The 72,089-nt window shown below is 43.1% G+C and overlaps 1 protein-coding gene across 2 annotated transcripts; it reads left to right on the forward strand.

The window, feature by feature from the left end:
• The first annotated feature begins 3,712 nt into the window (after positions 1–3,712).
• Positions 3,713–38,084, forward strand: LOC112238579 (myosin heavy chain, fast skeletal muscle-like). 2 transcript variants are annotated; one of them, XM_042313840.1, is made up of 41 exons: positions 19,834–19,902; positions 20,483–20,528; positions 20,662–20,889; positions 21,261–21,407; positions 21,619–21,775; positions 22,271–22,298; positions 22,563–22,671; positions 22,823–22,915; positions 23,362–23,422; positions 23,577–23,675; positions 24,037–24,125; positions 24,506–24,644; positions 24,894–25,012; positions 25,165–25,314; positions 25,409–25,579; positions 27,110–27,413; positions 27,773–27,837; positions 27,933–28,020; positions 28,137–28,254; positions 28,392–28,515; positions 28,939–29,075; positions 29,543–29,798; positions 30,003–30,245; positions 30,582–30,758; positions 30,853–30,998; positions 31,178–31,268; positions 31,573–31,962; positions 32,049–32,175; positions 32,361–32,479; positions 32,832–33,028; positions 33,164–33,347; positions 33,465–33,630; positions 33,789–33,913; positions 34,073–34,381; positions 34,493–34,696; positions 34,854–34,979; positions 35,108–35,278; positions 36,658–36,762; positions 36,859–36,954; positions 37,345–37,476; positions 37,952–38,084. In XM_042313840.1, exons 3-41 carry the CDS (start codon positions 20,674–20,676, stop codon positions 37,970–37,972), a joined length of 5,799 nt encoding a protein of 1,932 aa, XP_042169774.1. In that variant the 5' UTR covers positions 19,834–19,902; positions 20,483–20,528; positions 20,662–20,673; the 3' UTR covers positions 37,973–38,084. The 2 variants fall into 2 exon arrangements, with proteins under 2 accessions (XP_042169775.1, XP_042169774.1); XM_042313841.1 differs by lacking the exons at positions 19,834–19,902; positions 20,483–20,528 and adding an exon at positions 3,713–3,853 and having other exon boundaries at positions 20,803–20,889.
• Positions 38,085–72,089: the final 34,005 nt, after the last annotated feature.

A 72,089-nucleotide genomic window follows, 5' to 3' on the forward strand; every position in this document is an offset into this window, starting at 1 on the left:
TGTGAGAAGACCATGGCTGTAAAGTCAGTTGAGGTCTTTGTGGAAAAATGCACAGTTGTCTAGTTGGGTATGACAGCTGTACATATTCCTCTGACACTGATCTAAGGTCAGTTTTATCCTGGAGGGTAACTTCTGCCCAGAGCAAGTTTGGAGCTAAACATGTCCCTCAAATACAAAAACACAGGTCATATATCATGCAAGATCTTTGCACATTAAAATGACTTGAATGTCTGCATGGTGCTAATGTTCCCTCCACCCACAAACATGGCAAGTAAATATATTGTCTAATAACAGTGGTATTGGTGCCAGAATTAGGCTGTGTTGGCAGATATACCAAACAATAAATCTTGGCTGCAGTGAAGACGAGACCACAGTCCAAGAAATGAAAAGGTCTTGATGGGGTCCCTCCAGATGGTCACCCTGCTCAACTAGTGTATCCAGCAGATATGGGGCTTCTTGTACTGATGTGCTGGGTGGACACGGACCCTGAACAAACAGGGTGTATTCAGTGAGGTGAAATGTTCTGAACATTGCTGATAGAAATGTATTGTATAGAGCTGACATAATTCCTTGTTCTATCTGACAGACAGTCATATCTGTTCTTCACAATACATTTCTATCTGAACGTTCTGAACATTGCTGATAGAAATGTATTGAATAGAGACAACATGATTTCCATGTATTTGATGCCATTCCATTTGCTCCGTTCCAGCCATTATTATGAGCCTTCCTCCCCTCAGCAGCCTCCCCTGATGCAAAGGAATTTGTTACTGTATTGTAACTAATCATTTTATATCAGTTTTATTGAAGCCAGCTCAGCTGTGAAGCGATTAACTTCAGAGTGTAATAAATGTTTGAGGCAGCTATATCGCTGTCAGCAATATAAGTGGATAAGATGATTGAAATACTGGTATGTTGTTAAGTCATAACAATCCTACTGGACCGTTTTAGCCAACTGAAATGTGAGACAAATAAAAGCCCCTCCAGAATTCATTAGATCATACTGTAGATAAATACACATTAGATTGAAAAGGGTTACTGAAAGCCTAAATGTTTCTGAGTTTATAAATATACATTTAATATGGTTCCACCAGGATGATAAATCAAACTAAGCAAAGCACGAGGTAACGGATAACTCCGTCACAAGCATGAGGTGAGGAGACAGTTCAGATGTGTTTACAAGCTAAACAATATAAACAACACGTAAACATATATATAAAGTTGTTGATGAGGATTAATGGCACTAAAATGGAACTAAATCAAGTCAGATTAGACTTAATGAAAAGTTGCGACCTGGCCAATTGCGACCTGGCCAAGATAAAGCAAAGCAGTTCGACACATACAACAACACAGAGTTATGCATGGAGTAAAACCTTGAAAACCTTGGACCTTGAGCGTGGCTGAGATGCACCCGTGACCAGCTCTGAAACCAGATTGCATAGCGGAGAAGGTATGGTGGGATTCGAAATGGTCGGTAATCTGATTGTTGACTTGGCTTTCGAAGACCTTAGAAAGGCAGGGTAAGATAGATATAGGTCTATAGCAGTTTGGGTCAAGAGTGTCCCCCCTTTGAAGAGGGGGATGACCGCAGCTGCTTTCCAATCTTTGGGAATCTCAGACAACACGAAAGAGAGGTTGAACAGGCTAGTAATAGGGGTGGCAACAATTTTGGCAGATCATTTTAGAAAGAAAGGGTCCAGATTGTCTAGTCGGGCTGATTTCTACGGGTTCAAATTTTGCAGCTCTTTCAGAACATCAGCTGACTGGATTTGGGAGAAGGAGAAATGGGGAAGGCTTGGGCGAGTTGCTGTGGAGGGTGCAGTGCTGTTGACCGGGGTAGGGGTAGCCAGGTGGAAAGCATGGCCAGCCGTAGAAAAATGCTTATTGAAATTCTCAATTATAGTGGATTTATCGGTGGTGACAGTGTCTCCTATCTTCAGTGCAGTGGGCAGCTGGGAGCAGGTGTTCTCATTCTCCATGGACTTTACAGTGTCCCAGAACTTTTTTGAGTTTGTGTTGCAGGAAGCAAATTTCTGCTTGAAAAAGCTAGCCTTGGCTTTTCTAACTGCCTGTGTATATTGGTTTCTAGCTTCCCTTAAAAGTTGCATATCACGGTGGCTGTAGGATTAAGGGCAGTCAGGTCTGGAGAGAACCAAGGGCTATATCTGTTCCTGGTTCTACATTTATTGAATGGGGCATGCTTATTTAAGATGGTGAGAAAGGCATTTAAAAAAAATAACCAGGCATCCTGTACTGGCGGGATGAGATCAATATCCTTCCAGGATACCCCAGCCAGGTCGATAAGAAAGGCCTACTTGCTGAAGTGTTTCAGGGAGCATTTGACAGTGATGAGTGGAGGTCATTTGACCGCTGACTGATAACGGATGCAGGCAATGAGGCAGTGATCGCTGAGATTTGGACATTTTCACTTAGGGGTGTACTCACTTTTGTTGCCAGCGGTTTAGACATTAATGGCTGTGTGTTGAGTTATTTTGAGGGTTATTCAAGCTGTACACACTACTTTACATTGTAGCAAAGTGTCATTTCTTCAGTGTTGTCACATGAAAAGATATACTCAGATATTTACACAAATGTGAGGGGCGTACTCACTTTTGTGATATACTGTATATATAAATATGTTGATGAGGATTAATGACACTAAAATGGAACGAAATAAAGTCAGATTAGATTTTCATGAAATGATTTGAGGATAGTGGGGCAACATGGATTCCAGTACAGTATTTGAGGTTCAGTGGTTGTAACATTATAATCAATTTAATTAATCAAACTTTTGATATTGTCATAATTATTAGTTATGACATCTCTCATTTATGTAAATTCAGCGAAATTCAATTCAGAGACAAATATGACATTAAAAAGTAATGTAATGGGAGTGTGGTGCTCCTGGAAGTGGGAGGTGCTAGTGAGACACAGACACACAGAGGTCTCTCATCCAATACATGTCCGTTCCCAGAGTGGTCCATAATTAACTTTTTCTTGGTTGGCACTTCCAACCAGATATAAGGAGGCTGAGGCCCCAGCATCCATGAGTCAGATACCTTCTTCCTCTGTGGTAAGACTCTCTCCACCTCCTTAGATTTGTACATTTGTCTCATCTTTGCACTCAGCAACTGAGGCAGTAGCTAACTGCACTGTTTGAAGTGACTTCTGCATGTCTCTTGTAAGAATTGACAATATGCAATCAAGTGGCGTTGGTTGAATATGTAAAACAATATATACAAATTACTTAATATTTTTTACTTTAAATCAGGAACTTTCATTTACGGTCAAAAGTGCACTTGTTTGTAAATTGAGTTGGTGTTCTAGAATGTATCTGGGTTTCAGGGGAATTTATTTGAATTCTTGACAGAATGTGTAGTAAAGTGAGTTGCCAATAGAAAAATTAAAGTTACCAGTTGCACCTGTAGTTGAATTTGACATGAAATGAGTTAGTTAAATGTTTTCTAGCCCTTTAGGGGTTCAATGATGAAGCTTTAGACTTGTATGTTTTCACAACACTCTCATGTTTCACAGGGTCCTCCAAGAAGTACACATTCATCTGTAGGAGGGGAAAAGAAGGTGAGACATGGTTTGACTCTTCACATAAAAAGTGCTGAGAATATTCTGAGAGAGATACCACTCACCTAACTCTGTTGACTGGGGAGGAAGCACCACAGAGTCAATCATGTTTCATGTTTAATCTCTTTCCTAGTTATCCGTCACCATGAGTACGGACGCTGAGATGCAAATCTACGGCAAGGCTGCCATATACCTCCGTGAGTCTGAGAAGGAGAGGATGGAGGCACAAGCCGCACCCTTTGATTCAAAGAACGCCTGCTATGTGGCAGACAAGGTGGAGCTGAACCTTAAGGCACTAAGGAGGTAAGACGGACCTGAAAAGTTTTCAAGTTTGTGCAATTACTCTAATTCTTGAAAAATCATTGAAATGATCCAAACAATGTCTACAGGCAATAAGAAATCACTAACAAAAAATATATAAAGAAGCATTTCATTGTTTTACATTGTATAACCTTAAAACACATTGTTATTACTGCTATTTAAAATGACATGGAATGTCTTATGTTGACTAGTCAAGAATCTCCAGTTACAGTGCCTTGCGAAAGTATTCGGCCCCCTTGAACTTTGTGACCTTTTGCCACATTTCAGGCTTCAAACATAAAGATATAAAACTGTATTTTTTGTGAAGAATCAACAACAAGTGGGACACAATCATGAAGTGGAACGACATTTATTGGATATTTCAAACTTTTTTAACAAATTAAAAAATGAAAAATTGTGCGTGCAAAATTATTCAGCCCCCTTAAGTTAATACTTTGTAGCGCCACCTTTTGCTGCGATTACAGCTGTAAGTCGCTTGGGGTATGTCTCTATCAGTTTTGCATATCGAGAGACTGACATTTTTTCCCATTCCTCCTTGCAAAACAGCTCGAGCTCAGTGAGGTTGGATGGAGAGCATTTGTGAACAGCAGTTTTCAGTTCTTTCCACAGATTCTCGATTGGATTCAGGTCTGGACTTTGACTTGGCCATTCTAACACCTGGATATGTTTATTTTGTGGCACCTGACCACATGAATGAACAGTAGTCCAGGTGCGACAAGAGCAGCGCTTTAGAATGGACAGACCTCCCCAGCTTAGCTACTATTGTATCAATATGTTTTGACCATGACAGCATACAATCCAGGGTTACTCCAAGCAGTTTAGTCACCTCAACTTGCTCAATTTCCACATGATTTATTACAAGATTTAGTTGAGGTTCAGGGTTTAGTGAATTATTTTTTCCCTAATATAATGCTTTTAGTTTTTTCAATATTTAAAATGAACATATTCCTTGCCACCCATTCTGGATCTAACTGAAGCTCTTTGTTAAGTGTTGCAGTCATTTCAGTCCCTGTAGTACCTATAGTGTCGAGTCATTCGCTTTACTCAAAGCCAGTGGTATGTTGATAAAGTAAAGATTTTATGATGTAATGTCTGACAACATATGGCTGACATCTTGACAGACAAGTCAGCGAGAAGATACTTTACTTAATCAACATTTGTTAAGTCAAACAAGTCAACGAGAGCAAAAAGTCCTTGTATTAACTTTTTAAATGACCATGGACATTTTACATTACAATACCAGCTTTGATCACGCTCTCCGACTGTGTACTCCGAACATGCGCTGACCAACTGGCAAGTGTCTTCACTGACATTTTCAAACCTGTCCCTGACCGAGTCTGTAATACCAACATGTTTCAAGCAAAACACCATAGCCCCTTGTGCCCAATAACACCAAGGTATCCTGGCTAAATGACTACCGACCCGTAGCACTCACGTCTGTAGCCATGAAGTGCTTTAAAAGGCTGGTCATGGCTCACATCAACACCATTATCCCAGAAACCCTAGACCCACTCAAATTTGCATACCGCCCCAACAGATCCACAGATGATGCAATCTCTATTGCACTCCACACTGCCCTTTCCCATCTGGACAAAAGGAACTCCTACGTGAGAATGTTATTCATTAACTACAGCTCAGCGTTCAACACCGTAGTGTCCTCAAAGCTCATCACTAAGCTAAGGACCCTGGGACTAAACACCTCCCTCACTGGATCCTGGACTTCCTGGACTTCCTGGCGGGCCGCTCTCAGGTGGTAAGGGTAGGTAATTTTTGGTCTTCCGAGTGGCGCAGTGGTCTAAGGCACTACATCTCAGTACAAGAGGTGTCACTACAGTCCCTGGTTCAAATCCAGGCTGTATCACATCTGGCCGTGATTGGGAGTCCTATAGGGCGGCGCACAATTGGCCGCGTCATCCGCGTTTGGCCGGGAAGTCATTGTAAATAAGAATTGACCTCTTAAGGATCCGCCCTTTTTTTTCAATTTTCGCCAAAAATGACATACCCAAATCTAACTGGCTGTAACTCAGGCCCTGAACCAAGGATATGCATATTTGAAAGGGAACGCTTTGAAGTTAGTGGAAATGTGAAAGGAATGTAGGAGAATATAATACAATAGATCTGGTAAAATATAATACAAAGAAAAAGCAACTGTTCTTTTGGGGGTTTTTGTACCATCATCTTTGAAATGCAAGAGCAAGCCATAATGTATTATTCCAGCCCAGCTGCAATTTATATTTTGGCCACTAGATGGGAGCAATGTATGTGCAAAGACTGATAGACTGATCCAATGAACCATTGCATTTCTGTTCCAATTCTGTATCAAGACTGCCCAAATGTGCCTAATTTGTTTATTAATAACTTTTCATTTTCAAAACTGTGCACTCTCCTCAAACAAAAGTATGGTGCTCTTTCACTGTAATAGCTACTGTAAATTGGACAGTGCAGTTAGATTAACAGCTTTCTGCCAATATCAGATATGTCTATGTCCTGGGAAATGTTCTTGTTACTTACAACCTCATGCTAATCGCATTAGCCTACGTTAGCTCAACTGTCCCATGGAAGGGACACCAATCCCGAAGATTAACTGACTTTCCTAGTTAAATAAAGGTTACATTTTTTAAAACAAAAATAAGGTAACACATCTGTCATTCTGATCCTCAACACGGAGGCCCCTCAGGGGTGCATGTTCAGTCCCTCCTGTACTCCCTGCTCACCCATGACTGTATGGCCAAGCACGACTCCAACACCATCATTAAGTTTGCCGATTACACAACAGTGTTAGGCCTAATCACCGACAATGACGAGACATTCTATAGGGAGGAGGTCCAAGACCTGGCAGTGTGGTGCCAGGATAACAACCTCTCCCTCAACGTGATCAAGACAAAGGAGATGATCGTGGACGACAGGAAAAGGAGGGCCAAGCACGCCCCCATTCCCATCGACTGGGCTGTAGTGGAGCAGGTTGAGAACTTCAAGTTCCTTGGTGTCCACATCCCCAACGAACTATCATGGTCCAAACACACCAAGACTGTCGTGAAGAAGGCACGAGAATACCTATTCCGTCTCAGGAGGCTGAAAAGATTTGGCATGGGTCCTCAGCTCCTCAAAAGTTATACAGCTGCACCATTGAGAGCATCCTGACTGGTTACATCACCGCCTGGTATGGCAACTGCTCGATCTCCAACTGCAAGGCACTGCAGAGGGTAGTGCATAAGGTTCAGTACATCACTGGGGCCGAGCTTCCTACCATCCAGGACCTCTATACCAGGCGGTGTCAGAGGAAGGCCCTAAAAACCACCAAAGATACCAGCCACCCTAGTCATAGACTGTTCTCTCTGCTACCGGAGCACCAAGTCTAGGTCCAAAAGGCTTCTTAACAGCTTCTCTGTACCCCCAAGCCATAAGACTCCTGAACAGCTAATCAAATGGTTACCCAGACTATTTGCATTGACCCCCGCCCCCCCCTTTTTTACGCTGCTGCTACTCTTTATTTGTTGTCTCTTGTTGGACTCGGGGTGAACTTTGAACATTGAGGGGGATGAAGCATTGCAAGTTAAGACCATGTTTAGCCATTGTTCTCTATCTTACATCTAGTCTTCACAAGAGAAGTTCACATTTTTCATATGAGTATCTTTCATTTATTTGTCATGTGGAGTTGGTAGCCTGTGTGGAGTTGGGATAATAAACTGTGAATTCGTAAACTCAATCAACTGTCTCGACAATTGTTCCTTTACGATCTAGCCAGGTCATTACATTGGTGTCAGAAGTAAAACCTAGATAAAAGTGGTTACCGTGGCTAGCTACCGTATGTGAGAACTGGGGTTGAAAATGCTTTGAGGGAATCCGAAAGTGAAGGTAGAGGTAGGGGACGATTATGGCCACGGAGGTGCGTGTGCATGGACGTCGGAGGATATAGCTGATGAGATCGCCAGGGCAACGGAGCACAGAGGCCGCTTGAGGGAGACCGCTAGAATGATGGCAGCTGAAGCGGACCTGAGTGCTTCGTTAACTGTGCTTTGCGCGGATTCTGGTGGGCGGACCGAAGGGGTGACGTCGAAGCTGCGGGATGAGGAATCTGGGGCTCAGAATGTAAACAAACATGCCGGCACTCAGTTCCCGATTGCGTCCGTATCTGTTAATACCCCGAAGTTCTCCGGATTGGGAAGATTTTCATGCTCAGTTTGAACTGCTAGCTCATTTTGGGAGGTGTCGGATGAAGATAAGGCCCTGCAGTTGGCTTTGTGCCTCACGGATGATGCTCTGTCACGTTTGATATTGATTAGCCCCGAGGATAGATGTGATTATGGGGCTTTAGTGGGAGCACTGAGGAGGTGCTTTGGACAGTGTGTACAGCCCAGGCTGCCGCGCTCCGAACTGAGTAATAGACATAGGAAGCCTGGAGAGCCACTATGGGTGCTAGCTAATGACATTGAGAGCCTCTCTCGGCGGGCATATGCTCACATGCCCCCTCTGTGCAGAGTGAGCTAGCACGGGACCAGTTCATACAGAAGCTCTCTCATACGGAGCTGCGCATACAGACCCAGCTGGCTCATCCTGAGTCATTGCAGATAGCCTTGGAGGTGGCTTTGGAGAGGGAGCTTGTGTGGGCTGAGGCTTCAGCTGGGGCTTTGGTGGGGGTGCAAGAAGACAGATACACTGTGCAGGCTGGGGGCAGAGCAGCCCAGAGCCGGAAAAGCCTGCATGGGTGGCTGAAATGACAGAACTCAGTCGTGCTGTGTCACTACAGGCGGCACAAAACACATGCCCTGGTCCCAGGGTCAACTGAAGTTGTGGCCTGCCCGGCCATCTGCGCCGGGATTTCCCCATGACCCCCAGAGCTCAGGGAAACGGCTCGGGATCCGCATAGATGGGGCACTGCGGACCCCTGGCTCTCTTTCCCAACCACCACCATCTTCAGGAGGAGCCCACCAACACGGATGGGGGAGCAAGACTCCACGTCCCCCAGAAACAGATGAGGGCAAGCGGATGGAGCCTGTTGTTGTGGTGGGCCAGACCTGTGTTGGGGACTTTTGTACTTTTGTCATGTCCCTGTCACTGTGGAGGGGGTGCCCTGCTCTGCCTTGGTGGACACTGGGTCCACCATAACCCTGGCGAGACTGGATATTGTGTCAGGTTGGACTCAATTTGAGCCCACAACTGTGCAACTCTGCACAGTCAAAGGTAAGCTGGCACCCATGAAAGGGAAGGTAATAACGACTCTGACAGTAGGGGGCAGGACTGTGCGTCATCCTGTGTGTGTGGCAGCTGTGCAGGACCCCTTCCTGGGGTTGGACTTTCTTAGGAGCACAGGCTGCCAGTTAGACCTACATGGGGGCACACTGAACTTCCAAGGAGGGGCTGCAGTCATCATGGCCTCGACCTTATGTCACATTCACTCAACAAAACAACTTTACTCCAACTTTACTCCTTTACTCCAACAGTTAGAGGGAAGAGGGATGTTGGAGGACTTTGCCACAGCGAGAATGAGCCCCCAGGCCGCACTCATGCTCAGCTCCAACAGTTCCCAGTTGGGGCTCCCATGGAGAAGGTGGGAGTGCATGTAGTTGGGCCGTTCCTCACCACAGACAGTGGAAACCGCTGGGTGCTCATGGTCATGGACTATTACACAAAATGGCACGAGGCCTATGCTCTGCCTGACCAGGAGGCAGAGACCATCGCCGATGCCCTGACAGTGGGGATGTTCAGCAGGTTTGGAGCTGCGGAGTCCATCCACAGCAACCAAGGCAGAAACTTTGAGTCCCGTGTGTTCGCCACCATGTGTGAAAGGCTGGGTATGCACAAGACCCGCACTACTCCTCTCCATCCTCAACGTGATGGCCTTGTGGAGCTCTTCAACAAAAATGCTTGGACAGCAGCTGGCCATTGTCTCTGCCAAACACCAGCATGACTGGGACAAGCACCTGCCTATGGTCCTCATGGCATGCCGCTCCGCTGTCCAAGACTCCACCTCCTGCACGCCTACTCATGCTGGAGAGAGATCCGCACCCCTGCGGAGATGGCGTTTGGTCAGCCCCGGGATAGTCCTCCTGTTTCCCCGGGGCCGGAGTATGCCCGGAGATTTCCAGGACTGCCTGGAGAAGGCCCACACCTTTGCAGGAGAGCAGCTGGTGAATGCAGTTGTGAGGACAAGGCTAACTAGCCAAGGCTAACTAGCGTTAGTGCAATGACTAGAAGTCTATGGTATCTATTAGTATGCAATTTAGTGCAAATCTCCAAACAACTCTATTCTCCAATAGAGGGCACTAAATACCAAGGTTAGAAGAAGGCCTTTTTGCCTGCCACTGGAGGTGCCTGAAAGAGATCCTGGAGCGGATTCGGAGGAGCCTAAAGCACTGCCTTAACAAATAATAACCACCCTGACTGTCTGTGAGTCAGCATGTAGTGAGGGCTTTCCCTGACGTTTTTTATATATATTTTTTACTTTATTTGACTAGGCAAGTCAGTTAAGAACAAATTCTTATTTTCAATGATGGCCTTCATAGTTTTAATGTCTTCACTATTATTCTACAATGTAGAAAATAGTAAAAAATAACGTGAAACAGTTCAATGAGTAGGTGTGTCCAAACTTTTGACTGGTACTGTATATTTGTTGATATGCTTAAGATTACCCAGTGTTTATTAACTTAATTAATCAGTGATGACTACACCATTCACTACAGATAGGGGAAACCATACACGTATCTTTGCTATCTTTGTGAAGTATCTTTGCTAACACCCTACAGTCAGGTTTTCACACCAGTAGACTACAATACCTTAGTGATGATGGTTACAAGGTGGTGGAATTTTACATTTGGTAAGATCATATTTTTAATACGTTACCATTAGTGTATTGAAAGGAGTAGATAGCGTGAGACGCAGTGGCAACAACAATAGTTTTTCACAGAGGGTGGCTTGGTTGTTGCGTAGGCGTGCTTGAAATAATTCAATAATATATTATTAGACAAGCAATAAGTCCATACCCGTTTAGGAAAAAAGCATTTCATGTGTTCGGTAATGTTACACTTATCCACATTTACCAGAGGGTTCAAATTGCAATGAGTTAGATGCTAGATAGCGTTGTCAGCATAGGTCTACCAAACACATAACGGAGGCTTCACAGTTTTATGAGAAGGCTATAAATAGAATCCACAGTGGCGGGAGAGGTTGGAATGAAGGCCCAACAGTCAGCCAACACAGACTAGATACATGGTGTCAGAAGGCAGTCATGGAGCAGTGAGCAGTTACCTACTCTGTCAGATTACTTTAGTTGCAGGTTTGTGAAATCTGTGGTTCTGAAACACAATGGCCACCCTCCATGCTGACTACATTGAAGACACATGCCAGATCTCACAATGCCTGGATTGATGTTCATTAACAGACCAGTTAACTACATTATATGGTATTGCAATATGACGTGGCACTTAACCATTCATTGATGCAATGCAACCAATAAGAGACTATGGAATCATGATCCTATATGACCGAAAGAGAAAGGTCCTGCCCCAAGGCCTTGGAGTGTGAGGGCAAGTTGATCAGACACATTGGTTCCACACTGATGTCATTTCAATGTTGTGAATTTGAACAGACTTAGTGTTCAACAAGTAAATAGGAAGAGGGAAGTGGATTATGAACAGGTTCTGAAAGAGGAAACATTAAGTACTGGAGAAAGGAAGGTTATCTAGAAAGTCAGTCTGTGTGCCACATTATTATAGCTATTAGAAAGTTATTGGGGTGATTCCGCACCAAACTACAACAACAAAATACAGATTTGGGAGTTTTCAAATCATTGAAGGGTCCTTTGGAGGAAGGATTGTTGACATATATTTGACATTTATATCTTAAAGCATAATTGAGAAATAATGAATAAAAGTTGGAAAATTCTGACTTTTTATTTTAACGGGCAAGTCAGTTAGGAACAAATTCTTATTTACAATGACGGCCTACCCCGACTAAACCCTATGAGTCTCCCAATCACGTCCGGTTGTGATACAGCCTGGAATCGAACCAGGGTCTGTAGTGACGCCTCTAGCACTGAGATGCGGTGCTGTAGAGCGCTGCGCCACTCGGGGGGCCCCCACAACAGGTTTTAACGACCCTGTTCTAAACATTGATCATTGGTGGGGTCATCTAGTGGATTGGGCTGTCACTTGTCCTGACTCTTCTGAAAGCCTTGGCTAGGAAGAGTCCCCTGCTCCCCAGAGACGGTTGTGTTCCAACAGATGCAGCTGAAGGGAGGTTGTGGGATTCCCAGTATTTGACTAGTCTATTTAATAGCCATATCAGGTATAAGTCTGTTTTGTATATGGTCATATCCTCTGGTGCACAGCTCAAATGGCAATATATCTGTCAATAAAGCAATGCCAAATTACCTGAGATATATTGTTGTGGAAGCTGGATGTATTTCTGACACACCTGTTTTTGAACATGGCCATATTGGGATTGTAAATAACGTGTTGCTTTGGCACTCTTCTTGTAACGTCACCATCGACTGCATGGGATCAAATTGGAGTTTCAAGATCAGTTCAGCAGATGAGGTTTGATACCATCTCTATGATGGAGGGTCATAAAGCAATCCTAAACTACTTTAGGCTGCATGTATTTCTGACACCCAGTTTTGGAACATGGCCACGGTTGGAGAAGGTCACTGGCAGGGGTAATCATTTATGAGTTGTTTGTCTAAAGATCTGTAAAGCTTTCTGTAAAACACAACAGCTCTCCATTTGATCCAAGTGTTTCTCCTTGTAAATGTATTAGATTAATATTACATTTATCCCTCCATTGACTTCACACTGCATGCTGAAAGGTGAGGACCTCATACCTATACTATGGACCACAGAGAGATCTGATACAGGCCAGCACATTATTTTGACCTTATTAGTCGACCAGAAGGTCCTCACATTGCTGACACTGTAATAGATTTATAGTGAGATATGTGACCTGGAAAATAAGATCTCAATTAACCGAGCCAAGATTGGTGGTTTTGTGGATCCATGGCACAAGTATCTGACCTTTCATATCCAGATTTAGATTTTTACTGGCTGTGACATTTGAATGGATTGAATCATGAAAATAATTCTGACGTGAGCCAAGGCTCTGGGGTGTCTCAGGTCAAACTCCTGTCTGTGGTGATAAAACTATTTTGCGAGCACAGACAGTCATTTAAAGCACCCTTAACATGTATTGGATCAGGAGTTACTATCCAACTATCCAGGGCCCTGATAAAATACTTCAAATATGTACGATACAGTTTTATAATGACAGTTCACTCAACTGCTTAATGACATCTGGCATTTAATAACAGTATATCAGGGGCCTTCAACTCCTGCTCTGGACAGCCCATCCACATGGGGTGCAGGCTCTTGTTCCACCCCAGCACAAACACAGCGGCTCCAGCTGAATCAATCTGTTGTGAAGGGTCATGCCACTCCCACAGGAATGTTATAATATTACATTGAAAGACACTAATCTTGTTAATAGTTTTGTTTATTTAGTAACATATATATATTTTTAAATGCTGTCCCCTATTGATGTCACTACTGAAACAAACATTAAAAGACTGTCGAATGAATGTGCCTTAAGCCACCCCACAAATATCAAAAGGTGATGGGATTGGACCCCTCTCCAGCATGGCCACATCATGTGTAGTCTGTCTGACAACATTTTGGAGAACATTTGTGAGCAAGTTGGTAAATCTTCATCTATTTTTAAGAAGTGTCACTACCGAACATCTAATATATAAAAAAAATATTTCAAGATTGGTTTTGGGACTAAAATGTATGTTTTCTGGGATGTTTAACTGTCCAAATGAAAGATAGCCAGCCGCATTTTAGCGAAATGTAAAGCGTCTGTGTGTAGCTGGTGAGATGAGTCAGGCGCAGGACAATTTTACTCAAATATATCATAATACACTTCGCAGAAATAGAGCTCCAGCTGGAGTAGGAACCCCTGGCATCCGGCAGCAGTCCCATCATACTCCCTCGGGAGCGCGAGCCGAATCCTGCTGGGACCAGGTGAAGGAGGGGTGGACAGTGGGACCTGCTTTAGTGGGGCTTGTGGGGGCGCTGGACGACCTCCTCCTCTCTCTCAACGATCCATCGTCTGCAGCACGCGATCCATGGCGATGCCCAGACGTTGCAACATGGTCGCGTGCTGCTGGACGCGCTCCTCTACCGCCACAGGGAGGGCGTCTGCTCCTGCTGACTCCATTCGGTGGTAAGTAATTTTGTAAAGCGTCGGTGTGTAGTTGGTGAGATGAGTCAAGCACAGGGCAGCAGATATGAGTAATGAAAGCAATTTTCTCAAATATATCATAATACACGTCGTAGAAATACAAGACCACACATACGGACCGCAATACAACAAACAATTACTCACAAACAAACATGGGGGAACAGAGGGTTAAATAATGAACAAGTAATTGGGGGATTGAAATGAGATGTGTAAGACAAAGACAAAACAAATGGAAAATGAAAGTGGGTCGGCGATGGCTAGAAGGACGGTGACGTCACCGCCGAACGCCGCCCGAACAAAGAGGGGGACCGATTTCGGCGGATCACCAAGGGGATTCTTTATAAATTGATAGTAGTTAATCACTTAGCATTAGAAAACAATATAAATTAAAGCATAATGCATTTCTGGGCTCTGGCTGGGCCACTCAAGGACATTGAGACTTGTCCTGAAGCCACTCCTGTGTTGTCTTGACTGTGTGCTCAAGGTCGTTGTCCTGTTGGAATGTGAACCTTCGCCCCAGTCTGAGGTCCTGAGCGCTCTGGAGCAGGTTTTCATCAAGGATCTCTCTGTATTTTGCCACCACTATGCTTCACCGTAGGGATGGTGCCAGGTTTCCTCCAGACATGATGCTTGGCATTCAGGCAAATAGTTCAATCCTAGTTTCATCAGGCATGAGAATCTTGTTTCTCATGGTCCAAGAGTCCTTTAGGTGTCTTTTGGCAAACTCCAAGCAGGTTGTCATGTGTCTTTTACTGAGGACTGGCTTCTGTCTGGCCACTCTACCATAAAGGCCTGATTTGTGGAGTGCTGCAAAGATGGGTGTCCTATTGGAATGTTCTCCCATCTCCACAGAGGACCTCTGCCAACTCTAAGAAGAGTCTTCGTGGTTCCAAAACACTTCCATTTAAGAATTTCATTTTATCCTGTCTCGGATTGTGTCGAGGCACAGATCTGCTAAACGGTACCAAAATATGTCTGCAGCATTTAAGGTCCCCAAGAACACAGTGGCCTCCATCATTATTAAATGGAAGACAATTGAATCAATTTTAGAATAAGGCTGTAAAGGCACTGTATAATCAAAGACAGAAAAGGTTAATGATAATATTAAGAAAATGTTTTGATTAGCAATAATGTACTTTAAAGCAGGTACGTGTAAAGGTCTATTGTGTAACACAAGTGACGGTAACACCGGTGTCGCGTAAAACTATTTCAACCTCTTTTCCCCCAATCTAAAACAGAGCCAGAATTTTGTTGAATTCCCAAAGTGTTATCACTATGCATCAAAAAGCACAACCAAATTCCAATGGAAAACAATGTATGTTTTGGTTTTGTTGTCTTCTTAATCAAATCAAATGAAAATCTAAGTTTATTTGTTGTGTACACAAATTGGCAAATGCTTAAGCAAGTGCAGCGAAATGCTTTTGTTCCTAGCTCCAGCAGTGCAGTAAATGATTATATTTCTAGCTCCAGAAGTGCAGTAAATGATTGTGTTCCTAGCTCCAGCAGTGCAGTAAATTATTGTGTTTCTAGTTTCAGCAGTGCAGTAAATGCTTGTGTTCCTAGCTCCAGCAGTGCAGTAAATGATTATATTTCTAGCTCCAGAAGTGCAGTAAATGTCTAACAGTACAATACCAATACACAAATAATCCCAAGGACAAAAAGAAAAACCAGAACAAGCAATGTCAGAGTCCGGGATATAAATACGTGGTGTGTGGAGAGCCCTGCGGTTGAGGGAGGTGAAATTGTTGGAGTGGTATGCAAATTGTAGTGAGACCAGGCCAAGATAAAGAAAAGCAGTTCGACACATACAACAACAAAGAGTTACACATGGAATAAACAAACATACAGTCAATAATACAGTAGAAAAAGTCTATATACAGTGTGTGCAAATGAGGTTGGATAAGGGAGGTAAGGCAATAAATAGGCCATGGTGGGGAAGTAATTACAATACAGCAATTAAACACTGGAATGGTAGATGTGCAGAATATGAATGTGCAAGTAGAGATACTGGGGTGCAAAGGAGCAAGATAAATAAATAAATACAGTGTGGGGATGAGGTAGTTGGATGGGCTATTTACAGATGGGCTATGTACAGGTGCAGTGATCTGTGAGCTGCTCTGACAGCTGGTGCTTAAAGCTAGTGAGGGAGATATGAGTCTCCAGCTTCAGTGATTTTTGCAGTTTGTTCCAGTCATTGGTAGCAGAGAACTGGAAGGAAAGGTGGCCAAAGGAGGTGTTGGCTTTGGGGAGGACCAGTGAGATATACCTGCTGGAGCGAGTGCTACGGGTGGGCGTTGTTATCGTGACCAGTGAGCTGAGATAAGGCGGAGCTTACCTAGCATAGACTTATAGATGACCTGGAACCAGTTGGTGTGGCGACGAATATGTAGCGAGGGCCAGCCGACGAGAGTATACATGTCGCAGTGGTGGGTGGTGTAAGGGGCTTTGGTGACAAAACGGATGGCACTGTGATAGACTGCATCCAGTTTGCTGAGTAGAGTATTGGAGGCTATTTTGTAAATGACATTGCCAAAGTTGAGGATCGGTAGGATAGTCAGTTTTACGAGGGTATGTTTGGTGGCTTGAGTGAAGGAGGCTTTGTTTGCGAAATAGGAAGCCGATTCTAGATTTAATTTTGGATTGGAGATGTTTAATATGAGTCTGGAAGGAGAGCTCACAGTCTAGCCAGACACCTAGGTATTTGTAGTTGTCCATATATTCTAAGTCAGAACCGTCCAGAGTGATGTTGGTCGGGCGGGCGGGTGCGGGCAGCGATTGGTTGAAAAGCATGCAGTCGGTTTTACTAGCGTTTGAGAGCAGTTGAACGCCAGGGAAAGAATGTTATGTATGTTTCCCTTACAAGACCCAACTCCAACCTCTAAACCTTAATCAACATCCGTTCCAAACCCTCCCTCTGTGTTCCACTGTGTAATAAATACCCTAAACCTGGATTCCTACTTTAATCTCCGTCCCCTCATTGCATTCTGACTAATGGGCCATGGTGGCAGCAGAAATCCTAAACCAGTCAGTTCTATAGAAAACATCCTAATACTGATCATAATCAAGTCCAGTATGTTAGTGCTGAAGTGGAAGAAATACAATTCAGTTATTTCAGGAAGTAAACTGAAATGAAAAATGTTCACAAGGATTGTAAATGAGAAATACTTTTAGTTTGCTTCCTGAATTGACCTGGATTGACCCCAGCCCAGATCTCAATACAGTGCTCACTGCATTGTGAGAAGACCATGGCTGTAAAGTCAGTTGAGGTATTTGGGGAAAAATGCACAGTTGTCTAGTTGCGTATGACAGCTGTACACATTCCTCTGACACTGATCTAAGGTCAGTTTTATCCCGGAGTGTAACTTCTGCCCAGAGAAAGTTTGGAGCTAAACATGTTCCTCGAATACAAAAACACAGGTCATATATCATGCAAGATCTTTGCACATTAAAATAACTTGAATGTCTGCATGGTGTGAATGTTATATCCACCCACAAACATGGCAAGTAAATATATTGTCTAATAACAGTGGTATTGGTGCCAGAATTAGGCTGTGTTGGCAGATATACCAAACAATAAACCTTGGCTGCAGTGAAGATGAGATCACAGTCCAAGAAATGAAAAGGCCTTGATGGGATCCTTCCAGATGGTCACCCTACTCAACTAGTGTATCCAGCAGATATGGGGCTTCTTGTACTGATGTGCTGGGTGGACACGGACCCTGAACAAACAGGGTGTATTCAGTGAGGTGAAATGTTCTGAACATTGCTGATAGAAATGTATTAAATAGAGCTGACATAATTCCTTGTTCTATCTGACAGACAGTCATATCTGTTCTTCACAATACATTTCTATCTGAATGTTCCGTAAGGATTCACCCTATTAAAGATTAATAACATTGAAACAATCATTTGAATGCAAAAGGTAAACTTATTAAACATATTGTAAATGTAACGCAGTTTTACTGAAGCCAGTTCAGCTGCTAAGCGGTTAACTTTAAAGTGTAATTAAAGTTTGAGGCAGTTATATGTGCTTCTACACCTGCATTGCTTGCTGTTTGGGGTTTTAGGCTGGGTTTCTGTACAGCACTTTGAGATATCAGCTGATGTACGAAGGGCTATATAAATACATTTGATTTGATTTGATTTATATCGCTGTCAGCAATATGAGTGGATAAGATGATTGAAATACTGTACTGGTGTTATGTAAGTCATAAGAATCCTACTGGACCGTTTTAGCCAACTGAAATGTGAGACAAATAAAAGCGTCTCGAGAATCTTTTTAATAGATCATACTGTAGATAAATAACACATTAGATTTAACAGTTTTATAAGCTGTTACTGAAAGCCTAAATGTTTCTGTTCTAGATTTAAATATTAATTTAATATGGTTCCACCAGGGTGATAAATCAAACTGAGCAAAGCACGAGGTAACGACCATCTACATCACAAGCATGAGGTGAGGAGACAGTTCAGATGTGTTTACAAGCTAAACAATATAAATAACAGGTAAACATATATATAAAGTTGTTGATGAGGATTAATGCCACTAAAATGGAACTAAATAAAGTCAGATTAGATTTAATGAAAAGTATTTTAGTTGTAGTGGGGCAACATGGACTCAGTCCATTATAGCATATGAGGTTCAGTAGAAGCAACATGGACTCAGTCCATTATAGCATATGAGGTTCAGTGGAAGTAACATGGACTCAGTCCATTTTGATATTGTCATAATTATTAGTAATGACATCAGTCTCATTTACAGTAAAGGTTCAGTAGAAGAAATGGACTCAATCCAGAGACAAATATGACATTAAAAAGTAATGTAATGGACTCAGTCCATTAAGTATATGAGGTTCAGTAGAACAACATGGACTCAGTCCATTACAGTATTATGTTCAGTTTAACATGGACTAGTCCATTACAGTATATGAGGTTCAGTGGAAGTAACATGGACTCAGTCCATTACAGTATATGAGGAGATGAGCTAACAGGACTCAGTCCATTACAGTATATGAGGTTCAGTAGAAGTAACATGGACTCAGTCCATTACAGTATATGAGGTTCAGTAGAAGTAACATGGACTCAGTCCATTACAGTATATGAGGTTCAGTAGAAGTAACATGGACTCAGTCCATTACAGTATATGCAGGTCTCTTAGATTTTACAACATGGTCAGTCCATTCCAGTATATGAGGTTCAGTAGAACTTAACATGGAATCTCCATTACAGTGCCATTGAGGTTTAGAAGTAAATGGACTCAGTTTTTACAGTATATGAGGTTCTTTAGAAGTAACATGGACTCAGTCCATTACAGTATATGAGGTTCAGTAGAAGCAACATGGACTCAGTCCATTGTTTGTATATGAGGTTCAGTAGAAGTAACATGGACTCAGTCCATTACAGTATATGAGGTTCAGTAGAAGTAACATGGACTCAGTCCATTACAGTATATGAGGTTCAGTAGAAGTAACATTGGGATGAATTAAACTTTTGAAATTGTCATAATTATTAGTAATGACATCTATCATTTACGTAAACTCAGTGAAATTCAATTCAGAGACAAATATGACATTAAAAAGTCATGTCATGGGAGTGTGGTGCTCCTGGAAGTGGGAGGTGCTAGTGAGACACAGACACACAGAGGTCTCTCATCCAATTCATGTCCTTTCCCAGAGTGGTCCATAATTAACTTTTGCCTGGTTGGCACTTCCAACGAGATATAAGGAGGCTGAGGCCCCAGCATCCATAAGTCAGATACCTTCTTCCTCTGTGGTAAGACCTCTCCACCTCCTTAGATTTATATATTTGTCTCATCTTTCTACTCAGCATCTGAGACAGGCTAACTGCACTGTTTGAATTGACTTTGCATGTCTCTTGTAAGATTTGACAATATGCAATCATGCAATCATAGTGTAATCCAGTAAAAAGGGCTTTATAAATACTTAATATTTAATTAATTGATTGAGTGCCATTGGTTTAAAAAAAAGAAAGTTTTTAATGAGTTTTTCTTTCTTCGTGGTATTGGTTTAATAAACCGCACCCTTTAAATTCAAAATGACATCATATTTTTTACCTTATTAAATCTGTGACTTCCATTTTCGGTCAAAAGTGGTGCTCCTGCACTTATTTGTAAAATTGTTCTAGAATGTAACTGGGTTTTCAGGGGTATTTATTTGAATTCTTGACAGAACGTGTAGTAAAGTGAGTTGCCAATAGAAAAATGAAGGTTATCAGTTCCACCTGTAGTTGAATTTGACATGTAATGATTGAGTTAAATGTTTTCTAGCCCTTTAGGGGATTAATGATAAGGCTTTAGACTTGTATGTTTTCACAAAAGTCTCATGTTTCACAGGGTCCTCCAAGAAGTACACATTCATCTGTAGGAGTGGAAAAAGAAGGTGAGACATGGTTTGAGTCTCCACATAAAATGTGATGAGAATATTCTGAGAGAGATACCGCTCACCTAACTCTGTTGACTGGGGAGGAAGCACCACAGAGTCAATCATGTTTCTTGTTTCATCTCTTTCCTAGTTATCCGTCACCATGAGTACGGACGCGGAGATGCAAATCTACGGCAAGGCTGCCATATACCTCCGTAAGTCTGAGAAGGAGCGGATGGAGGCACAAGCCGCACCCTTTGATTCAAAGAACGCCTGCTATGTGGCAGACAAGGTGGAGCTGTACCTTAAGGGTCTGGTCACTGCCAGGGCCGACGGGAAGTGTACTGTAACAGTCACGAAACCTGACGGCACTAAGGATGTAAGTCTGATCTGAAAAGTATTCAAGTTTGTGCAATTACTCTATTTTTTGAAAAACCATTGAAATGATCCAAACAATGTCTATAGGCAATTAGAAATCACTAACAAAAAATATATAAAGAAGCATTTCATTGTTTTTTGTAGACATTATATAACCTTCAAAAACATCATTGTTATTGCTGCTATTTAAAAATGAAATAGAATGCTGACTCGACAAGAATCTCCAGTTATGTGTCAGTGGGTGATAACTAAGTAGTTGGATTAAATGTGGATGTATATTTTTTAAATGATTCAACTTGTATTTAATGAGCAAAAAGCATTCAGTCATGTCCACTTTGATCTGTGTGTAATCTAGATTTCTGACTGTTTCAGGAAGGAAAAGAGTTCAAAGATGCAGACATCTATGAGATGAACCCCCCTAAGTACGACAAGATTGAGGACATGGCCATGATGACCTACCTGAATGAAGCCTCTGTGTTGTATAACCTCAAAGAGCGTTATGCAGCATGGATGATCTACGTAAGAAACCTGCACATACAAACACACACATACATGAATATAATAAATACACATACAGTACTACACATAAATGAACGGTAGAAACCAAAACATATTGTATCAATACAGTAAACCCACATCAGTTTACCAAAGTACACCCACATCCTCACATAAATCCAGGTAAAAGTCCATCTGACTTTACTAATACCCTAATTTAATTACTTTCATCCAGACCTACTCTGGGCTCTTCTGTGCCACGGTGAACCCCTACAAGTGGCTCCCTGTGTACGACGCAGAAGTTGTCAACGCCTACAGAGGGAAGAAGAGGATGGAGGCTCCACCCCATATCTTCTCTGTCTCTGACAACGCCTTTCAGTTCATGATGATTGGTATGAGCTCTCATGGATGGATGGATGAATGGATGGATGGTTGATTGGATGGATAGTTGGATGGGAGGGATGGAGGGAGGCTCTGAGGGGTGGAGGGTTGGGGATGGAGGAGGGAGTATATGGAGGGAGGGAGGGAGGGAGATGGAGGGATAATTATCACAGTGGGGAGGGGGGAGGGAGTAAATGGAGTTGGAGGGAGGGGGGGGAGGGAGGGATTGGAGGGATGGGAGTTGGATGGGATGTCCATAAATGGGTATGGATCTCAAAGTCATAAGTGCTTATAGATGGATGGATGGATCAATAGAAGTTCAAATATGCTTTAGAGAGGTATCTACTGTTTTCTAGTCTAGGTAATAACAGTTTGCTGGGAATATCTGATTTCACTACCCTTGAATGGAAAATGTTCCAAATTGAAATTCGTGATGATGCTATGAATTAAATAATGTCCCCTGAATGTTGTTTGAGTATGATAAGTAATGTGTTTTTTGGTTCCAGATAAGGAGAACCAGTCCGTCCTGATTACGTAAGTTGTTTACTAAAATGTCACTTGAGAAAGTGTTTCTATTGTAATAAGTTGGGTCACTTGGTGTGATGAAATACATGACATTATGAAGGGATTAGAGCATCAGGTTATGTGTAATAACGAGTCGATGAGAATGATTATTTGTTAAAGACTTATGTCAGAACACAGGTTAACAGTGTATTTTTCTACGCTATTTCTTAGTGAAAGACAATCTGACACTCAAACATGTAACTAAAACCCCTCTTTCTCTGTCATATAAACCAGTGGAGAATCCGGTGCAGGAAAGACTGTCAACACCAAGCGTGTCATCCAGTACTTTGCCACCATTGCAGTGTCTGGGGCCAAGAAGGAAGCAGAACCTGGCAAAATGCAGGTAAGCTGTTCTTGTTTGCCTTTGTAACACATTTCAGTTTGGTTGGCTGTGTAAACTGTTTTTCCAGTGGTGAATCCTCTTTCAAGCAATTGAGAAAAACAAACTTTACCAGCTTACCAGTTTTTGAGCAACTTGTGTTTGTCTCAATCAGGGGTCTCTTGAGGATCAGATCATTGCAGCTAACCCTCTGCTGGAGTCTTACGGTAATGCCAAGACAGTGAGGAACGACAACTCGTCTCGCTTTGTAAGTATGAAGGGCATACTGTGGAAGTTACCTTATATTGGAAAAATGTCATTCAGATGTTCCCTTCTATTATACAGATATTAGATGTATTTTTATCTCTGGTTTTGTTGCTGAAAATTTGAAATTCAAACTTCTGGCGGTTTTAACGTTTTAAAATGTGAATTTTTCTATTTAAAGTTTCAGACTTAATTCGCTGTAATATTATTGTTCCATCAACCCCTACAAAACAATGTCCATTATTTATAATCCACATTATAATTCACATTTCCTGTTGCTGCAGGATTATTTTCCCCTGCTGTAGCAAACTGGATCCTACATCAATAACCTATAAACCTATATCTGTATCAATAGATCCAACATCTGTCCAACAAACTGTAACGTTTAAAGGGGTTTATCAAAGTCAAATGTTAGATTAATTTGTTTATAACCCCCATGCTCTACTACAGGGTAAATTCATCAGGATTCACTTCCAAGCTGGTAAACTGGCTAAAGCTGACATTGAGACCTGTGAGTTGGTTTTGATTGTTTCTCAATGCTTTCCTAAATTCACACAGATTTTTTGGGAGATCAAATTGAAATGTATCTCATGTTCTCTTTCTTGCTCTCTCTCTCTCATTCTTGCTCTACTCTTCCTCTGTGTGTCATTCTCTCTCTCTCTCAGACCTGCTGGAGAAGTCCAGAGTGTCCTTCCAGCTGCCCGATGAGAGAGGCTACCACATCTTCTTCCAGATGATGACAGGCCACAAACCTGAGCTAGTTGGTACGACAAAGTAGAGGTCCAGAGGAAATTATCCCCACCCCCCATCTATGGAATATATAAAAAATATTAATAATCCACACTAATAATAATATTACAATGATTACATCCAAGGTAACAAGACATGGGACAGGTCTTTGGGAAATATCTATCAAGTAATGCACTGTGATTCTCCTCTTTTGATGCTATTCATTATATACTACATGTATCATTGAGTCCATCTATTGAGTAAAGAAGGGAGAGAGAATGTAAAGTAGGAGAGCAGAATTCTAAGAGATTTAACTGACAAGCTGTTCTCCGTTGTCCACAGAACCTTGGCGCTCAGGAGCCCCCAAAATACTGTAAAGGTCACCACCAACCCCAGAAATGGCGCTCATCGACTTCCCCATGTGCAGTCAGGGACAGATCACTGTGGCCAGCATCAACGACAATGAAGAGTTGGATGCCACAGATGTGAGTCAAACAAAGGGTTAACCAAACTCTAGATATGGAATGGATAGGACCACCATACACACTGAATGTACTGTGAAATTCCAACTTGGTGGCAGCTGGGAATGTTCATGTATGTTTTAGTTTGATACTAAATGCCTTGTTAGTTAGTGCCTCAAGGAACTCTTCATGCCTTCCACAAGAGAGCACCACTAAGTGCCCTCTGGAACTGTGGAACTGTGCTGCCATCTACTAATGTGTTTGCCAAGCGTAATCATGTGGAACAGAGAAGCCAGTCAAATCTATCTATCCAATTTATTCTGCAGTGAGCAGCACAGAACTGTAGTGTAACTGAGCAAACTACCGTTCAGTTCATCTCTGTTGTACTTCCTCTTTAATGTCAGGATGCCATTACAGTCCTGGGCTTCAGTAACGATGAGAAGGTTGGCATCTACAAGCTGACAGGAGCTGTATTGCACCATGGAAACTTGAAATTCAAGCAGAAGCAGCGTGAGGAGCAGGCCGAGCCAGACGGCACAGAGGGTGAGTCCCACTCATAGATATACAATATGTAGAGCATTAGTCCTATTCCCAGTCCCCAACATAGAAATAGAACACCTAAGACAGACAGTGCCACATGAACGTCAGGCAGGAGAACAAATTCCAACCTCCAAAATGTAGGTGAATCAAAACCTAACCCACAAAGAAGTTAACCAAACTATTTTGTCAGTGTGAAATCAGAAACAAGTGATCTTGTGTCCCTGAGTCTGTTGTTGTTGGTTCTCTCTCCAGTGGCTGATAAAATTGCCTACCTGCTGGGCCTGAACTCAGCTGAGATGTTGAAGGCTCTGTGCTACCCCAGAGTGAAGGTCGGCAACGAGTATGTGACCAAGGGACAGACTGTGCCTCAGGTAAGGTGGCCAAACACAGAATCTACCATTTTCTGAGCACAGGAATTATTTTGGGGACGAGTGCATTGCTTTTGTTTTTCCCAAGCTTGTATCACCTTATCACTAGACATGGTCAATATCTCATGTATTAATTTGAGGTATTATCATTGCAGGTTAATAACTCAGTCAGTGCTCTGGCCAAGTCCATCTATGAGAGGATGTTCTTGTGGATGGTCATCCGTATCAATGAGATGTTGGACACCAAGAATCCAAGACAGTTCTATATCGGTGTGCTTGACATTGCCGGGTTTGAGATCTTTGATGTGAGTATGAGACCAGAACAAGACAATTAGTTGTGATTGAGATGGATTACAGTCTTGTATGATGAAATGATCCCTTTTAAAATTCCATCAACAGTACAACAGCATGGAGCAGCTGTGCATCAACTTCACCAATGAGAAACTGCAACAGTTTTTCAACCACACCATGTTCGTCCTGGAGCAAGAGGAGTACAAGAAGGAGGGAATCATCTGGGCCTTCATTGACTTCGGCATGGACTTGGCTGCCTGCATTGAGCTTATTGAGAAGGTAAGCTGTATGTGAGGATTTTAATGGACCATTATAATGGACCATAACAGCAAAGGTCATATGGAGCGTTGTGTGAAATATTATCACAGTGGTACAACGTATACAGTATTAAAATCACTGGGGAAGCTAATTGAGTCAAAAAAATACATATAACAACCAATGTGTTGTGATAATTGCGTTGTTTGCTCTATAACCTGTTAGTTTATATGCCTTGCCACCGTGATATATAGGTCTAAGGCCGAGACAATAAGAAGACACAGTGGCAGAATAAATTCAACCACATCTTTGTTTCATCACAAAACCGGAGGGCAACATCTGTCTTGTGGAGTCCACAAAGCATAATGAATGTAACAAACAGTTACATGACCTACAACATGGTCAGTCAAGTACATTTTTCTGCCATTTTCGGACCACTAAAGATCTATTGATTTAGAAACACGGAGAGTTACTGCAATTCACAAAGATAACAGGAGCTGCCTCCCTCCACTATTCCAGCGCCATTTCAATTTCAACCTTTCAACGTCATCAAATAACCTATGCTTAGTCTAATACAGTGACAATTTAAAGATTCCAAAAACGAGTTTATTCCAATCAACGTCAGCTAAATATCATGTGGCTGTCCATGGTACTAATTTATGTGAGTAGAAAAAACATGTTGACTAACTCTACTTGTAGAGAAACGCCATCCTCCTGTCTTTCATGTTGCTGAAACAGTCTCTGTCATACAGTACACCCTTTACATTTTTTTGTCCTTGGCTACCTGGCTAAAACCATTGCTCGCTATTCTAAAATCCTTTCCTGGGCCAGTTAACATTAAACATCTAGCTGGTTGAACTTTTCAGACCAAAAGAACAATGTATGAACTTATGGTTGGATCAGAATTGCTGTTAGAATCATTGGCAAGGACGGCGAAATAAGTAATACTACGAGGACAAATCCCTGTCTCTATCCATGACTAATTTAGGAAAGGGCCCATTTTAGCTAGCAAGCTATCCACCGGAGGACAACAACAATGAGATGCAACAATTTATGATGTTTGGATTGATGTGAAGCCAAATTCAAACTGGCTTCACTTCACACATTTTTTGGTGCACCAGGACCATTCACAGATTAGCTCACTCAGTTTAGCTCAACTCTGATTCGCTGTAATTGTACATAAAAAAAATATCAAGGGAGGCCAAATGATCACTTATTTCTCTTGCATTCAATGATACAATACCATACTCTTTTTGACCAGACAGCATCAGATAGAAGGGCTACACATACAGAGACAGAGGGGTGCCGTTTTGCTCACTCTGATGCTTTACCTGGAGTGATACATTCAGCCTCTTGCTAAGCGAGACGAAAGATACATTATATTATGTCCATTTTTGGGGGGAAGCCTCACTTCCCTTGGCACCCATTAATATATGCCACTAACTGTTGAGAACTCAATATGTTTCCTATTATGTGTCCCTAAATGAATATAATCCTATAATAGCATATTTACTAAATGTAAATATCACTAATTTGAAATCTCTTTTCGTAAAGCCATTGGGCATCTTCTCCATCCTTGAAGAGGAGTGCATGTTCCCCAAGTCTTCAGACACCACCTTCAAGGACAAGCTGTACGCCCAGCATCTTGGCAAAACAAATGCGTTTGAGAAGCCCAAGCCTGCCAAAGGCAAGGCAGAGGCCCACTTCTCCCTGGTGCACTACGCCGGAACTGTGGACTACAACATCACTGGATGGCTGGAGAAGAACAAGGACCCCCTGAACGACTCAGTTTGTCAACTGTACCAGAAGTCCGCAGTCAAAATTCTGGCTGCTCTGTATCCTGCTCCACCACCTGAGGGTAAGACTGGCATCACATCAAAATATTTAATTAAGCACTACTTATAACTTGGACCGAATGTTCTTTAAAATCTTTGAATGTATAGCAATTTCTCAGGATATTTTCACCAGGTTAATTTATTCATACACTTGGTTAATTCAAATCACACATTAGGTGTTATTCTACACAATCTCATTGGCAGCATTTGCCTCTAGATACCTGTGAAGTTAACCAGAGATTCTCTGGTTTATAATTAGTGTGTTTGCTGAAGACAAGACCACTCTAGATTTCTTACATACTCTTATTATTATTCTATTTATTCCACCCGCTCTAGGAAATGTACTTTTCTAGTTATCTTTTACTTTTCCCCATTTTAACAGATAAAGCCAAGAAAGGAGGCAAGAAGAAGGGTGGTTCCATGCAGACTGTGTCCTCCCAGTTCAGGGTGAGCTTTTGAAATGTGTAGATTCAGTCCTTCAAAAGGTGCAATTATTCTAAATTACAGTCGGCCTGAGAAAATGGTTTGTAACCCTCTTACAGGAGAACTTACATAAGCTGATGACCAATTTGAGGAGCACTCATCCTCACTTCGTGCGCTGCCTGATCCCCAATGAGTCAAAGACTCCAGGTACAGGAAATATTGAGTTAAATATGTCATCTTATCAGTACAGTATCAGTAACCTCAACCATTCCAATCTTTAACCTGTTTATTAGTATTAAAAGAGACTTGTTTTGTTTTACCAGGTCTGATGGAGAACTTCCTGGTTATCCACCAGCTCAGGTGTAATGGTGTACTGGAGGGTATCAGGATCTGCAGAAAGGGCTTCCCCAGCAGAATCATCTATGCTGACTTCAAGCAAAGGTACACACGCACAAGCACACACACACCACATAAAATATCTGCTCCAAGGGTTTTCCCAGCATCAGAATAGGCTTACCTTTTACGAAATATAACCAACATATTACAACTTGACATGTTAAAAATGTCTCCTCATTCAGGTACAAAGTACTGAATGCCAGTGTCATCCCTGAGGGCCAGTTCATGGACAACAAGAAGGCTTCTGAGAAGCTGCTTGGGTCCATTGATGTGAATCACGAGGATTACAAGTTTGGACACACCAAGGTCAGTCAAAAACCCCCAGAAAAAAGCTGACAACAAAACACAACTGGAATAATACTTTATACCCGTACCATATAAAATCTCTCCAGTTGATCTATCCATCCTTTTGTTCTTTCTTCTTAATTTAACTAATGGAAAAGGTGGAAAAACATTGTGTTTTTTTCTTCAGTCCTTCATCACAGGTATAGAAGAGAAACTAAACTCATTATCATGTGCATTGTGTTATAGTGGTATGGCTGCAGTTATCTGTATCTGTGTAGATTATTAATCTACAACTGTACAATGTCTAACAACTTAGAAACAACCTATCCCATGGTTTGTTTGTAACCATAGCAAAGTTAATGTTGTTTAAATCAATCTAGTGGTGTTGTTCCCTATCTGATTCACCATCTGTGGTTCCATTGACCATGTTAACCTGTGTCTCAGGTGTTCTTCAAAGCCGGTCTGCTGGGTGTCCTGGAGGAGATGAGAGATGAGAAGCTGGCCACTCTGGTCGGCATGGTCCAGGCTCTCAGCCGTGGATTCCTCATGAGGAGAGAGTTCACCAAGATGATGGAGAGGAGGTGAGGAATAGTAGACATCTTGGCAAAGCTTTCTGTCAACCACCTGTATCTAATGCATTATGATTACATACTGTATATGCTGTGAGTTGTTCAGAATGAGAAAGTACATCTTATAATGGTCTACTAAAGCTTTTGGGTTCATTATTTAGTCCAGAAATGGATGTAGCAACTAAGGATTCTAGCTTTATAGCTGCAGTTTCGGGTTTGGCTGTTCAATTGGCTTTTAAATTTGTGGTATTTATCCATTAATTCTGGAAGAAAATAAAATGTCTCATGAGCTTAGCATGACTGTCAGTCGTTGCATCTAGGGCACTCACTATGAATTTAATAGGGGTTACATTTTAGCCCCATTCCTCAGCTGTAAACAAACAGTGGTGTGGGGTGCCCCATTTTGTTGTTCTTCGAGTCACAGAATGTAGCTTTAAGCATGTCACTCACCATGACACTCTGTCCTTTCTGTCGACCAGAGAATCAGTTTACGCCATCCAGTACAACATCCGCTCATTCATGAATGTCAAAACCTGGCCATGGATGAAGTTGTATTTCAAGATCAAGCCCCTGCTGCAGAGCGCTGAGACTGAGAAGGAGCTGGCCAACATGAAGGAGAACTATGAGAAGATGACGACAGACCTGGCCAAGGCTCTGGCCACAAAGAAGCAAATGGAGGAGAAGTTGGTATCCCTGACGCAGGAGAAGAACGACCTGGCACTCCAAGTAGCATCTGTGAGACAGCAACAAGCTTCATAAGGGCACATCCACACACACAAATACACACACAGACATACATACAAACCCACAAACACACTGTGAAGGTTTAACACGTTTTTATTGCCAATATTATATATTTCATGAATTTCTATTGATTTAATCTGACCTTCAATACACAAAGTGAGGCCTCTGATTTTTTTTCTGCTCTTCTGAAACCAGGAAGGAGAGAGTCTGAACGATGCTGAGGAAAGGTGTGAGGGGCTCATCAAGAGCAAGATCCAGCTGGAGGCCAAACTCAAAGAGACGACCGAGAGGCTGGAGGATGAGGAGGAGATCAATGCTGAGTTGACTGCCAAGAAGAGGAAGCTGGAGGATGAGTGCTCTGAGCTGAAGAAGGACATTGATGACCTGGAGCTCACCCTGGCCAAAGTGGAGAAGGAGAAGCATGCCACTGAAAACAAGGTCTTGTGTCTTACTATAGACAGTCTAAACAACAATAATCCAAACATTATTCATCTCAAAACAGAAATGTAAATCAAGTTGTATTATGGGTGCAGGAAATATTAAGACACAATAGTAGAACTTCAGCACTCCCCACATTCATTGTATGTTCTGCTCGCCCTCATTTTTGACTTCAATTCAGTACACTGGCATGGTGAACACTGCCATCTAGTGTTGAATCTATAGTACAGTAATTGTTGACACATTTCTAATTTAAAGTAAATGAATGCAAAGGTATATTAAACTAAACCTCCCATTTATGGTGAAGTGACCAAAGATAAAATGTGCCGTTTTCAGGTTAAAAACCTGACAGAGGAGATGGCGTCTATGGATGAGAGTGTTGCCAAGCTGACCAAGGAGAAGAAAGCCCTCCAAGAGGCCCACCAGCAGACACTGGATGACCTGCAGGCAGAGGAGGACAAAGTCAACACTCTGACCAAGGCCAAGACCAAGCTGGAACAGCAAGTGGACGACGTGAGTGGAGTTTGACATTTTGGCCATGATAGTATGTAAGATGACATTATCTTCAGTTGTTTAGATTTTAATAATATGTGTTTTTATCTTCTAGCTTGAGGGTTCTCTGGAGCAAGAGAAGAAGCTCCGTATGGACCTTGAGAGATCCAAGAGAAAGCTGGAGGGAGATCTGAAACTGGCCCAGGAGTCCATAATGGACCTGGAGAATGACAAGCAGCAAGCTGATGAGAAAATCAAGAAGTAAACACAAACAAATGACTACAGTATTACCTGCTATAATGGTTGTTCTTGACTAACTATTGTAATTATGAATTATTATTTGCATGTGATTCTGAAAAGCAAAGTGAATAGTATGATCCTCTGCCTTTACACTATAGAAACAAAACCAACTCTGCAATTGACCTCTTTGTGTTTCTTAGGAAGGAGTTTGAGACCACCCAGCTCCTCAGCAAGGTTGAGGATGAGCAGTCTCTGGGAGCTCAGCTGCAGAAGAAGATCAAGGAACTCCAGGTATAGTACAGGATATAAGCTCCAGTACAGAAAAGCACAGACTTGAATCAAATCTTGAAAAACATTATTCTGGTAGCACACATTTTTCCAGGTGGCTTCTGACAGCTGAGTAGGTTGGAAGATGGTGTTTCTTAACATTGTGGTTTTGGTTCCTTAATGGGACACTGTCTGCTGAATATATTAGTGGAACTGGCTTCGTATTAAACACATTTATGCAAAATATACATACTATTATTATTTTGTGAGGTTCAATTGTTTCAACTGTATTGTAGTGTTCATCCCCCTGCTCCTACCCCTGTTCTAGGCCCGTATTGAGGAGCTGGAGGAGGAAATTGAGGCTGAGCGTGGAGCCAGGGCTAAGGTTGAGAAGCAGAGGGCTGATCTCTCCAGGGAACTTGAGGAGATCAGCGAGAGGCTGGAGGAGGCCGGAGGCGCCACTGCTGCTCAGATTGAGATGAACAAGAAGCGTGAGGCTGAGTTCCAGAAGCTGCGTCGTGATCTTGAAGAGTCCACCCTGCAGCATGAGGCCACAGCCGCCGCTCTGCGCAAGAAGCAGGCCGACAGTGTGGCTGAGCTCGGGGAGCAGATCGACAACCTGCAGCGTGTCAAGCAGAAGCTGGAGAAGGAGAAGAGCGAGTACAAGATGGAGATTGATGACCTCTCTAGCAACATGGAGGCCGTCGCCAAGGCTAAGGTGAGTAGTGATGTTTTGATCAAGCAGAACTGAAGTTGACAGGAGTCCCACATATAAAGTAATGATGGAACGTGTTTCACTAACAGGGCAATCTGGAGAAGATGTGCCGTACTCTTGAGGACCAGCTGAGTGAGCTCAAGACTAAGAATGATGAGAATGTTCGCCAGGTCAATGACATCAGCGGACAGAGGGCCAGACTCCTGACAGAAAATGGTACCATCAACAATGAACAATAAGCCAATGCTTTCCTTTAGTAGAAAACAAAATGTGTTGTGGGCTCAATCCACACAGTTGCTACTGTACTATTCACTGCCCTATTGCCCTACAATACCTCAAAATCCATTTTCAATCTTAGAGAACAGAGACCCTATTAACAAGATGTTCCTCTGTCCCTGCAGGTGAGTTTGGCCGCCAGCTGGAGGAGAAGGAAGCCCTGGTGTCTCAGCTGACCAGAGGCAAACAGGCCTTCACCCAGCAGGTGGAGGAGCTGAAGAGGGCGATTGAGGAGGAGGTCAAGGTAAGGGACCCAAAATGTAGAGTTTAGAGCCATATCTTTACATAGTCGGTGACTACACCACAGAGTTTAGAGCTCCACCCTTTTCTTCATACTCCTAGTCTCTCCACCCTGTGACTAGTGTAACCACCCTCTGAGACTCCTACTATCTCGCCACATTCAGAGACTCCTACTGTCTCTCCACCCTCAGAGACTCCTACTGTCTCTCCACCCTCAGAGACTCCTACTGTCTCTCCAACCTCACAGAATCCTCTCCCCACCCTCAGAGACTCCTATTGTCTCTCCACCCTCAGAGACTTCGACCATAATTTGTTTGACTATCTCACTAATCTCTCCTTGTCTTTCATTCTCACAGGCTAAAAACGCACTGGCCCACGGTGTTCAGTCTGCCCGCCATGACTGTGACCTCCTGAGGGAGCAGTTTGAGGAGGAGCAGGAGGCCAAGGCAGAGCTGCAACGCGGCATGTCCAAGGCCAACAGTGAGGTGGCTCAGTGGAGGACTAAGTATGAAACTGATGCTATCCAGCGCACAGAGGAGCTGGAGGAGGCCAAGTGAGTCGCACGCAACAGAAAAACTCAGATATGGTGTGGATGGTGAGGGTGGTAGGGGGCTCTGACAAAATGTTACATCAATATGTATTGTAACATTTCTTTCACACCATAAAACCACCCTCTGTTGTCCAACAGGAAGAAGCTGGCCCAGCGTCTGCAGGATGCTGAGGAGACCATTGAGGCGACCAACTCCAAGTGCGCCTCCCTGGAGAAGACCAAGCAGAGGCTGCAGGGAGAGGTGGAGGACCTCATGATTGATGTTGAGAGAGCCAACGCATTGGCCGCCAACCTCGACAAGAAGCAGAGGAACTTTGACAAGGTGAAAATGAATAAAGCTACATTTTTTATCAAGTTTATAATTGTTGCATATTTCTAATTTAAAACTATTAAACTCCACATCAATGACTTCTAATGAAAACTCCATGGATTCCCCTAGGTTCTGGCAGAGTGGAAGCAGAAGTATGAGGAGGGCCAGGCTGAGCTGGAAGGAGCTCAGAAGGAGGCTCGCTCTATGAGCACTGAACTCTTCAAGATGAAGAACTCCTACGAGGAGGCTCTGGATCATCTGGAGACTCTGAAGAGAGAGAACAAGAACCTGCAACGTGAGCATTTGATGGCAAATCTATCATGTTTCATTAGCAATATTAATTGCTGTTAATAAATTCACTGTTATTATGATTCAATGTCAACTTCAGTGCATTGGCGTTATCCACTGAAAATCTCCCAAGTGTAAACTGCTCCTGTGTGCGTGTGTGTGCAGAGGAGATCTCTGACCTGACTGAGCAGATCGGAGAGACTGGCAAGAGCATCCATGAGCTGGAGAAGGCCAAGAAGACCGTGGAGACAGAGAAGTCTGAGATCCAGACCGCTCTGGAGGAGGCTGAGGTACAAACTACAGCTGTTTGATGGGAAAGCAGTGTTAACTAACCAATGCCAGCTGCAGTGAAAGGCCCTGTGTATTGGTGTTTATTGTAGTCATATATATTTAATTCCTACATCCAAATATATTGAACACAATTGGCCTGACTGCTTCTGTTTGTCCAGGGCACACTGGAGCACGAGGAATCCAAGATTCTGCGTGTGCAGCTGGAGCTGAACCAGATCAAGGGTGAGGTGGACAGGAAGATCGCAGAGAAAGATGAGGAGATGGAGCAGATCAAGAGGAACAGCCAGAGGGTGGTTGACTCCATGCAGAGCACCCTGGACTCTGAGGTCAGGAGCAGGAATGATGCCCTGAGGGTGAAGAAGAAGATGGAGGGAGACCTGAACGAGATGGAGATCCAGCTGAGCCACTCCAACAGACAGGCCGCTGAGGCCCAGAAACAGCTGAGGAACGTCCAGGGACAGCTCAAGGTAAAGGGACTGGGACATCAGGCTCAAAAACCTGAACATGGCTAGGGATTTGTTTGTGAAACACCCCTACTTCCACAAGTCCTAATGAACGTATGTCGTTGTGAACCACAGGATGCCCAATTGCACCTTGATGACGCCGTCCGTGTTGCAGAAGACATGAAGGAGCAGGCAGCTATGGTGGAGCGCAGAAATGGTCTGATGGTGGCTGAAATCGAGGAGCTGAGAGTTGCTCTGGAGCAGACAGAGAGAGGCCGCAAAGTGGCTGAGACTGAGCTGGTAGACGCCAGCGAGCGTGTTGGACTGCTGCACTCCCAGGTATGGGTCAAAAGCGATTTCTAATGAAATTCAACCAAGCATACAGTTTAAACACACCTGTAATTGGACCGTGCTTGCCTTAGATTTTCATAATTTCAGTCTTGTGACTTGCAAGTTCTCTTGAGAGTCAAACAAATCGTCTTGTTTCCTCCTTCAGAACACCAGCCTTCTGAACACCAAGAAGAAGCTGGAGACTGACCTGGTGCAGGTGCAGGGAGAGGTGGACGACATCGTCCAGGAGGCCAGGAATGCAGAGGAGAAGGCCAAGAAGGCAATCACTGATGTGAGTCCTTGAATTACATCAACTTGATTTGTCCCCATGTGCCAATGGTAGCTGGGCTGGTTAAGAACAACAAAGATCTGCGAGGGACATTATGATTGGTGCATAAATTAAACAAACTACTATTCCAGGCGGCCATGATGGCTGAGGAGCTGAAGAAGGAGCAGGACACCAGTTCTCACCTGGAGAGGATGAAGAAGAACCTGGAGGTCACAGTCAAGGACCTGCAGCACCGCCTGGATGAGGCTGAGAATCTGGCCATGAAGGGAGGCAAGAAGCAGCTCCAGAAACTGGAGTCCAGGGTGAGATACCTGCAGGGTGGATTAGGGTGGATTGAAAGACTGATTGCTGGAAATGTATTTGATCATGTTAAAATACACAGGAGCATTTTGTAATGACTTTTTATCTCAATAACCCATCTAGATCAGGGGTTCCCAAACTGTTTTGTGGCAAGGACCACTTTTGTGATAGCGAATTCATCAGAGACCCCCCTCATAATATCAGAACACAACTCCTACTTTAAAGTGCGATAAAAATAGCATCCACTCAGATTTACTATGACTTCTGCAGTGCATGACTGGACTAATCAAGTCTCATGCCCTCAAGTCATGTCCTCTCTTTGCATCAGAGAGAAAATGTTGCAGTTTTAAAGCTTACATTACAGTGAATTTATGATCACAACAAAACCAATTATAATAATTTTACATTTATTTAGTGGAGTTGATCCAAAACCTTTAAATAAACGCCAACGTATTCATCTAGTTGCTTCCTTCAGGCTTAAACTGTTGTCTCAGCAGACTTCTTCTAATCTGCCATTTCATTCATAATAATAATAATTCCCAATAAATATCAACACACAATATAATATACATTCATCGAATTGATGTCATAGTAATAATTTCTCTCTCTATTGTTACGTCTCATTCACTGGCCGTTGCTAGGGAAGCTAGCGTTGCTATGCGGGGCTACCAGCTAGCAGGCTAATGGCTGAATTAGCTTTTAGGCTAGCGGACGTTAATAAGTTCATAAAACCTAAAAATACAACATAACATCTCAAACATATATACACACTCCAGAAACAGTACCGTTTGAATATGGTGATTTTTTACACTCGCTTACCTTCAAAATAAAGACATAAAAATGTATTTATGTCGGTGCTTCTGTCTTGCTGTTGGCTCACTTGGCAAACTACTCTCAACTGCCAGAGCGCGAGCTCCATAATAGAAGCAATGTCACAACATTAAAACATGCGAGTGGCGGCCTCTAGTCGCCGTACTGGTACTGCACCATACACCACAAAACGCATGAAAACATGGTTAAAAGTCATATTTCAAATACAAGAAGAATTGAGTTGTGAGCCTCCCAGACCCGTTGTTTATCTAAGAGTTAATAACATACATTGTGGATAAATAATATTACATTGTACTGTATTGCACCCTCTCAACTTTTTGCCAAGATCCCTGGCTGTTTAATCTGTTCTTGCTATAAATATTCATAAACAAATTCAAATGTAAATTTCACTTTGGGAACCACTGACCCAGATGATGAAAAGTTGATGTTATTATTACAGACCACTTCAATGAAAATAATGAAATGACTTGACTGAGTAGAAGACTCTGTTTTACAAAACGTCTGATTTCACCACCTCAAACAAATGCCTACATTTATTTCTTCCACAAAGGTGCGTGAGCTCGAGACTGAGGTGGAGGCCGAGCAGAGAAGAGGTGTAGACGCAGTAAAGGGAGTTCGCAAGTATGAGCGCAGAGTCAAGGAGCTCACTTACCAGGTAAGAGAAAGTGTCAAGTTTGTGAAGAATGAACTAACACAGACAGGTTTGTGTATAAAACTATTGGGGCATTGATTCTTTGATCTTCTCCCACAGACTGAGGAGGATAAGAAGAATGTTGGCAGACTTCAGGACCTGGTAGATAAGCTGCAGATGAAAGTGAAGGCCTACAAGAGGCATTCTGAGGAAGCGGTGAGTCACAGACTTAGTCAAATACTCTGAAAAAAACATTTTTTCCCCCCTACAAAACGTAATGTCCATGTGGTTTAGTTGAAGTGTTGCTACAGCACACCTGTCATCATTGACTCAATTGATATTACAAGTAATGCTTAAGAAATTATCAACATTTCTGAGTGTTTGCTGCGCTGGGGGCTGGTCTAGTGATCGTGCTGGAGGCAGCGGATTGATCCCCCGTTCTGCCACTCACTTCCTCTGCTGTATCATCTAGCTCCCTGTATACATTGCTATTCTAAAGCTGTCTTTTTTTGTATTTCGTTTTTTTTAAAACAGAATATTAATGTGCTTCCTGGTTTCAAACTTTAAATGCTGATGTTCTGCTCTCCCTCTCTTTTCCTCACCCAGGAGGAAGCAGCAAACCAGCACATGTCTAAGTTCAGGAAGGTTCAGCATGAGCTGGAGGAGGCTGAGGAGCGTGCTGACATCGCTGAGACTCAGGTCAACAAGCTCAGAGCCAAGACCCGTGACTCTGGAAAGGTACAGAACTGCTTCTAAACCTGTACCTGACTCATGTTCAGATATGACCACATCAACACCACCTATGATTCAGTCTTCTCAGAGGTCAATACAGACTTTTACACTCAACTGTATTGAAGATCCCTAAGAAGAACATTTCAGGAAGGAAAAACAATCTAATGAGAGTATATTCAGTTGGTACTTCAAAATCAAATATCCAAGCTGAGCACTGAGCATTAAATGACTTGATCCATTATATTCTATCCATATATTTATCATTATTATTACTGATCCATTATATATATATATTTATCATGTTCATTATTATTACTGATCCATTATATTCTATCCATATATTTATCATGTTCATTATTATTACTGATCCATTATATTCTATCCATATATTTATCATTATATTTCATATATTTATCATGTTCATTATTATTACTGATCCATTTATATTATTTTCCATTATATTATTTATTTCTTCTTACAGGGAAAAGAAGTTGCTGAATAAACAAGACCAAAGTATTGAAGATCAAAGTCTTACCATTTTCCTGTGTTGCATAAAATATGATTTTCATGGTGAAATGTTGAGCATTGATTAAAAACATGTGGATCTACATACACTTCCTTTGTGACTGTGGACTTATTACTCAGCAAACAGCTTTTTAAACCATTAAATATTGTACTTTAATTAAAGGAGCAATCTGGGATTCCAACAACAACAAAGCAGACACCCCAACAAAGCGGTAACCTCTTTTGGTAAACATCTGAGGGATGAGGATGGAGAAATGTAACCACTATCAAATTCTTAGACTGAGCTATGTATGTAAGGACTGACCATTGTAGTGGAGATTTCAGTACAGAGAAAGACTTGGACAATTATTCAAACAATCATCTTTATTCAACATCGATTAATTATTGCAATAATGAAACCGTCGACCGGTCGTCGAAATCGTCGACCGCACACTCCAAGTTGTGTTGCCGAGAGCATAGCTGATAATGAAAAAACAGAGATCTTATATAGGCCCTAAATGCTCAGTCAGTCATTTGTACCGTTCCCATAAGCCACCTTGGTATCTGGTTATCTGCACGGGATGTTATTTAACTTCCAACCCGGTTTAGTTTCCCAGATGCCAGGAAGATGAGACAATGAGGCATTGCTATAAACTCTTCCAGGCTCTCTCTATTCGGGTCACACACACCACATCTTGTCTATAGAATGCCAGCATTTAGGTGTTTATCACCATTATCAGCTCAAGCAAAACCCATTCCTTAACCAGACGCCCAGACTAACTGCAGGAAGCTAGAGTGGACACCATAAAAACTCAGTATTAGCAGGCCAGTCTTAATCTTAGTTAAATATAGAACTGTTTACTATTAAGATCAAACAAATCAGGTAAGTATGTCATTTTTCCCTGACACTCTCCATAACGTAAAAGTTATAGTTTTAACTCTTTACACTAAGTGGAAATGTAGAGATGTTCTCAGAACAACGTTCTCAGAAAACAACAAACCAGATTTTTGCATTTGCAGTTTGTCACAGATTATACAAATATGAATCTGTTGTGGACACACTGCATAAACATAAATGGTGATAGAGCATCTGACCAAATTACTGAAGATTTTAGTTCTGGGTTTTACTGATATTATATCCATATAAATGAGAAAATAAATCCCACATGTGATGTTGTTTTATCATCAGACAGTTTGCATTTGCAAAGAAGCTTTTCAGAAGATATACACTGCTGTAATGTTTCATGTTTTTATGGTAATAAAATTTCATTTAATTTCTAAGAGAAAGTATAGTAATACACATTATAAACACAATAATACACAAAATAAACACAGAGATAAACACGGAAATACACATTATAAACACAGTAAACACATTATAAACACAGTAATATATTGTTAGATTTCTTCCGGTGCTGCAGAAAGGATTTTGTTTCCACTGCTAAATGTTTTGAATATGTTTTGTTGCCTGAATGAACATGACCTGCCACATGGGCCTTGCTATTTATATCAAAACTCCAAACGACATTTGGTATAACAACTTTCCACTAGAGGGCGCTGAACACCAAGGGTAGAAGACGCTACACGGGGTTTTCTTTTGCCTGCCACTGCAAAGGTTAGTGGAGGTGCCTGAAAGAGATCCTGGCTGGGAATCAGAGGAGACTAAAGCATTGTCAAAACAGTAGTGAGGGCTTTCCCTGACAGTTGGTTGGCGAGCATATTTATAGACAACATGCGTGAGTGTTTTAGGAAACTGGGGATCAACGGCTGAACTCGGCAAGGGCTTCCACTGGGCTGGCTGGCAGGAAGTATTTATGGACTAACGTGGTGTGTGTGTGCTCTGTAGAGGGATCACTGCAGTAGATACATGTGTGTAGAAGGAAACACAATGGAACATCTTTCAAAATGTTTACCTTAAGTGTATGGTTATTGCCTTTTAACTGTGTCCCATGCCTGCCAGAAATGATTGCCTTTCAGGGCTGAATGACCTTTATTACATTACATGGAAATAGAATGGATTGTATGAAATGTATGTTACATACGCAGTTATATTTTATAATGCCAGGATGTCATTCAGGCTTTTCATCTAGTATGAATTCCCTGCACACTATTGAGAAAGAGAATAGTCTTTTCAGACTCGAAATATTGGCACATTGAACCATGTCACAGACTGTAGTATAAAACTCTGTGGATGGAGCTGAAACAATGATGTGAAACAATGATGTGACATCTGTTCTGCCATCTTGATGCACGTTCCCCATAGCCTTCATTAGATCATGCCTTCTCAGCATGGAAGAGCCTAGTGTGTTGGTATTTGCTACTTGATGCATGTTGTAAACAGAATATACTGGTGGTATGGTAAGTACATAACTAATACATTGAGTGTACAAAACATTAGGAACACCTGCTCTTTCCACAACAGACTGACCAGGTGAAAGCTATAATCCCTTATTGATGTCACTTATGTCAATCAATCACATGTATTTATAAAGCCCTTTTTACCTCAGACGATGTCACAAAGTGCTGTACAGAAACCCAGCCTGAAACCCCAAACAGCAAGCAATGAAGATGTTCAAAGGTTCATAGATGACCAAAGATATCCACTTCAAACAGTGTAGATGAAGGGGAGGAGACAGGTTAAAGAATCATTTTTAAGCCTTCAGACAATTGAGACATGGAATGTGACAAGACAACGCAGGAGTGGCTTCGGTACAAGTCTCAATGTCCTTGAGTGGCCCAGCCAGAGCCCGGACTTGAACCCAATCGAACATCTCTGGAGAGACCTGAAAATAGCTGTGCAGCGACACTCCCCATCCAACCTGACAGAGCTTGAGAGGATCTGCAGAGAGGAATGGGAGAAACTCCCCCAATACAAGTGTGCCATGAAGACTCAAGGCTGTAATCGCAGTCTGAATACTTATGTAAATGTGATATTTCCGTTTTTTTGTTTTTGTTAAAATGTATTATATTATATAATGTAATATTTCTAAAAACATGTTTTTGGTTTTTCATTATGGAGTAGTGTGTGTAGATTGATGAGGTGGGAAAAAATGTAATCCATTAAAGAATAAGGCTGTGACGTAACAAAATATGGAAAAAGTCAAGGGGTCTGAATACTATCAGACTGCACTGTACCGAGGCTCAAACCCAGGAAGTCTCTCACAAACACATGACCTCCTGAAGCATCTTAACCAGTCACGCCACCAAAAAGCTAACCTATTCAGCAGCACAAGTGGAGACGCTGCAGGCTGAGGACTGAGGTTCACAGATCCCCATCTGCTACACAATCAATAACCAGTTTAGGAAAAAGCATTTTAATGTTTGGGTAATGCTATACTTTTACACATTTACCAAAGGGTTCTAATTGCAATGAGTTAGATGCTAAATATCTTTGTCAGCATAGTGGAGGCTTCACACATAGCGGAGGCTTCACACATAGTGGAGGCTTCACACATAGCGGAGGCTTCACACATAGCGGAGGCTTCACACATAGCGGAGGCTTCACACATAGCGGAGGCTTCACACATAGCGGAGGCTTCACACATAGCGGAGGCTTCACACATAGTGGAGGCTTCATACATAGCGGAGGCTTCACACATAGTGGAGGCTTCACACATAGTGGAGGCTTCACACATAGTGGAGGCTTCATACATAGTGGAGGCTTCACACATAGTGGAGGCTTCACACATAGTGGAGGCTTCACACAGAGCTGAGGCGTCACAGTTTTATGAGAAGGCTATAAATAGAATCCACAGTGGCGGGAGAGGTTGGAATGAAGGCCCAACAGTCAGCCAACACAGACTAGATACATGTGTCAGAAGGCAGTCATGGAGCAGTGAGCAGTTACCTACTCTGTCAGATTACTTTAGTTGCAGGTTTTGTGAAATCTGTGGTTCTGAAACACAATGGCCACCCTCCATGCTGACTACATTGAAGACACATGCAAGTTCTCAGAACGCCTGGATTGATGTTCATTAACATATCAGCTAACCACATCATATGGTGTAGCAATCTGACATGGCACACAACCAATAAGAGACTCTGGAATCATGATTCTATGTGACCTAAAGAGAAAGGTCCTGCCCCAAGGCCTTGGAGTGTGAGGGCAAGTTGATCAGACACATTGGTTCCACACTGATGTCACTTCAATGTTGTGAATTTAAACAGACTTAGTGTTCAACAAGTAAATAGGAAGAGGGAAGTGGATTATGAACAGGTTCTGAAGGAGGAAATATTAACTACTGGAAGAAGGAAGATTATCTCGAAAGTCAGTCTGTGTGCCACATGATTGTATTAGAGGAGCTATTAGGGTGATTCCTGAAGGAACTAGAGCAACAAAAAAACGTTTTTTTTTTTTTTTTTTTTTGGGGGAATATTTTGTTTCACAAACAACACAAAAACAAGACGCCAACTATACAAAACATTCTCTCAGATGGTCAACATGCGATTTCCAAATTCGTATCTTTGAGAAATAACAACATTTACGACATTTAACGACCCTGTTAAAATTCAGGTATGTGGTTCTGGGTAATGGCTGAACGGAACATGGCGAGAGTAGGGGAGGGTGTTGTGTACCTCCATGCAAGTTTAATTGAAATTGTTTTCATATTGGCTTAGATGTAGTGGTAGAAATATTTTAATTTAACATTGCACACTGATCAATGCCTAAGAAGCCGGTGCGTTATTGAGATGATCGCGATGTTAAAGTGTACCGTTATTATGACTGTTTGACATAGTAGGACTTGTTGGTACATGGCCCTGTTCCTGGTATAAATTGCAGAACTATAAAGCAGAAGCTCCTATCATCAGGTCTTCAGTCATCCCAGATATAACAGCTGCCATAGAGGTCTAGCCTATTACCGAATCAGCAGTTAAAAGGTAGACTGCCCTTAAAAACCAACTTCTCGTTTGGAAAACGGCCTATAATGCATGATATGAGTCAGAAACATTTACTCTAGTGTCAACATTGACTACAAACTGTGAATAGGATCATTTTGGTCATAAAAACGAAGTTTGGTAAGTGACTGAGTAACAACGGGTACATGAAGGTTTGGTTAGGATTACAATTATGGCAACAATTCATACAAACTAGGGTTGTGCAGATCTCATCTCAGTACTACTAATCGTATTCGTTTTATCACACTTGATACTTATAATCGTATTTACTCGTGATCGGAAACCCGGACGTGCGCCTTAAATGCTGGTAAATCACCTCACAGCGCATGTCAGATCACACCCTTATGTTCCTTCACCTCACAGCGCATGTCAGATCACATCCTTATGTTCCTTCACCTCACAGCGCATGTCAGATCACATCCTTATGTTCCTTCACCTCACAGCGCATGTCAGATCACATCCTTATGTTCCTTCACCTCACAGCGCATGTCAGAGCACACCCTTATGTTCCTTCACACATGTTGTTCAAAGGTAAAAGACTGATGAAAATGTCTATGGTTTACTTACTTAGTCCTATTCAATGATAAACTAAATAGGCTAATACATCGCCTAATGTATGGCTGCTTACCACTGCCTGCATGCATTCCAGAACACAGAGGTTATTGTGAATTCTCTTGCCCCATGTATTGTTTCACTTTAGAGCGGAGCAAAACCTTTCCCTCCTGACATTTACGCCACAACATTTATACAACCAAAATAAATATAATGTTATTTTTTAATGATCTGTTTCTCGGTAAACATGACTCGGTGAGAATAAATAATAATAGCAAGCAAGCATGGGTTTGGATCACGACATAACGTAACGTAACATAACAGACGTCATAACACACGTCGGCAATGGAATAATTATACGGACAGACAAAGTAGACGTACTAAACCAGGGTTTCCCAAAGTCGGTCCTGGTAGACAGGCCGAAAAAAAAAAACATAAACGCTCAGCAAAGTCAATCAGGAAATAACTAGATTTAACAACATCTGAATAGCTATGGATTCTGATTCATACACGATGTTTGGAGAGACTTTATAACCTTGAATGAAACAGAGCCGAGCATGTGACTGGGGAATGAGAGCAGAGGGAGAGCGGCCTGTTCTTATCCAATCGTTGCAGCAGGCTCAACCGATGCCACTCCCCATTTCTTTTCAAACAGAAGAACTAGCCAATAGTTGTTAAGAGCACACAGCACTTCACACTATTTGAGTTAAAGAGATACGTGCTGCACATCCCATCCCCTAGGGGGCAGTGGAGGCGGGGCCAAGCAATGAAGCTCTGGTCTGCATTAGAGGTCTGTGGTGTGTACAACTGGGAGGGATTACTGAGCTAATCTGTTGATCATTATGAATAGGTTCTGAAAGAGGAAACATTAACTACTGGAAGAAGGAAGATTATCTCGAAAGTCAGTCTGTGTGCCACATTATTGTATGAGAGAAGCTATTAGGGTGATTCCTGAAGGAACTAGAGCAACAAAAAAAAATCATTATTTTGTGGATTTTCACCTCATTAAATCCATAGAAGGGTCTGTTGAAGGAAGGATTGTTGACATATATTTTACATTTGTTTTGTTTTTTTGAGGGGGGTTAAATGTTTTGTTTCACAAATATTTTGTTCCACCAGCAGGGCTTTTATTTTGTATCTTTCTTTTGACATCCCCTTTTAGAGTTTTCTGTATTATTATGGACTGTTACAAAAGATACTCGTATCATAATGATATTTGGAAAACTCTCCATATCCTTTAAGATACCGTTTCGTCCAAGTACTCGGTACCCCCTTATTCTACAGTATGATGTGAAGAATGGTTTAATCCACATGGAACTGTTAGACTTGAAAGTTATCTGAACACTTTGTTTAGAATATCTACATGAATTCAGCAATCGCATGTTTCTCATATTACTCTGTAGGCTACTCAGTCTGAGAAGTGTTCCATCCTCCTGCTTCTCATATTACTCTGTAGGCTACTCAGTCTGAGAAGTGTTCCATCCTCCTGCTTCTCATATTACTCTGTAGGCTACTCAGTCTGAGAAGTGTTCCATCCTCATGCTTCTCATATTACTCTGTAGGCTACTCAGTCTGGGAAGTGTTCCATCCTCATGCTTCTCATATTACTCTGTAGGCTACTCAGTCTGAGAAGTGTTCCATCCTCATGCTTCTCATATTACTCTGTAGGCTACTCAGTCTGAGAAGTGTTCCATCCTCATGCTTCTCATATTACTCTGTAGGCTACTCAGTCTGAGAAGTGTTCCATCCTCATGCTTCTCATATTACTCTGTAGGCTACTCAGTCTGAGAAGTGTTCCATCCTCCTGCTTCTCATATTACTCTGTAGGCTACTCAGTCTGAGAAGTGTTCCATCCTCCTGCTTCTCATATTACTCTGTAGGCTACTCAGTCTGAGAAGTGTTCCATCCTCATGCTTCTCATATTACTCTGTAGGCTACTCAGTCTGAGAAGTGTTCCATCCTCATGCTTCTCATATTGCTCTGTAGGCTACTCAGTCTGAGAAGTGTTCCATCCTCATGCTTCTCATATTACTCTGTAGGCTACTCAGTCTGAGAAGTGTTCCATCCTCCTGCTTCTCATATTACTCTGTAGGCTACTCAGTCTGAGAAGTGTTCCATCCTCCTGCTTCTCATATTACTCTGTAGGCTACTCAGTCTGAGAAGTGTTCCATCCTCATGCTTCTCATATTACTCTGTAGGCTACTCAGTCTGAGAAGTGTTCCATCCTCCTGCTTCTCATGTCTGCTTGTAGTTATTGTACTCTGCTTGTAGTTATTGTACTCTGCATGTAGTTATTGTACTCTGCATGTAGTTATTGTACTCTGCTTGTAGTTATTGTACTCTGCTTGTAGTTATTGTACTCTGCTTGTAGTTATTGTACTCTGCTTGTAGTTATTGTACTCTGCTTGTAGTTATTGTACTCTGCTTGTAGTTATTGTAGTTATTGTACTCTGCTTGTAGTTATTGTAGTTATTGTACTCTGCTTGTAGTTATTGTACTCTGCTTGTAGTTATTGTACTCTGCTTGTAGTTATTGTAGTTATTGTACTCTGCTTGTAGTTATTGTACTCTGCATGTAGTTATTGTACTCTGCTTGTAGTTATTGTACTCTGCTTGTAGTTATTGTACTCTGCTTGTAGTTATTGTAGTTATTGTACTCTGCTTGTAGTTATTGTACTCTGCTTGTAGTTATTGTAGTTATTGTACTCTGCTTGTAGTTATTGTACTCTGCATGTAGTTATTGTACTCTGCTTGTAGTTATTGTACTCTGCTTGTAGTTATTGTACTCTGCTTGTAGTTATTGTAGTTATTGTACTCTGCATGTAGTTATTGTACTCTGCATGTAGTTATTGTACTCTGCTTGTAGTTATTGTACTCTGCTTGTAGTTATTGTAGTTATTGTACTCTGCTTGTAGTTATTGTACTCTGCATGTAGTTATTGTACTCTGCTTGTAGTTATTGTACTCTGCATGTAGTTATTGTACTCTGCTTGTAGTTATTGTACTCTGCTTGTAGTTATTGTACTCTGCTTGTAGTTATTGTAGTTATTGTACTCTGCTTGTAGTTATTGTACTCTGCATGTAGTTATTGTACTCTGCATGTAGTTATTGTACTCTGCATGTAGTTATTGTACTCTGCTTGTAGTTATTGTACTCTGCTTGTAGTTATTGTACTCTGCATGTAGTTATTGTACTCTGCTTGTTGTTATTGTACTCTGCATGTAGTTATTGTACTCTGCTTGTAGTTATTGTACTCTGCTTGTAGTTATTGTACTCTGCTTGTAGTTATTGTAGTTATTGTACTCTGCTTGTAGTTATTGTACTCTGCATGTAGTTATTGTACTCTGCATGTAGTTATTGTACTCTGCATGTAGTTATTGTACTCTGCTTGTTGTTATTGTACTCTGCATGTAGTTATTGTACTCTGCTTGTAGTTATTGTACTCTGCTTGTAGTTATTGTACTCTGCTTGTAGTTATTGTAGTTATTGTACTCTGCTTGTAGTTATTGTACTCTGCTTGTAGTTATTGTAGTTATTGTACTCTGCATGTAGTTATTGTACTCTGCTTGTAGTTATTGTACTCTGCTTGTAGTTATTGTACTCTGCTTGTAGTTATTGTAGTTATTGTACTCTGCATGTAGTTATTGTACTCTGCTTGTAGTTATTGTACTCTGCTTGTAGTTATTGTACTCTGCATGTAGTTATTGTACTCTGCTTGTAGTTATTGTACTCTGCTTGTAGTTATTGTACTCTGCTTGTAGTTATTGTACTCTGCTTGTAGTTATTGTAGTTATTGTACTCTGCTTGTAGTTGTTGTAGTTATTGTACCCTGCTTGTAGTTGTTGTAGTTATTGTACTCTGCTTGTAGTTATTGTAGTTATTGTACTCTGCATGTAGTTATTGTACTCTGCTTGTAGTTATTGTACTCTGCTTGTAGTTATTGTAGTTATTGTACTCTGCTTGTAGTTATTGTACTCTGCATGTAGTTATTGTACTCTGCTTGTAGTTATTGTACTCTGCTTGTAGTTATTGTAGTTATTGTACTCTGCTTGTAGTTATTGTACTCTGCTTGTAGTTATTGTAGTTATTGTACTCTGCTTGTAGTTATTGTACTCTGCTTGTAGTTATTGTACTCTGCATGTAGTTATTGTACTCTGCATGTAGTTATTGTACTCTGCTTGTAGTTATTGTACTCTGCTTGTAGTTATTGTACTCTGCTTGTAGTTATTGTACTCTGCTTGTAGTTATTGTACTCTGCATGTAGTTATTGTACTCTGCTTGTAGTTATTGTACTCTGCTTGTAGTTATTGTACTCTGCTTGTAGTTATTGTACTCTGCATGTAGTTATTGTACTCTGCATGTAGTTATTGTACTCTGCTTGTAGTTATTGTACTCTGCTTGTAGTTATTGTACTCTGCTTGTAGTTATTGTACTCTGCATGTAGTTATTGTACTCTGCTTGTAGTTATTGTACTCTGACTGTAGTTATTGTACTCTGCTTGTAGTTATTGTACTCTGCTTGTAGTTATTGTACTCTGCTTGTAGTTATTGTACTCTGCATGTAGTTATTGTACTCTGCTTGTAGTTATTGTACTCTGCTTGTAGTTATTGTACTCTGCTTGTAGTTATTGTAGTTATTGTACTCTGCTTGTAGTTATTGTACTCTGCTTGTAGTTATTGTACTCTGCATGTAGTTATTGTACTCTGCATGTAGTTATTTTACTCTGCTTGCTGGACCCATGAAGCAAACTGTGTCACATCCCAGATGGAATGTCATGTTGTCCATGTTCTCCACCCCTCCTGCCACCTGACTACACATGAGAGCAGCTCTTACATCTCAGCAATGCACTCGACAGCTTTCATCTGTGCAGGGGACACATTGACTCTGTACCGGTACCCCTTGTATATAGCCTTTCTACTGTTATTTTATAGCTTTTTTTTAAATTACTTGATATTTTTCTATTTATTTTTTATTTGAGTTTTTATTTATAAATACTTGCTTAACACTTATTTTTCGTAAAACTGCATTGTTGGATAAGGGCTTGTAAGTAAGCATTTCACTGTCTACACCTGTCGTATTCGGCGCATGTGACAAATAACATTTTATTTGACTTGACATCGGGTACTTTGTCTTAGGCGCACAGGGAGCAAGGAGACACTGCCTGGGATCTGTCTGTTGATGAGCTGGAAGCGTTCATTTAAATCCTTTATGGTCATTTCAATCCTGTAAATGCGTAGGACATTCGGGGGAAAGAGATTATTTATGGGATACCTTTCTTTTGAGAAATCATGGTATGGGATTGCTTCAGAGAGATCATGCATTACCTCCGTTTTGATGACGAAGAAACGACAACGTGATGGCCGGAAACAGACAAATTCGCCATGGTATCCAACATATAGATGACTATTTTTGTCTGCTGTCATATCGACACATATTCATTATAATGCCATTATTGCTTTTGTGCTGAAGTTCACTTAGCACCTATAATCATGTTTAGGCTACTGATGTTTTCATAGTTGTAACAAAGGCACTCCACTAATAAAATAGATTGAACATTTGAATTTTAGTTTTACATATATCCCTCAGTAGCCTAACATAAACTAATGAAAATGCTATTGTGTTATTTGAAAAATACATATTTTTCATATTCTTATGTTACCGTCATAAACACAAACAAATTATATTTTTGTGATAATATATCTGAAATGTATTAATTACTCTTTTAGAATGTTGCAGTCAGAATGGGAGAGGTTCCCTCAAGACCCAGTGGTTCTTGTAAACTGAACAACCTTCTATTCAACTCCTTCTATTCAACTCCTATTCAACTCCTTCTGTTCAACACCTTCTATTCAACTCCTTCTGTTCAACTCCTTCTATTCAACTCCTTCTATTCAACTCCTTCTATTCAACTCCTTCTATTCAACTCCTATTCAACACCTTCTGTTCAACACCTTCTGTTCAACACCTTCTGTTCAACACCTTCTATTCAACTCCTTCTATTCAACTCCTTCTATTCAACACCTTCTATTCAACTCCTTCTATTCAACTCCTTCTATTCAACTCCTTCTATTCAACTCCTTCTATTCAACACCTTTTGTTCAACTCCTTCTATTCAACTCCTTCTATTCAACTCCTTCTGTTCAACTCCTTCTATTCAACTCCTTCTATTCAACTCCTTCTATTCAACACCTTCTATTCAACTCCTATTCAACTCCTTCTATTCAACTCCTATTCAACACCTTCTATTCAACTCCTTCTATTCAACACCTTTTGTTCAACTCCTTCTATTCAACTCCTTCTATTCAACACCTTTTGTTCAACTCCTTCTATTCAACTCCTTCTATTCAACTCCTTCTATTCAACTCCTTCTGTTCAACTCATTCACAAGCAGACAGGAACACTTTCCATTTTTTAAAAATTGGTCTTACAGTAGAGGGACTGGAAGTGATGTGTTTCACCTCTAAACATTGATCATTGGTGTGCTTGGCTAGGACGAGTCCCCTGCTCTCTCAGAAAGGCTTGTGTTCCAACAGTTGCAGCTGAAAGGAGGTTGTGGGATTCCCAGTTTTATTTATGTTCTCTGTTATGGACTTTACTTTTATTGTCATTGACTGGTTATTCCTGCGATCTCTGTTGTTTTTACATTTGAAAGTCTAAAAATAAAGCTGTCCAAAAGAAGCAGGTATTTGACTGGTCCGTTTAATGGCCATATCAGTTATATGTCTGTTCCATATATGGTCACATCCTCTGGTGCACAGCCCAAATTGCAGCACATCTACCAATAAACCAATGTCAAATTACCTGAGATATATTGCTGTGGAAGCTGGATGTATTTCTGACACACTCATTTCTGAACATGGCCATGTTGGGATTGTAAATGATCTGTTGCTTTGGTACACTTGTGACTCTGCCATCGACTTTATGGGATCAAATGTTAGTTTCATGAACAGCTCAGCAGGTTTGATACCATCTCTATGACAGAGGGTCATAAACTAATCCTAAACTACTTTAGGCTGCATGTATTTCTGACATCCAGTTTAGGATCACGGTCATGGTTGGAGAAGGTCACTAGGCAGGGGGTAATAATTGTGGACTTGTTTGTCCAAAGATCTGTAAAGCTTTCTGTAAAACACAACAACTCCCCATTTGATCCAACTGTTTCTCCTTGTAAATGTATTAGATTAATATTACATTTAGTCCTCCATTGACTTCACACTGCATGCTGAAAGGTGAACACCTCATACCTTTACTATGGACCACAGAGAGATCTGATACAGGCCAGCACATTATTTTGACCGCCCCAGTCATAGACTGTTCTCTCTGCTACTGCACGACAAGCAGTACCGGAGCACCACGTCGAGGTCCAAAAGGCTTCTAAACAGCTTCTAACCCCAAGCCTTAAGACTCCTAAACAGCTAATTCAAGGGCTACCCAGATATCTCTTTTACGTTGCTGCTACTCTCTGTTTATTATCTATGCATGGTCACTTTAACTCTACCTACATGTAAATAATACCTCAATTACCTCGACTAACCGGTGCCCCCGCACATTGACTCTGTACTGGTAGCCCCCTGTATATAGCCTCCACATTGACTCTGTACTGGTAGCCCCCTGTATATAGCCTCCACATTGACTCTGTACTGGTAGCCCCCTGTATATAGCCTCCACATTGACTCTGTACTGGTAGCCCCTGTATATAGCCTCCACATTGACTCTGCACTGGTAGCCCCCTGTATATAGCCTCCACATTGACTCTGTACTGGTAGCCCCCTGTATATAGCCTCCACATTGACTCTGTACTGGTAGCCCCCTGTATATAGCCTCCACATTGACTCTGCATTGGTAGCCCCCTGTATATAGCCTCCACATTGACTCTGTACTGGTAGCCCCCTGTATATAGCCTCCACATTGACTCTGCACTGGTAGCCCCCTGTATATAGCCTCCACATTGACTCTGCACTGGTAGCCCCCTGTATATAGCCTCCACATTGACTCTGTACTGGTAGCCCCCTGTATATAGCCTCCACATTGACTCTGTACTGGTAGCCCCTGTATATAGCCTCCACATTGACTCTGCACTGGTAGCCCCCTGTATATAGCCTCCACATTGACTCTGCACTGGTAGCCCCCTGTATATAGCCTCCACATTGACTCTGTACTGGTAGCCCCCTGTATATAGCCTCCACATTGACTCTGTACTGGTAGCCCCCTGTATATAGCCTCCACATTGACTCTGTACTGGTAGCCCCCTGTATATAGCCTCCACATTGACTCTGTACTGGTAGCCCCCTGTATATAGCCTCCACATTGACTGGTAGCCCTCTGCACTGGTAGCCCCCTGTATATAGCCTCCACATTGACTCTGTACTGGTAGCCCCCTGTATATAGCCTCCACATTGACTCTGTACTGGTAGCCCCCTGTATATAGCCTCCACATTGACTCTGCACTGGTAGCCCCCTGTATATAGTCTCCACATTGACTCTGTACTGGTAGCCCCCTGTATATAGTCTCCACATTGACTCTGTACTGGTAGCCCCCTGTATATAGCCTCCACATTGACTCTGCACTGGTAGCCCCCTGTATATAGCCTCCACATTGACTCTGCACTGGTAGCCCCCTGTATATAGCCTCCACATTGACTCTGTACTGGTAGCCCCCTGTATATAGCCTCCACATTGACTCTGTACTGGTAGACTCCCCCTGTATATAGCCTCCACATTGACTCTGTACTGGTAGCCCCCTGTATATAGCCTCCACATTGACTCTGTACTGGTAGCCCCCTGTATATAGCCTCCACATTGACTCTGTACTGTACTGGTCCACATTGACTCTGTACCCCCTGTATATAGCCTCCACATTGACTCTGCACTGGTAGCCCCCTGTATATAGTCTCCACATTGACTCTGTACTGGTAGCCCCCTGTATATAGTCTCCACATTGACTCTGTACTGGTAGCCCCCTGTATATAGCCTCCACATTGACTCTGCACTGGTAGCCCCCTGTATATAGTCTCCACATTGACTCATTGACTCCACATTGACTCTGCACTGGTAGCCCCTGTATATAGTCTCCACATTGACTCTGTACTGGTAGCCCCCTGTATATAGCCTCCACATTGACTCTGCACTGTAGTGTATATAGCCTCCCCTGTATATATCTCCACATTGACTCTGTACTGGTAGCCCCCTGTATATAGTCTCCACATTGACTCTGTACTGGTAGCCCCCTGTATATAGCCTCCACATTGACTCTGCACTGGTAGCCCCCTGTATATAGCCTCCACATTGACTCATAGCCCCTGTATATAGCCTCATTGACTCTGTACTGGTAGCCCCCTGTAAATAGCCTCCACATTGAGCCTCTGTACTGGTAGCCCCCTGTATATAGCCTCCACATTGACTCTGTACTGGTAGCCCCCTGTAAATAGCCTCCACATTGACTCTGTACTCTGTACTGGTAGCCCCCTGTATATAGCCTCCACATTGACTCTGTACTGGTAGCCCCCTGTATATAGCCTCCACATTGACTCTGTACTGGTAGCCCCCTGTATATAGCCTCCACATTGACTCTGTACTGGTAGCCCCCTGTATATAGCCTCCACATTGACTCTGTACTGGTAGCCCCCTGTATATAGCCTCCACATTGACTCTGCATTGACTGGTAGCCCCCTGTATATAGCCTCCACAGACTCTGCACCAGCCCCCTGTATATGCCTCCACATTGACTCTGCACTGGTAGCCCCTGTATATAGCCTCCACATTGACTCCCTGGTAGCCCCCTGTATATAGCCTCCACATTGACTCTGCACTGGTAGCCCCCTGTATATAGCCTCCACATTGACTCTGTACTGGTAGCCCCCTGTATATAGCCTCCACATTGACTCTGTACTGGTAGCCCCCTGTATATAGCCTCCACATTGACTCTGTACTGGTAGCCCCCTGTATATAGCCTCCACATTGACTCTGCACTGGTAGCCCCCTGTATATAGCCTCCACATTGACTCTGCACTGGTAGCCCCCTGTATATAGCCTCCACATTGACTCTGCACTGCCCACTGGTAGCCTCCACCCTCCTGGTATATAGCCTCCACATTGACTCTGCACTGGTAGCCCCCTGTATATAGCCTCCACATTGACTCTGCACTGGTAGCCCCCTGTATATAGCCTCCACATTGACTCTGTACTGGTAGCCCCCTGTATATAGCCTCCACATTGACTCTGCACTGGTAGCCCCTGTATATAGCCTAGACTCTGTACTGGTAGCCCCCTGTATATAGCCTCCACATTGACTCTGTACTGGTAGCCCCCTGTATATAGCCTCCACATTGACTCTGCACTGGTAGGTGTATATAGCCTCCACCCCTGGTAGTATATAGCCTCCACATTGACTCTGTACTGGTAGCCCCCTGTATATAGCCTCCACATTGACTCTGTACTGGTAGCCCCCTGTATATAGCCTCCACATTGACTCTGTACTGGTACCACCTGTATATAGCCTCCACATTGACTCTGTACTGGTAGCCCCCTGTATATAGCCTCCACATTGACTCTGCACTGGTATATAGCCTCCACATTGACTCTGTACTATAGCCTCCACATTGACTCTGCACTGGTAGCCCCCTGTATATAGCCTCCACATTGACTCTGCACTGGTAGCCCCCTGTATATAGCCTCCCATTGACTCTGCACTGGTAGCCCCCTGTATATAGCCTCCACATTGACTCTGCACTGGTAGCCCCCTGTATATAGCCTCCACATTGACTCTGTACTGGTAGCCCCCTGTATATAGCCTCCACATTGACTCTGTACTGGTAGCCCCCTGTATATAGCCTCCACATTGACTCTGCACTGGTAGCCCCCTGTATATAGCCTCCACATTGACTCTGCACTGGTAGCCCCCTGTATATAGCCTCCACATTGACTCTGTACTGGTAGCCCCCTGTATATAGCCTCCACATTGACTCTGTACTGGTAGCCCCCTGTATATAGCCTCCACATTGACTCTGTACTGGTAGCCCCCTGTATATAGCCTCCACATTGACTCTGTACTGGTAGCCCCCTGTATATAGCCTCCACATTGACTCTGCACTGGTAGCCCCTGTATATAGCCTCCACATTGACTCTGCACTGGTAGCCCCCTGTATATAGCCTCCACATTGACTCTGTACTGGTAGCCCCCTGTATATAGCCTCCACATTGACTCTGCACTGGTAGCCCCCTGTATATAGCCTCCACATTGACTCTGTACTGGTAGCCCCCTGTATATAGCCTCCACATTGACTCTGTACTGGTAGCCCCCTGTATATAGCCTCCACATTGACTCTGCACTGGTAGCCCCTGTATATAGCCTCCACATTGACTCTGTACTGGTAGCCCCCTGGCCTCCACAGACTCTGTACCCCTGTATATAGTCTCCACATTGACTCTGTACTGGTAGCCCCCTGTATATAGCCTCCACATTGACTCTGTACTGGTAGCCCCCTGTATATAGCCTCCACATTGACTCTGTACTGGTAGCCCCCTGTATATAGCCTCCACATTGACTCTGCACTGGTAGCCCCCTGTATATAGCCTCCACATTGACTCTGTACTGGTAGCCCCCTGTATATAGCCTCCACATTGACTCTGTACTGGTAGCCCCCTGTATATAGCCTCCACATTGACTCTGCACTGGTAGCCCCCTGTATATAGCCTCCACATTGACTCTGCACTGGTAGCCCCCTGTATATAGCCTCCACATTGACTCTGTACTGGTAGCCCCCTGTATATAGCCTCCACATTGACTCTGTACTGGTAGCCCCCTGTATATAGCCTCCACATTGACTCTGTACTGGTAGCCCCCTGTATATAGCCTCCACATTGACTCTGTACTGGTAGCCCCCTGTATATAGCCTCCACATTGACTCTGTACTGGTAGGTATATAGCCTCCACATTGACTCTGTACTGGTAGCCCCCTGTATATAGCCTCCACATTGACTCTGTACTGGTAGCCCCCTGTATATAGCCCCCTGTATATAGCCTCCACATTGACTCTGTACTGGTAGCCCCCTGTATATAGCCTCCACATTGACTCTGCACTGGTAGCCCCCCTGTATATAGCCTCCACATTGACTCTGCACTGGTAGCCCCCTGTATATAGCCTCCACATTGACTCTGCACTGGTAGCCTCCCCCTGTATATAGCCTCCACATTGACTCTGCACTGGTAGCCCCTGTATATAGCCTCCACATTGACTCTGCACTGGTAGCCCCTGTATATAGCCTCCACATTGACTCTGTACTGGTAGCCCCCTGTATATAGCCTCCACATTGACTCTGTACTGGTAGGTATATAGCCTCCACATTGACTCTGTACTGGTAGCCCCCTGTATATAGCCTCCACATTGACTCTGCACTGGTAGCCCCCTGTATATAGCCTCCACATTGACTCTGCACTGGTAGCCCCCTGTATATAGCCTCCACATTGACTCTGCACTGGTAGCCCCCTGTATATAGCCTCCACATTGACTCTGTACTGGTAGCCCCCTGTATATAGCCTCCACATTGACTCTGCACTGGTACCCCCTGTATATAGCCTCACTATTGCTATTGTTATTTTACCGATGCTGTTTAATGATTTGTTACTTTGATTTATTCATTTTTTAAAACTTAACTATTTTTTACTTAGCATGTTTTTTATTCTTAATTTCTTAAAACATTGTTGTTTAAGGGCTTGTAAGTAAGCATTTCACTGTTGTATTCGGTGCATGTGACAAATACAATTTGATTTGATTAGATTAGTCGACCATGAGGTCCTCACATTGCTGACACCGTAATAGATTTATAGTGAGGTATGTGACCTGGAAAATAAGATCTGAATTATCCGAGCCAAGCTTGGTTGTTTTGTGGATCCATGCAACAGCATTTGACATTTCATATCCAGATTTAGATTTTTACTGGCTGTGACATTTTAATGGATGAATCATGTAAAATAAATGCTGACGTGGGCCAAAGCTCTGGTGTGTCTCAGGCAAAGCTCTGGGGTGTCTCAGGCAAAGCTCTGGGGTGTCTCAGCCAAAGCTCTGGGGTGTCTCAGCCAAAGCTCTGGGGTGTCTCAGGCAAAGCTCTGGTGTGTCTCAGCCAAAGCTCTGGGGTGTCTCAGGCAAAGCTCTGGGGTGTCTCAGGCAAAGCTCTGGGGTGTCTCAGCCAAAGCTCTCAGCCAAAGGGGTGTCTCAGCCAAAGCTCTGGGGTGTCTCAGGCAAAGCTCTGGGGTGTCTCAGGCAAAGCTCTGGGGTGTCTCAGGCAAAGCTCTGGGGTGTCTCAGGCAAAGCTCTAGGGTGTCTCAGGCAAAGCTCTGGGGTGTCTCAGGCAAGGCTCTGGGGTGTCTCAGCCAAAGCTCTGGGGTGCTCTGGGGTGGCAAAGCTCTGGGGTGTCTCAGGCAAAGCTCTGGGGTGTCTCAGCCATAGCCCTGGGGTGTCTTAGGCAAAACTCTGGGGTGTCTCAGCCAAAACTCTAGGGTGTCTCAGGCAAAGCTCTGGGGTGTCTCAGCCAAAGCTCTGGGGTGTCTCAGCCAAAGCTCTGGGGTGTCTCAGCCAAAACTACTTTGTGAGGACAGACTGAGTCATTTTTACAGAACAAAATGAATTGGATCAAGAGTTACTATCCGATCCTTCCAAGGCCCTGCTAAAATACGACAAATATGTACAATAACAATTTTATAAGGACAGTTTACTCAACTTCTTATTGATATCTGTTAGTTAATACCAGTATTTCAGGGGGCTGTAACTCCTGTTCTGGACAACCCATCCACATGGTGTGTCAGTTTCAAGTTTTAATGTCACGTGCACAAGTACAGAGAAATGCCTTTCTTGCAGCTCCAAACACAACGATACAGTAATCAATATAAAAATAAGAAATAAGAACACGGCCAAGTAAGACATCATAATATATACAGGGTCAGTACCATATTTACAATGTGCAGAGATATTGGAGTGAAAGAGGTAGATATCTATAATGGTTAGTTGACAATACATCAGGATACAGTATATTTTATTTTTATTTTACCTAGTTAAGAACAAATTCTTATTTTCAATGACAGCCTAGGAACAGTGGGTTAACTACCTGTTCAGGGGCAGAACAACAGATTTGTACCTTGTCAGCTCGGGGGTTTGCAACCTTCCGGTTACTAGTCCAATGCTGTAACCACTAGGCTACCCTGCCGCCCAAACACAAGAGCTATATGAGGATTTTATGTGAGTGTGTGTGTGTAGAGTCAGTATAAATGTATGTGCATATTATGTGTGTGTAGGCAAATTATGGAGTGAGTGTGTGTGTGTGTGGGGCCCTGTGCCTGTGCATACAGACAGTGCAAAAAAATAAAAATACAAGGGTCAACCCAGATAGCTACTTAGCAGTGTTATGGTTTGTGGATAGAAGCTGTTCAGGAGCCTGTTGGTGTCAGACTTGATCCACCGGTACTGGGTGTCGTGTGGAAACAGAGAGAAAAGTCTACGGCTTGGGTGGCTGGAGTCTTTAACGATTTTCTGAGCCTTCCTTTCACACCGCCTGATATAGAGGTCCTGGATGGCAGGACTGGGCTGTCTACTGGGCTGTCTACTGGGCTGTGATCGAGGGCGGTGCAGTTGCCGTACCAAGCGGTGACGCAGCCAGTCAAGATGCTCTCAACGGTGCAGCTGTAGAACTTTTGTAGGATTTCAGAGCCAGTGCCAAACCTTTTCAACCTTATGAGGTTAGAAGAGACACGAGTGTGCTCGTGTGTGTGGACCATTTTTAAAATCCTTAGTGATTTGTTCCCCCGAGGAACTTGAAAATATCAATCCGCTCCAGTGCTTGCCCCATGGTTTCTGTAGTCCGCAATCAGCTCCTTGGTGTTACTCACGTTGCGGGAGAGGCTGTTGTCCTGACACCCATGTTTTCTGTAGATCAGCTCCTTGGTGTTACTCGCGTTGCGGGAGAGGCTGTTGTCCTGTTTCCATTGATCATCCTTGAGATGTTTCTACAACTTGATTGGCGTCCACCTGTGGTAAATTCAATTGATTGGACATTATTTGGAAAGGCACACACCTGTCTATATAAGGTCCTAAAGTTGACAGTGCATGTCAGAGCAGAAACCAAGCCATGAGGATGAAGTAATTGTCTGTAGAGAGACAGGATCGTGTCGAGGTACAGATCTGGGGAAAGGTACAAAAAAAGCATTGAAGATCCCCAAGAGCACAGTGGCCTCCATCATTCTTAAATGGAAGAAGAACCACCAAAACTATTCCTAGAGCTGGCCGCCCGGCCAAACTGAGCAATTGGGGGAGAAGGGCCTTGGTCAGGGAGGTGACCAAGAAACCAATGGTCACTCTGACAGAGCTCTAGAGTTCCTCTGTGGAGATGGGAGAACCTTCCAGAAGGACAAGAAGAACAATAACCCAATGGTTACTCTGACAGAGCTCCAGAGGTCCTCTGTGGAGATGGGAGAACCTTCCAGAAGGACAACCCATCTCTGGATCACTTCACCAATAAGGCCTTTATGGTAGAGTGGCAAGAAGGAAGCCACTCCTCAGTAAAAAGCACATGACAGCCCACTTGGACTCTTAGACCATGAGAAACAAAAGAAGAATGGGAGAAACTCCCCAAAAACAGGTGTGCCAAGAATGTAGCGTCATACCCAAGAAGACTAGAGGCTGTAATTGCTGCCAAAGGTATTGAGTAATGGGTCTGAATACTTATGTAAATGTAACATTTCAGTTTTACATTTTTATAGATTTGCTTTTTAATTATGGGGTATTGTGTGTAGATTGAAAAAAACTATTTAGTCCATTTTAGAATAAGGCTGTAACGTAATAAGATGTCAAAATTCAGTGGGTCTGAATACTTTCCAAATGCACTGTACAGTATATTTCTTATGTAGGTGGGTGAGGGCAGTGTGGGGTACAATTGGTGTTGCATTATCTATTGATCTGTTGGTGTGGTATGCATATTGGAGTGGATCTAGGGTATCTGGGATGATGTTGATGTGTGCTATAACCAACCTCTCAAAGCACTTCATGATTACAGATGTGAGCGCTACAGGGTGGTAGTCATGTGGCATGAAGCCTTGGAGTTTTTGTGAACAGGAATGATGATGATCATCTTAAAACACGTGGGGATGAAAAGAGGTTGAAAATGACCATGAATATGCCTGCCAGCTGTTCTGCGCACACTCTGAAAATGCACCCTGGAATACCGTAGGGCCCCGGGGCTTTGCTCTGAGAATGCACCCTGGAATACCGTAGGGCCCCGGGGCTTTGCTCTGAGAATGCACCCTGGAATACCGTAGGGCCCCGGGGCTTTGCTCTGAGAATGCATCCTGGAATACCGTAGGGCCCCGGGGCTTTGCTCTGAGAATGCACCCTGGAATACCGTAGGGCCCCGGGGCTTTGCTCTGAGAATGCATCCTGGAATACCGTAGGGCCCCGGGGCTTTGCTCTGAGAATGCACCCTGGAATACCGTAGGGCCCCGGGGCTTTGCAGGTGTTGACCTGATTGAAGACCTTACACACGTTGGCCTCATAGAGTGATCACCCTATCCTCTGGGTCAGTGGAGGCCCTCACACCCTGCACCATGTTCTTATTGTCGAAGCGTAAAATGCATTAAGTTCGTCTGGTAGAGAGGCATCATTTGGCATATCATGGCTGCGTCTTCTTTTGTAATCCACAATGGACTGTAGGCCTTGTCACATTCGGTGGATGCTTTTTTATTTATTTATTTAACTAGGCAAGTCAGTCAAGAACAAATTCTTATTTATAACGACGGCCTACCCCGCCCAAACCCGCCCCTAACCCGGTTGACGCTGGGCCAATTGTGCACCGCCCTATGGGACTCCCGATTACGGCCAGTTGTGATACAGCCCGGGATCAAACCCGGGTCTGTAGTGATGCCTCTAGCACTACGGTGCAGTGCCTTAGACCACTGCTCCACTCGGTCCCCTAATTATGCTGTGTAATATGATTCCACCTTATTCCTATTGTCAGAAGGTGGGTGTAGCTGGTGCATGAAGTCAGGCGCAGGAGAGCAGAATGAGTGAGCAATGTACTTTACTCAACAAGGCAACAATTACACTTGACCAAAACGGTAAAGATAACGCACGGGTGACCACAGCACCCGTCAAAAAAAAAAACAGCCATCAAAATAAACCTAACTGAACATGTAACAATCCCACACAAGACCTTGGGTGAAACAGAGGGTTCAAATACAGGAACAAATAATTGTGAAATGGAAAACAGGTGTGTGAAAACAAAGACAAAACCAATGGCAAAAAAAAAGTGGATCTGCAATGGCTAGTAGACCGGTGTGGTGGCATATTTCTGCTTTACCAAATGAGGAGAGTTACAAACTACACACCGGCCAGAGATATACTTAAACTACATCTTTAATAATAATAATAAGCTTTGCGATAGCATTTGACTTTCAACAATCACTATTTCTAATGAACCATTGAGAAGTACCAACAGAAAAGTACAAAGATCTTTTATAGCCAACTTACATGACGAATCACAGATCTTAGGAACTGTTCACAAATAAATACTTTTTCTTGAGAAAGGAGTATCCCTTAGCCAGATAACATTCACTAATAATTATCGTTGAGTTTGGTCCCTCAGACGAGGTTTTAATCTCATTCCTGGTACTACATAGTACAAAAACACCAACTCATCCAATGGCATATATCAATTATCAACTCCAGATACTCCCATCTCAAGTAAAAAACCCTCTTGACCCCACTCCTGGTCAAGCTCACTGAAGGGAGTGAGCCTCTAGGTCATACACTATCCCAGGATAAGTGTAAGATCAAAGATGACATCCAATGGTTCCAGACACTGCCATACACCTCCCCCCAATGGGAAAAGGAGGTAGTGACTGGCGCATAGACATTGTGGAATAGGTAAAGACTAGGTAAAGACACATTCACATATGAAGACAATGTTCCATTCTGTCCTTGTTCCTTTCTGATATTCTGCATAGCACCAGGGACATGTGAAAGACAAGCCTGACCTCTCCCCTTTCTAGGCCCCAGGTGACTGAGCCCCAGCTGAGGGAAAAGTGCAACTGCCAACACTATAGTCCAATATATGCATGGTCACTAGATGTGCCAAGCTCATAGGTATGTCTCTATGAGCTTGGCACATCGAGCCAATGGGATTTTGGCCCATTTTTCAAGCCAAAACTGCTGCAGCGCTTTGAAGCTGGATGGGTTCCGCTGGTGTAGAGCAATCTTTAAGTCATACTACAGATTCTCAATTGGATTGAGGTCTGGGCTTTGACTAGGCCATTCCAAGACATTTAAATGTTTCCCATTCAACCACTTAAGTGTTGCTTTAGCAGTATGCGTAGGGTTATTGCCCTGCTGGAAGGTGAACCTCCTTCCCAGTCTCAAATCTCTGGAAGTCTGAAACAGGTTTCCCTCAAGAATTTCCCTGTATTTAGCGCCATCCGTCGTTCCTTCAATTCTGACCAGTTTCCCAGTCCCTGCCAATGAAAAACATCCCCACAGCATGATGCTGCCACCACCATGCTTCACTGTGGGGATGGTGTTCTCGGGGTGATGAAAGGTGTTGGGTTTGTGCCAGACAAAGCGTTTTCCTTGATGGACAAAAAGCTCAATTTTAGTCTCATCTGACCAAAGTACCTTCTTCCATATATTTGTGGAGTCTTCCACATGCCTTTTGGTGAACACCAAACGTGTTTGCTTATTTTTTTCTTTAAGCAACAGATTTTTTTCTGGCCACACTTCAGTAAAGCCCCTCTCTATGGAGTGTACGGCTTAAAGTGGTCCTATGGACAGATACTCCAATCTCTGTTGTGGAGCTTTGCAGCTCCTTCAGGGTTATCTTTGGTCTCTTTGTTGCCTCTCTAGTTAATGCCCTCCTTGCCTGGTCGGTGAGTTTTGGTGGGCGGCCCTCTCTTGGCAGGTTTGTTGTGGTGCCATATTCTTTCCATTTTTTAATAATGGATTTAATGGTGCTTCGTGGGATGTTCAAAGTTTCGGGTCTTTTTTGTTATAACCCAACCCTTATCTGTACTTCTACACAACTTTGTCCCTGGCCTGTTTAGAGAGCTCCTTGGTCTTTAAAGTGACACTTGCTTGGTGGTGCCCCTTGCTTAGTGGTGTTGCAAACTCTGGGGCCTTTCAGAACAGGTGTGTATATACTGAGATCATGTGACACTTAGATTGCACACAGGTGGACTTTATTTAACTAATTCTGTGACTTCTAAAGGTAATTGGTTGCACCATATCTTATTTTCAAGCTTCATAGCAAAGGGGGTGAATACATAGTATGCACGCACCACTTTTCCATTTGAAATGTTTTCAAATTTTTTAAATACGTTTTTTTTTTTCACTTCACCAATTTGGACTATTTTGTGTACGTCCATTACATGAAATCCAAATAAAAATCCATTTAAATGACAGGTTGTAATGCAACAAAATAGGAAAAACGCCTGTTCCTGTCCTTACCCGTAGCCTAAGGGTTGTCTGCAAAAACCCTGTGTGCGTGTCTTGTTCCACCCCAGCACTAAGACAATGGGTTCAGCTGGGGGTTTTCCAGACTGAAAGGATTTAATAGCCTCAAAAAGTTATTATTCTGTAAGTTGGCCTTCACACACTGATCTTTTTGAACATACATTTTCATTTTTTTGTATTATTTGGAAAGAGATATACTTAAACTACATCTTTAATAATAATAATAATAATAAGCTATGCTATAGCATTTGACTTTCAACAATTCACTATTTCGAACACTGATCTTTTTATACATTTTCATTTTTTTGTATTATTTGGAAAGAATTCCTTACAGTAATTGTCATTAAGAATGAGACAGAAAAGAAAACATCTGCTTAAAATATGTAGCTTCCTCTTTTAAAATATAATTTGCAGATTCAATTACTAATGCGTTTCTGCAAATTATTTTTGGTAGCGTTCCTGTGTTGGAGATTCAGGAAAAATTAGGTGCATTTTTCTCCATATTCCATCCAGTTTGCTTTATTTTTGTAATAGATTACATTAGATCGTTCTTGAATAGGTTCCTCCAGTTCTTTTTGTTTTTCCTCTAACTTATTTTGTATCTCTGTGGTATCATTTTTGATACAAAAATATTTCATGTAGTGGAGAGAGGGACCAAAGTAACATGGTGGCAAAATGAACACCCATTTTCCTCAGAAGCTAGAATGGCGTAGCAAAGTCAGTACATTCATAACGTGGAGGACAACCTCCCTGTCACGTTCTGACCATAGTTCTTGTGTGTTTTCCATGTTTTAGTGTTGGTCAGGACGTGAGCTGGGTGGGCATTCTATGTTGTGTGTCTGGTTTGTCTATTTCTATGTTTGGCCTGATATGGTTCTCAATCAGAGGCAGGTGTTAGTCATTGTCTCTGATTGGGAACCATATTTAGGGAGCCTGTTTTGGCATTGTGGATTGTGGGCATTGTGGATTGTCTATGTGTAGTGTCTGTGTCAGCATGATTATTCATTAGCTTCACGGTTGTCACGTTGTGTTCCGTTTTTCCATTAAAATGATGAACACATCCCACGCCGCATCTTGGTCCTCCTCTCTATCTCCAGACGACGATCGTGACAGTCTTAAAGCATTGAGGAATCGGCGGAGCCTAAAGCGTTGGGGAATGGGAGGAGCCTAAAGCATTGGGAATGGGAGGAGCCTAAAGCATTGGGGAATCAGGGGAGCCTAAAGCATTGGGAATGGGAGGAGCCTAAAGCATTGGGGAATCAGGGGAGCCTAAAGCATTGGGAATGGGAGGAGCCTAAAGCATTGGGGAATCAGGGGAGCCTAAAGCATTGGGAATGGGAGGAGCCTAAAGCATTGGGGAATCAGGGGAGCCTAAAGCATTGGGAATGGGAGGAGCCTAAAGCGTTGGGGAATCAGGGAGCCTAAAGCATTGGGAATGGGAGGAGCCTAAAGCGTTGGGGAATCAGGGGAGCCTAAATCATTGGGAATGGGAGGAGCCTAAAGCGTTGGGGAATCAGGGGAGCCTAAAGCATTGGGAATGGGAGGAGCCTAAAGCGTTGGGGAATCAGGGGAGCCTAAAGCGTTGGGGAATCAGGGGAGCCTAAATCATTGAGAATGGGAGGAGCCTAAAGCATTGGGGAATCAGGGGAGCCTAAAGCATTGGGAATGGGAGGAGCCAAACTAAACATTTAAAATAACCACAGTTAACCTCTCCACCCTGACTGTCTGTGAGTCAGCATGTAGTGAGGGCTTTCCCTGACAGTTGGTTGGCTAGCATATTTATAGACAACGTGTGTGAGTGTTATAGGAAACTGGGGATCACTGCAGTACTCTAGAAGGGCTTCCCCTGGGCTGTCTGGCAGTATGTATGGACCACCATGGTGTGTGTTATCTTTAGGAAACAAGCAGGGGATCACCACAATAGAAACACAATGAAACATCTTTAAAGATGTGTATATCTTAATTAGCATGAGCAGTTCAACCTTAATAAAAATGTATTAGTTATATAACATGAATCTCTCCAGGCGCTTCATTAGCAAGAAGGAGAGGAGAGATCTCCACACACAAAGTTCATAGTGCTAGCCAGTCATCATCACTGAGCCCTCTGCCTCAGCGGCTCTGGACACCAGAAAGCTCTCCACGTATACAGTTCAGAGGAGTAGCCAGTCATCCTCACTGAGCCCTCTGCCTCAGCAGCTCTGGGTGCCAGAAAGCTCTCCACATGTACAGTTCAGAGTAGTAACCATTCGTCCTCACTGAGCCCTCTGCCTCAGTACTACATTCCTACTGGATCTCCTATTACTCTCAAGCTTCAGGTGACTCCTCAAATGAAGGAACCAGCAGCCAGGTGAAACAAGAAGCTGGTACTGTGTCCAGATGCATCATTCAAACAAAAACAATAGCCAGCAGCAGAACTCGGAGGTCACGTTCTGTGAGCTTGTATGGCTTACCACTTCACGGCTGAGCCGTTGTTGCTCCTAGATGTTTCCACTTCACAATAACAGCACTTACAGTTGACCGGGACAGCTAGAGCAAGGCAGGAATTTGACGGTGCCACGTTGAAAGTCACTGAGCTTTTCAGTAAGGCCATTCCACTGCCAATGTTTGTCTGTGGAGATTACATGGCTGTGTGCTCGATTTTATACACCTGTCATCAACTGGTGTGGCTGAAATAGCCGAATCCTCTAATTTGAAGTAGTGCCCACATACAGTACCAGTCAAACGTTTGGACACACCTACTCAAGGGTTTTTCTTTATTTTGCTATTTTCTACGTTGTAGAATGTAGAACAGTGAAGTCATCAAAACTATGAAATAACACATATGGAATCATGTAGAAAGCAAAAAAAGTATTAAACAAATCGAAATATATTTTATATTTGAGATCTTTCAAAGTAGCCACCCTTTGCCTTGATGACAGCTTTGCACACTCTTGACATTCTCTCAACCAGCTTCATGAGGTAGTCACCTGGAATAGAGCAAACGGAAGTGGATTATGAATAGGTGTCACACCCTGATCTGTTTTACCTGTCTTTGTGCTTGTCTCCACCCACCTCCAGGTGTCGCCCATCCTCCCCATTATCCCCTGTGTATTTATATCTGTGTTCTTTGTTTGTCTGTTGCCAGTTTGTTTTGTTTGTGAAACCAACCAGCGTTTGTTCCCCTGCCTGTTTCTTGCTCCTGTTTTCAAATCCTTCCCTGTTTTGACCATTCTGCCTGCCCTGACCCTGAGCCTGCCTGCCGTTCTGTACTCCACTTCTCTGGATTATTGACCCCTGACCCTGAGCCTGCCTGCCGTTCTGTACCCCACCTCTCTGGATAATTGACCCCTGACCCTGAGCCTGCCTGCCGTTCTGTACCCCACCTCTCTGGATAATTGACCCCTGACCCTGAGCCTGCCTGCCGTGCTGTACCCCACCTCTCTGGATAATTGACCCCTGACCCTGAGCCTGCCTGCCGTTCTGTACCCCACCTCTCTGGATAATTGACCCCTGACCCTGAGCCTGCCTGCCGTTCTGTACCCCACCTCTGTGGATTATTGACCCCTGAGCCTGCCTGCCGTTCTGTACCCCACCTCTCTGGATTATTGACCCCTGCCTGCTATTCACCTGTCGTTTGCCCGCCAGGTTTAAGAAATAAACATTTGTTTCTTCGACACTGTCTGAACCTGAAACATGATAATAGACTCAGAAAGAGGAAGCGTTAACTACTTGAGAAACGAAGGATAGCTAGAAAGTCACAGTCTGTATGTAACGGGATTCTTCCGTCAAAGGAGAGGACCAAAATGCAGCGTGGTAAGTGTCCATGGTTTTTTAATAGGAAAACTCAAACATGAACAAAACTACAAAACAAGATACGTGAAAACCCGAAACAGTCCCGTGTGGCACAAACACTGACACAGGAAACAACCACCCACAAAATACCCAAAGAATATGGCTGCCTAAATATGGTTCCCAATCAGAGACAACGATAAACACCTGCCTCTGATTGAGAACCACTCTAGGCAACCATAGACTTACCTAGACAACTAAACTGAACACAACCCCATAAATCTAATAAACCCATAGACAAGACGAAACACAATAAATCACCCATGTCACACCCTGGCCTAACCAAAATAATAAAGAAAACAAAGATAACTACGGCCAGGGCGTGACAGTACCCCACCCCCCAAAGGTGCGGACTCCCGGCCGCACACCTAAACCCATAGGGGAGGGTCTGGGTGGGCGTCTATCCACGGTGGCGGCTGTGGCGCGAGACGTGGACCCCACTCCAACATAGTCTTAGTCCGCTTTCTTAGCGTCCCTCGCCGCCGACCTTGGCCTAGTAACCCTAACAAAGGGCCCACCTGGACTGAGTGGTACCTCATTACTGAGGAAGCTCAGGACCGAGGGGTAGCTCAGGACCGAGGGGTAGCTCAGGACCGAGAGGTAGCTCAGGACCGAGAGGTAGCTCAGTACTGAGAGATAGCTCAGGCTGGTTGACGACTCTGGCAGCTTCTGGCTGAATGGCGGCTCAGGCAGATCCTGGCTGACTGGCGGCTCTGGCAGATCCTGGCTGACTGGCGGCTCTGGCAGATCCTGGCTGAATGGCGGCTCTGGCGGATCCTGGCTGAATGGCGGCTCTGGCGGATCCTGGCTGACTGGCGGCTCTGGCGGATCCTGGCTGACTGGCGGCTCTGGGGATCCTGGCTGACTGGCGGCTCTGGGAGATCCTGGCTGACTGGCGGCTCTGGGAGATCCTGGCTGACTGGTGGCTCTGGCAGATCCTGGCAGAATGGCAGCTCATGACAGGCGGGAGACTGGCGGCTCTGGACAGGCGGGAGACTCTGGCGGCTCTGGACAGGCGGGAGACTCTGGCGGCTCTGGACAGGCGGGAGACTCTGGCGGCTCTGGACAGGCGGGAGACTCTGGCGGCTCTGGACAGGCGGGAGACTCTGGCGGCTCTGGAGAGGGGAGAGGAGGAAGGCTCTGGCAGTGCTGGACAGACGAGGCGCACTGTAGGCCTGGTGCGTGGTGCCGGCACTGGTGGTACTGGGCCGAGGACACGCACCTCAGGGCGAGTGCGGGGAGGAGGAACAGGGAGTACTGGGCTTTGGACACGCATAGGAACCCTGGTGCGGGGGGCTGCCACCGGAGGGCTGGTGCGTGTAGGTGGCACTGGATAGACCGGACCGTGCAGGCGCACTGGAGCTCTTGAGCACAGAGCCTGTCCAACCTTACCTGGCTCGATGCCCACTCTAGCCCGGCCGATCCGAGGAGCTGGAATGAACCGCACCGGGCTATGCACCCGCACTGGAGACACCGTGCGCTCCACAGCATAACACGGTGCCTGCCCGGTCTCTCTAGCCCCCCGGTAAGTACAGGAAGTTGGCTCAGGTCTCCTACCTGGCTTCGCCATACTTCCTGTGTGCCCTCACCCAAGAAATTTTAGGGGCTGACTCTCGGGCTTCCTACCACGCCGCCGTGCTCGTTTCTCCAACTCCATTCTCCTATAACCCTCCTCGCACTGCTCCAGCGAATCCCAGGCGGGCTCCGGCACTCTCCCTGGGTCGACCGCCCACCTGTCTATCTCTTCCCAAGTCGTATAGTCCAGATTCTGCTCCCAAGTCCAATAATCCTGACATCGCTGCCTCTCTTGCTGTTGCTGCTGCTGCCTCTCCTGCTGTTACTGCTTTTCACCACGCCGCTTGGTCCTGTTGTGGTGGGTGGTTCTGTAACGGGATTCTTCCGTCGAAGGAGAGGACCAAAATGCAGCGTGGTAAGTGTCCATGGTTTTTTAATAGGAAAACTCAAACATGAACAAAACTACAAAACAAGAAACGTGAAAACCCGAACAGTCCCGTGTGGCACAAACACTAACACAGGAAACAACCACCCACAAAATACCCAAAGAATATGGCTGCCTAAATATTGTTCCCAATCAGAGACAACGATAAACACCTGCCTCTGATTGAGAACCACTCTCGGCAACCATAGACTTACCTAGACAACTAAACTGAACACAACCCCATAAATCTAATAAACCCATAGACAAGACGAAACACAATAAATCACCCTCGTCACACCCTGGCCTAACCAAAATAATAAAGAAAACAAAGATAACTACGGCCAGGGCGTGACACTGTATGCCACATTATTGTAGCTATTAGGGTGACTCTTCACCAAACTAGAAAAACATGCCTTGATTTGGGGGGGATTTTCACAACATTTAATCCATAGAAGGGTCCTTTGGAGTTTGGTTTGATTGTTGACATACTGTATATTTCACATTTGTATCTCAAAGCATATTTGAGAAATAACATTGTGACATGAATGACCCTGTTAAAAATCTGGTATGTGGTTCTCGTTAGCGGCTGAACAGAACATGATGAGAGGCGGGCAGTGTTTTGTGTAACTCCATACAGGTTCATTTGCTACATTTCATTGGAATTGTCGACATATTGGCTTAGATGTGATGGTAGAAAGATTTTTTATTGAACACTGAGCATTGATCAACGCTTCATAAGCAGCCGGTGGCCACCAGCTTCTTACTGTTTTGCTACACTGTAGCTAATGAACACAACCCTGATTCTGATCCAACAAGTTGAGTACAACATTATTTAGATGATTTCGATATTAAAGTTGACTGTTATTATGACTGTTTGATATTGTATATATTTTTGGTACATGGCCCTGTCCGTGGGATAAATTGCAGGACTATGAAGCAGAGGTTCCTACTACAGAGGTCAAAGCTATTACCAAAGCAGCAGTTAAACTGGACATCCTTCTTTTCAACACCTTCTATTCAACTCATTCACATTGTTAGCAGTTGATGTTACTCTTCAATAACACAGACCCCAAAGCAAATCAGGGGAAGAAAAATAGGTTTATTCAAAGAGGACAAATCATAGATGCTGAGAAGTACATGTTCATTCTCCCCTGTCTTCAGTGATTCTCTCCTCAGTGATTCTCTCCTCAGTGATTCTCTCCTCAATGATTCTCTCCTCAATGATTCTCTCCTCAGTGATTCTCTCCTCAATGATTCTCTCCTCAGTGATTCTCTCCTCAGTGATTCTCTCCTCAGTGATTCTCTCCACAGAACAAAGGGACAGGGTGTAATGTATAACCTCCAACCCTAGCCTGTGGTTGACCAATTAGAATTCCTTGCAGTAAAATTGGGCCAATGTCCAAATAACAAGTATCCTGTTTCAGGCTTAATATATAGACCATTCAAACCAATGGAAACTTTCCACATGTAGCAATGTGTCCAGGACTGACATTCCTACACAGAGTTTGAACTGAAAAACAACTATTTCCATTGATCATAAATTCCCTATTGACCTCTAGTCCTCTGCGTTGTGTATTATCTTACAATCTTCTTACAACATGCAGACAGACGCACAATACTGTCCCAGCGTCGTCTGGGTTTGGCCGGTGTAGGCCGTCATTGTAAATAAGAATTTGTTCTAAACTGACTTGCCTTGTTAAATGAAGGTTACACACAGACAGGAACACTTTCCATTTTCCCCAGGATTTAAATCAGTCTTCCAATTTGGGGACTAAATGTGAAGTGTTCCCACTTCTAAACATCGATTATTGGTGGGGCCATCTAGTGGAGTCTGTATGGTCATATCCTCTGGTGTCTAGTGGAGTCTGTATGGTCATATCCTCTGGTGAAAATGGCAGCAAATCTGCCAAATAAAGCAAAGCCAAATGACCTGAAATATATTGCTGTGGAAACTGGATGTATTTCTGACACACCCGTTTCTGAACATGGTCATGTTGGGATTGTAAATGATCTGTGGCTTTAGTTTGCTTCGACTGTATTGGGATCAAATTGGAGTTTCAAGAACAGCTCAGCAGGTTTGATACCATCTCTATGAGGCAGGGTCATAAAGCAATCCAAAACTACTTTAGGCTGCATGTATTTCTGACATCCAGTTTAGGATCACGGTCATGGTTGGAGAAGGTCACTAGGCAGGGGGTAATAATTGTGGACTTGTTTGTCCAAAGATCTGTAAAGCTTTCTGTAAAACACAACAACTCCCCATTTGATCCAAGTGTTTCTCCTTGTAAATGTATTAGATTAATATTACATTTAGTCCTCCATTGACTTCACACTGCATGCTGAAAGGTGAACACCTCATACCTTTACTGTGGACCACAGAGAGATCTGATACAGGCCAGCACATTATTTTGACCTTATTAATCGACCATGAGGTCATCACATTGCTGACACCGTAATAGATTTACAGTGAGATATGTAATATGGAAAATAAAATCTGAATTAACCGAGCCAAGATTGGATGTTTTGTGGGTCCATGCCACAGCATGTGACATACCACATCCAGATTTAGATTTTTTGTGGCTTTGACATTTTAATGGATTGAATCATATAAAAGAAATGCTGACGTGATCCAAGACTCTGGGGCGTCTCAGGCAAAACTACTTTGCGGGTCGTTTTAAGGAACAAAATACATTGCATCAACAGTTACTATCCGATCCCCCCAAAGCCCTGCTAAAATACAAATGTACAATCACAGTTTTACAATGACAGTTTCCTCAACTGCTTAATGACATCTGTCAGTTAATATCAGTATATCAGGGGGCTTCATCTCCTGTTCTGGACAGCCCATCCACATGGGGTACAGGCTTTTATTCCAGACCAGCACTAACACAGGGGGTTCAGCTAAATCAAATTATCATAACCTTCAATTTAGCCCTTAATTACTTGAAATCAGGTTGGGATTCCTATGAGTTGGGAGCCATCAGCCAATGAAGAAGAATAGAATTGACCACTAAAATGGAGATAGCCTCAATGGCACTGCCCATGATGTCACAGCTACTATAATGGCACAGATACGAATATGAGTCCTCTATCTATCTGTTGTTAACACACGTATCTGCCCTCTCATTGGCTAAAATGGTCCTGCCTAATCTCGTCTCCTCTCACCTGCCTTCCATCTTTGAGGACATGTATTTCCATTGTTAGAGTGGTCACTCGAATATCTTGTCAATATAATACACAATCTTTGGCAAAATCAACTTGTTGTGAAGGGTCATGCCACTAGTTAAATGAAGGTTACACACAGACAGGAACATTTTCAATTTTTCCCATGATTTAAATCAGTCTTCCAATTTTAAATCAGTCTTCCACTTCTAAACATGGACATGGTCTATCTGGTGGAGTCTGTATTGTCATATCC

This window comes from Oncorhynchus tshawytscha, unplaced genomic scaffold (assembly GCF_018296145.1).
Source record: "Oncorhynchus tshawytscha isolate Ot180627B unplaced genomic scaffold, Otsh_v2.0 Un_contig_7670_pilon_pilon, whole genome shotgun sequence".
NCBI lineage: Eukaryota > Metazoa > Chordata > Actinopteri > Salmoniformes > Salmonidae > Oncorhynchus > Oncorhynchus tshawytscha.

Excerpts from the sequence above, each read along its gene's own strand:
- LOC112238579 (XM_042313841.1), top strand. The coding sequence starts at position 3,725 with ATGAGTACGGACGCTGAGATGCAAATCTACGGCAAGGCTGCCATATAC. Across the intron at positions 23,423-23,576 it reads TAAAGCTGACATTGAGACCT|ACCTGCTGGAGAAGTCCAGA; the intron begins GTGAGTTGGTTT and ends TCTCTCTCTCAG. Across the intron at positions 29,799-30,002 it reads TGGCACTCCAAGTAGCATCT|GAAGGAGAGAGTCTGAACGA; the intron begins GTGAGACAGCAA and ends TTCTGAAACCAG.